Source organism: Lissotriton helveticus, chromosome 4_1 (assembly GCF_964261635.1).
Source record: "Lissotriton helveticus chromosome 4_1, aLisHel1.1, whole genome shotgun sequence".
Lineage (NCBI taxonomy): Eukaryota > Metazoa > Chordata > Amphibia > Caudata > Salamandridae > Lissotriton > Lissotriton helveticus.
In genome coordinates, this window is record NC_136063.1 from 1,593,249,477 (window position 1) to 1,593,321,565 (window position 72,089).

Here is a 72,089-nt window from a genome sequence, read left to right on the forward strand (position 1 = left end):
TTAGTACTGAAGCTACTGGTGACAGTACCAAATTTCCGGGTCACAGCAGGGTGTACATGGCATCTAGCAGCGCCATTATGAATTAGTCTCATACAGTTGAAAAAGCAACTGTCTTATAAATCCTATTGAAGATTGATACAAGCCGCTTAACAGGAATAGTAGCACTTTGTAACCTGTGCCGTGGGTGAGTTACGTACTCATAGCACACAATATGTCATCACTAGGTACCATGTTTATATTTTCTCTTTTGATGCATCCCTCTCATCCTGATTAGTTTGGGGCATTTCCCTTCATAGTTATGTTGGACTATGTTCACATTGAGCACCCCCTTTTCTTGGACATCGCATGCTGTCCATTTGCACCTTTCGGTGTAACTAATTATGCACCTTTTGGATGGTTGACACCAAGAGATTTAAATATCAATTCTATCTGTATTCTGAAGTAGTTTAATTGCTTTTATTAACAGCCTTGAAAAAGTCGTCAACACAACCAAACACATGTCGGCTGTCTGTGCCTTCTATCCATCTACGTGTCAATGGATCGGCTATATAAAAATAGTATGAATACATGGACTTTTTTTCAATTTGTGCTGTTTAAGTTGTGCTATTTTTGGAGTGTTATTCAAATTAAAATTAGATCTGCCACATTGTCGGATCAAAACTACTTTATTGCTGTGCTCTGAATTATAGACAAAGGCAGCAGGTTGACCCCAGAAGGTCAGAGGGAGAGGGCAGGAACAGTGCACAGAGGGTAAACAGGAGGGGACAGGTGCAGCAAGCTGGCCCTAGAGGGCAGGGCAGCTAGCTGAGGACAGAGGGCAGGTGGGAGGGAGTAGGGGAAGCAGGCTGACCCCAGAGGGGTAAGGACAGCAAGCTGATCATGGAGGGCAGGCGGGAGAGGGCAGGGGCAACACATGGAGAACATAGGGCAAGCATCTGCCCCAGAGGGGCTGGAGCAGCAAGCTGTGCATGGAGGACAGGTGGGAGGACAGAAAAGGCAGAACAGAGGGAAGGCAGTAGGGGGTCAGTGGCAGCAAACTGAACCCAGAGTGACAGGTGCAGGGGAAGCAAGCTGTGCATCAAGGGCTGGTGAAAGTGGCAGCACACAGATAATAGAAGGCAGGCAGGATGAGGGCAGCGAACTGACCCGGGAGGGGGAGTGATGGGCAAATCCAGTGTATGACCAAGTGCAGGCAGGCTGGAGGAGTCGAGGGCAGCAAGCTGACCCAAAAGGTCTGGGGCAGCAACCTCAGCAGTGGAGAACAGGCGGGAGGGGGCAGGGGCAGCACACCGAGAAAGGAAGGCAGATGGGAGAGAGAAAGTGCATAAGCGGACCCTGGAGTGGTAGGGGCAGTTAGATCAGCACAGAGGTCAGACAGGAAGGGGCAAGTGCAGGGCGTGGAGAACAGAGGGCAGCAGGAAAGTGGACCACGTGCAGTGAGCTGAGCACAGAGGTCAGGCAGAAGGGGGCAGAGGCAGAGCACGGAAAATGTAAGGCAGGTGGAAGGGGGGCAGGGGCTGCAAGCTGACCCCAGAGGTGATGGGGCAGAACGTTGAACACCGGAGAAAGGGATAGTAAATTGAGCATGGAGGGCGCAGGGACAGTGCACAGAGAACGGAGGCAGACGGAGAGGGCAAGGTAGCAAGCTAACCCTGGAGAACCAGCAGGTTGAGCATGGAGAGCAAGCTGTAGGAAACAATGCAGTGTACATAGAACATAGGGCAGGTAGGAGATGAGCAGGGGCAGCAAGGTGACCCCAAGAGGGGCTGCAAACAGAGGGCCGACAGGAGATGTGCGGGGTTAGTGACCCGAGCAGGGAGGGAATGCGAAAGAAGCAGGGAGGGAATGCGAAAGAAGCAGGGACATCAAGCTTACCACAGAGAGGCAGCGGCAACAAGTTGAGCATGGAGGGCAGGCGTAAAAGGGCAGAGGCAGCACATGGAGAATGGAGAGAATGCAGGAGGGGGACAGGGGCAGCAAGCTGACCCTGGATGGGGCAAGGAGAACAAGCTGACCCTGGATGGGGCAGGGACAACAAGCTGAGCATGAAGGGAAGGTGGGAGGGACAGCACATGCAGAATGCAAGACATGTAGAAGGAGCCCGGAGAAGTGCATGGAGAGCATAAGGCAGGGGGGGAGGGACAGAGGCAGCAAGCTGATGCCAGAGGGACAGTGGCAGCAAGCTGACACAGATGGAAGGTGGGAAGAGAAAGTACAGTGTACTGAGAACTGAGGGTAGGTGGGAGGAGGGCAGTGAGCTGAGTATGGAAGGAAGGCAGAACAGGGCACTGGCAGCGCAAAGAGAACAGAGTTAGGCAGAAGAGGGCAAGGGCAGCAGACTAAGCAAATAGGGCATGCAGTGGGGGACGCTAGGTGTCACATGACCAAGATGGCCGTGCACCTGTGAGGCTCTTGCTGCTTGGTGGAATGATCCTTCATTTATCCTGACAAACTATGCACTGTTGATGTTCAAAGTGCCCGCCGCCTGAGTCTCTTGATACTGTACGCCTTCGGTGACAGTTTCGGCCATAACTGACATTTCCTGATGGCCTGGAATAGGGCCGTACTACCCTGCACGCTTTATGCACTGTGCCTCCGGAGGAACTTTCGGCTGGAGTGGCTGTGCAAGCCCCGGGGATCCCACGTGGTCTGGGGGCCTCAGCGGTTTTGCACCTTACGCTGAACGCATTCTGATGCTGCCTCCCTGTTTCGGCGCGGCGGAACACCATGTGAAGCACCTGCTCTCTCCTTGGAAGTATCCTCCTGGCAGTGAGTTGTAATGTACTCAGTTCACCCCCAGATGAGGACACTGCACACTGGAGCTGTTTCTGTACTCGTGTTTATTGCAGGTAAGTATTTCTATCCACGTGAGCACCGAGCGTCTAATTGCTGATCGCTCCGGTCACTCCTCGATCATTTTCTCTCCTTGCGCATGCGCCACTCTCTCCTGACGCCTGCACGCTCCGTCCCGCTCTCGCTCCAGCGTGCCACATCATTGCGCGGGCGCCTGGAGCTAGAGCGCAACACTATAAATCGAGCAGGCCTGACCACCACTCTCCCAGCACGTGTGCGTCTTACCGGTGTGGAATCTTCACAAATGTTCTCACGTGCGGGGCTCATCATCATTCCCTGAGCTTCAGCTCCATTCTTGGTGGGTGTGGTTTGTCTGGTTGTCAGAGATCTTTCTCCGCTCGTTTTCTCGCTCTCTTCTCTCTCATCCGGCATATTATCTTCCTCTTGACTCTCTCCACTTGCGGCCCTCTCTTATGCGTCTCTCTCTCTTGACTCTGACCTCCCATGTCGTTCTCTTTGCTTATGGGCCATTTCACAATTGTGTTGACTTCCGCCATGCGGTCTAGGGACCACACTTTCCCATCGCTGAGCAATGCGGCTCTACCATACACTTCTTTCACCTGTAGGGGCATGCTGTACTTGCTCTCTCCTTTCTTTCTGAGTGTGGCCAGCTTGACTCTCACCCATTCCCCTCTCTCTAGCTCTGTGTCTGGTATTATGCTTCCTATTGTAATGATCAGTGTACACCTTCTGGGCCTTCTCCAGGTTGTGCTGAACGACGGCCGGTGACCATTTGCTCGTGATCGTTTTCTCCCTCCAAACGACGTTGTCTCTCGTATAGGGGAGTCTACCCCTCAAAATCTGAAAGGGGCTATAGCCTGTCGAGGCCGGGGTGATTCTGTAGGCCCACAGCATGCTCCTTATCTCCACCTCCCAGTCTTTACCTTGCATTATTGCAGCCTGAACGGAACCCATCAGGACACGGTTAAACCGTTCCACTTGTCCGTTGCTCACGGGATGGTACACTGAGGTGTGATTGGACTTAATGCCATTTCTCTCCATATACCTGGTCCACTTTTCTGACGTAAATTGCGGCCCATTGTCACTTAGGACAGTCCTAGGTATCCCTTCACGTAGAAATACTGAGGTGAGAAATTTCAACACGGCTTCAGTGTCCATGACTTCTTGACCGTCTACCTCGGGCCACTTGGAGTACTTATCCACAACGACGCATAGGTACTTTGCTAATCCACTGGCGTCTAATACTGGTCCTAGTATGTCCACTGCAATGTCCTCCCATGGGTTGCGTGGTTGCTCAAACATACCTAAGGCCGGTCTCAGGGGTTTTAAAATCTTGTCCGCTCCTTGGCACTGGTCGCACTCCCTCACATGTCTCTCTATTTGAATGTCCATACCAGGCCACCAATACATTTGTTTCACACGTAGTTTCATCTTTACGATGCCGAGATGGCCCTCATGTAGTTGCCACAGCAGTAGCGGGATTAAGCTCGTGGGAGGAACCACTTTGTCGCCGCGGTACATGAAGATTCCCGAGTCACTCATTGATAATTCCTCCCGCACTTCATAGAATTGCTTCAGAGTTTCTTTCAGCCTTTTCTTCTCTGGCCAACCTGCGATCAGTAATTGCTTGACTTCTTTCATCCCATCCTCGTCGCCACTGTAATGTACTCAGTTCACCCCCAAATGAGGACACTGCACACTGGAGCTGTTTCTGTACTCGTGTTTATTGCAGGTAAGTATTTCTATCCACGAGAGCGCTGAGCGTCTAACTGCTGATCGCTCCGGTCACTCCTCGATCATTTTCTCTCCTTGCGCATGCGCCGCTCTCTCCTGACGCCTGCGCGCTCCGTCCCGCTCTCGCTCCAGCGTGCCACATCATTGCGCGGGCGCCTGGAGCTGGAGCGCAACACTACATGAATGGCGGTCCCTTTATTTTTTTCCTGGGCATTAATCTGCGGATCCGGCACACGCCACCCTACAGGCTCCGCAGACGGCACTGGAATCACGGCGCTACAGCCGCGTTGACTGCAGTGAAGAGGTAGACTGCTCCTGACCCCTGATCCCTTTGACTGGGACAGTTAATTCCAAATTAAGTACAATCCAGCAATAATTGAGCAGAATGGGGGGAGTGCAGCTACTCTTATACATTGCACACTGCTATACAGTACCTTTGCCTGCTGCCACTGTTGGAGGGCTTCAGGGCTGATTGCTGTGACGGCTGTGCTGCTTTCAGGCCCTGTTGGCATTGTATTTCTTGCCACAGCTCCCTGGTCTGGCACCCCCAAGTGGAGTGGATTTCCTTACCTTTTAGGCGCGTGGTGCCTCATCTCTACTGCTGCGGAGCGCGAGGGGCACTGCCACAGCGTTGTATTTCCTGGATCACGGAGGCCTGCTTGCTTTGCCTGGGGTGCGACCATTGACTACTTCTGGGGCCTGGCGATTTGGCGGAGAGGACTCGCCATACTGTATTCTTGTTGTGCTGTTGTCGGTGGAATTGCCCCTGTGCTGCTCCTTCGCAGTTCATCTTGCAGCCTAACATTTCCTCCATACTGACTGATTTGCCTCTGGCGTACCTCCGCTCCACTTTAATGGGGAAGGTATACGGGCGACAGTCCAAGCTCCTTTTTAACATCAAAAAGGCTGCCACGCGCTCCAGCGCAGACGACCTGGAACAGTCAAATGGAGAACACAAGCAGACATCACAGGCCACTCAGGCGGAGGAAGTGAAAAGTCTCCTACTTGCCATGCAACATAACCTCACGGATATCTCTGAGAAAATGGATTCAATGAGTAGCCGCATAGACTTTATTGTGCTGAAAGTGGACAAGCATGACGAGCAAATCAAGGAGGCGGAGAAGCGGATCTCTGACAATGAAGAAGCCACGACTCACATGAAACAGCAGGTAGCGCAAATAGACAAACTCCTCAAAGTCATTGTGGTCAAGAATGAGGACCTGAAGGCGCGCAGTCAGTGCAATAATATCTGTGTCATTGGGATCCCGGAGAGTACCCACACTGGGCGCATGGAAGATTTCATCGAACGGTTACTGCAGGACACCTTTGGTGCTGAGGCCTTCTCTTCCCAACTCATTGTGGAACGAGCACACCGTACTTTACGACCCAGGCCACCACCGGGCAGCACTCCGTACCCGATTATGGCCCTTCTTCTCAATTATCGAGATCGAGATGTAGCATTGAGGCTGGCCCAGGAGCAAAAGACCTTACACTATGGCAGCGAATTTACTATCTATCCAGACTTCACTGCTGCGGTCCAAGAGGCAAGATGCAAGTTTCTACTGACCAAACAAAAGCTCCATAAGGCACATATCAAATATGCCCTTATGTACCCGGCACGTCTGCGGGTTACTTATCAAGGCAAGCAGCACTTCTTCCATAATAATCAGCAAGTAGATGACTTCTTCAGGATCATCAAAGAACAATCTCCGCAGCGTGACTCCCAAGAACGTCTCTCCAGATCTCCCTCGCTGACATCAGACTGACTTGGGATGCTGTGAATTTCATCATCAGGTGAGATATCTGGGGATTCATATCACAACTGATCATGAGGAGTTGATGCATCTTAACTATGGTAGGGCTTTAGAGAACATCACCAACAGTATCACGAGGTGGATTGCTCTCCCTCTTTCTATGTCAGGGTGTACCTCCCTCATCAAAATGGTTATCCTCCCCAAGCTCCTATACCTATTTTTAAATATTCCATATCATCCGGGTAGGCATTTTTTCACCAGACTCCAATCTGAACTGATACAGCTGACCTGGGGTGGATAACAACCTCGACTGAGGTGGGATACTCTCACTAAACCCTATTCGCAGGGATGGTGTGATATCCCCGATTTTGAGCTCTATTATCTTTGTGCGCAGGGCCACAAAGCTCGCTTCTGGTTACATCCCCCCAAATACATGCCACAGGTTGCAACGGAACACTGGTTGTCCGATCCCATAGAGGGGGCTCTTCTGACTGCTCCTACGCCAAGAGAGGTGGCCCTGTCTCCGGTTGTCTGCACAGTGAAGGCTTGGCAGGATATCGCCAGGCGTTTGCAGGCCCCTATGCTTTACTCCTCCTTACTTCCTCTGGTATATCACCCTAAGATGCTGGTCTTTGTTTTGTTCTCAAAGCAACCTCCCTCTCCTATGGACATTTTCCTATATATCTGAGTATGCCACGGTATTAAAGAACACACACCTGCATACCCTCTAGAGCCCTCAGAGGTCGCCCCACTGCACACGATATTATGCGCTGATGATGCCACACATTTGGTTTCTACACTGTATCACAGCTTATACACACATCCGGACTCAAACCATTGCGCTGCTAGGGACAAATGGGTAGCCGACTTGGGACACGAAATCACCGACAAACAATGGGCATACTGTTGCATTCAGACAAAGCAAATTTCATTTAGTAGTCGCTTACGTATCACCCATTAGAAATGTTTACATTGCACTTGCTACACTCCGGTTAGAATGCATAGGCATGGACTACGCAACAGTGATAGATGTGACTGGTGCGGTATGGAGGAGGCTGATTTTATACATCTGACATGGAATTGCCGCACTGTGTCTGTATACTGGTGGCAGGTACTCTCAGCGTTGGAGCAGATGACCTCCCTACAGCTCCCATTTTCCCCTTTGTTTGCCCTATTAGGACACACAGAGTGTTTGATAGTGGTGCATTGGAAGTTTATATCACTTGGTCTCCTTTTGGCAAATAGGAGAGTGGCCTACAGATGGGGTCAGGCCTGGCGCCCAAATTTAAGGAGTGGATAAGTGATATGTAATTCTGGCAGGAACAAACAGTCACATTTGCAGAACTTCAGCCCCCCCCCCCCCCACATCACGCCCTCTCAATATTTGGGACCCCTTCAAGGCATATTTACTTGCTCACCTAGTCAATACCACGACTCCCACCTGTGACACTACTGCTGCTAAAGGTTAGAAAAAAAGTGAGATCACTCCAGGTGACATTTGACACCCTTACCTCGTGCCCCGAGAGAAAGAAATAACTCCAGCCCACTGTGAAATAGTAATAATTGTAGCCTTGGTCTTGGAGTAGAGATATCTCATTAGTTTAACCACCTTGGGGAGGGAATACCAAACCACTGAATGATCATAAAAAGAACGTCCCACTGCACACTGTTAAACGTCTTTTCGGTGTCTAACATAATTATGGCTTCTGGAATATTGTTGTTAGAATAATCATCTATTGCTTGTATTAAGAAGTTGGTGTTAGTTGATAAAGTTCTGCCCAGTAAAAAAAACATTTAGGTATTGATGAAGCAGCAGGGGCTAGTCTTAACGTGATTATGTTCGCAAATAGGTTATAGTTGGAATTAAAAAGACTTATCAGGGGTATGACCCAGGATATTTGCCTGGCTTATCTTTCTTTAGAAAACTAACAGTCACCGCCTCTGTAAATTACGCAAGAATATTGCCCCCATTTAAAAAGTCATTCAACAATACTACCAAAAATCGATGATCTGCTGGGCAAAGATTTAATAAAACTCAGATGGTATACCATCATTGCCACAAGCTTTAGCACTGTGGAGCAGCTTTATAGCTTCTAAAATTTCATTCAGAGTAATAGGGGTTTCAATCATTACCTGGATATCATTTCATTTTCAAGAGAGCGATGTACATTAGATTGAAGAAAGGTCTCAATTACATGAGATAAAGGATTACAGTCCGAGGTATAGAGCTGACCATAGTGCTCCAGAAAAACCTTTCCTATCTGGTTGGAATCTGAAACTCTAGAATTAGAAGTCCTGTCCCAAATCCCTTTAATGTTTGCAAATTCAGATTTTTGTTAATGGCCATGCCAGGAGGCAGTCACTATGCTTGTTCTCTTCATAATGTTTCTGAAAGCAAGTGTGCTGTTCACAGTATCCAGAGAAAGACAATATTCCCATAGCCCCTGGCTAGCCTTGGCTAGCCTTGGCTAATCTATCCTTGGATGCTTCCATATAACCCCTGTGTGAATTGTTGGGTTTTGCCCTTACCTACAACCAATTAGGGCCTAAGACAATTGTATACACAAAACAAAATCAGGTGGTTGTGAGATTTAAACACATCTTTACTTATGCATGAGGTACATTTTACTCAATTATCATGACCTCAAATTTGTTTTTAGTAATGATGGAACACAAAGTTTTTAAACATTCACATGTGGTGCGATAGAAGAAAGGACAATCCACATTCAACTTGATGGATATACCGGGAAAAATATTTGAAAACCAATATTTGTAATATGAATAGAAAAAAATACATTGTGATAACGCTAAATGTATACATGAACTAGGCTAAAATTGCATTTTCACCAATCCAAGATTTTACAAGACCAGAGCATTGCATTCACAGTAAGTGCTCTTAGTACTGGAACGTATAAAGGGTCCAGAGGTATATAATATGGGCTTCTAATCAGAAGATCGACCTCACAATTAAACAGGCTCATCATGTTCCAGCAGTATAGCATCCTAATGCCAAGTATCCTTAAACTATAACTGTAAACATTGGCGACTTTAGACATAGGGAACGAATTTTGGCATGTGCTATTCGAGACACGGCATATCAGACTCCAGACATTTTTTAGCTTAAGCTATATTCAGACATGTCCGCATTTTCGGCATGGCGCCAGAAGGAATTCAGATGAATGATTAATCATTTTCAGCAGCTCGGTGCCCCTGCAAGTATCATTTAACAATCAACGCTGAAAGTTCTATAGAAGGGGGGGCACACATCTTTCAGTCGATTGAATTGGCTCAGGAGTTACTTCAATGTCTACAGCATCAAGCAGGGGGAACCAGGGATAGTATTGCCAAATAAGTCTCTTGATTCCCATCGTTGTTTTCTTTTCTCTTTTTTCATTTTCCTTTTCCTTTCTTGCTCTTCACTATATGCAATGCTGAGTACTTGAAGGTTGTTCTGTCAATGCGGTTGATTTGACATACGGTCGCCAGCTACCCACTTAACTGTCTTGGGTGCCAAGTCACAGCGCTCCCATTCAGGGTCTGGGGTAGGTTTGGGGTGGGGTGTGGATTGAGTGGGAGTAGAAGGGTACTTGGGAGGAAGGGTGGGAACCCCAGGCCGGGAGGGTTCACTTGCTGGAGGAAGGGGAAGGGGGTACGAGAGTGTGTGAGCAAAGAGAAGGGGTAGGTGATGGTGAGGGGTACTAAAAGGGGGAAAAAGAATCAGTAGTGTTTAAATTCAAGCAGAATGGTTAAAATCTTGGGAATTTATGGATTTTCTTTATTTAGTTTACATCAGGGAGCGCTATGGAGATAAGGGCATCCATTTTAATGTTTTGGAATTCATAAAATCAGAATAGTTTAATGCAACACTAATGGCATCAATAATCAAAATAAATGTAGATTTATTATAGCATGGCTGAAAGAATCGGAGGCACAGGTGATCCTACTTCCGGAGACCCACTTCAAAGCTTCAGCCAAAGTTCCGCAAATGACACTATGTATAGCTCAAGCATGTTTTGTGTCAGCTAGCACCGCAGTTCGAAGGGTTGCAATTTTTTTTTCTACTAATTTGTGGGGGAAATTATTCAGGTCATGCAAGATCCCAAAGATGGATTAGGGTCAGCTTGAAACTTTGCAATCAGGCTATTCATTTGATAATTTTTTATGGGCCAGTTGAAGACGATGTAACATCACTAGATGAAATTTACAACATGTTGGTACCTTTCACAGGACAGATTGTCATTGGAGGAGATTTCAATCTCATTCAACAAGTGTGGTGGGACTGCTCTTGTTGAAACAAACATCAGAATAAACCAAAATCTGCTCGGGGTTTGGCTAGTCTTTTACAAGATTTTGCACTAGTTGATCCATGATTCTTTATTGCTCTTACCTATTTCCATTACTCATATTTTGATTATTTCATTGAGCTATAGGCCGTGGGTTAGAGTTGAACATGTTCTAGTTCTTGGCAACCCCTGCTTACAGCTTTGTGTTTATTTCACTCGTATGGTGCCCTTAAAGTTCCATGGACTATATGTTCTCTCATACTAACTTAGAGTGTTGCAGCACCTGCATGAGTGCTTCCTTATGCTTTGTCTTCCAAGGCTCTGATTGCCACCAAGAATCACCTCTTCTGAAGCGCAGTCCACTGGTACTCCAGGTCAGGGGGTGGGCCAAAGGCTAACAGCCTTTTCATATAAAAAAACATTTGTTATGGAAACAACAGCAAGAACCACTAATTCTTCTGGGCATGAGGGACTTCCAGACCTCTGTGGTAAATAAATAAATAATACCCTATTTTTGAATGCATAAATGAATAACAGATAGCTCAATAAATAAGAGTCAAAATTCGAGGTAGTAGGAGTTTTGCAGGTTTATTACAGCATAAAGGACAGTAACAGGACAACCTGCATAGGAATAGGATGGCAGGGCCCAACAGCGCTGCTGGTGTCAGGATCGGGACAAGGAAAAGGATGACCTTTTTAATAACAGTGCATGAGCATATATACATAACGCAAACACATATCATTACATTGCAATAGGCGTAGCAGTGGGTGGAGCAGAAGGTGTGACGCGTAGCAGTCGCGAAAGATAAGGGTGAAAAGAGGTGTAACAGGGCGTATACATAGACATGTGATGCAAACGTAACAGAATATGTCATGAATGGGGCGGAAACCATGGAGGGGGCTACCTAAGGAGCCGGGACCTCTAACCTGATGGTGCGCGCAAACTAGCAATGACGTATCACTAGGAGAAGCTGGGGGCTATGAACTCTGTGCTAGGAGCAGAGACTGAAGTCTGGAGAGTCAGGGCGACATGTACCTAAACAGTATCTAGTATCTGATGTTTAGAGAACATGTTGATATAAACTAGAAGTTAGGAGGGGAAAGGCTAACTTGATTCTAAGACTGGACCATGCATTATTCTACATGTAGTGCGTGATGAAGAATATTAAATGACCATTAAATGCAGTATTTCTCTAACGTGGAGACGTGAAGGCTAGACAATGACGGAAACTATCGATGCGATTCAGTAGTTTAGGAATGCAGAGAAGGAGGACTGAACTGATAACTGGAATCATAACATATTCTTGGCAGACTCAGAGGCTGAGCCAGGGTGAGCCGGGCACTGCGAGGCAGGAAGTAAGTGAAGGGTCGAGGATACAGGTGGGGGCTGTATCGCTCCTCAGCGAAGTTTCAGGAGACAGGAGCTGAATCTGGTGTCCAGGCCCTTTTGAGGCCTAGAAACGGGGACTTTACAATGGAATAACGTGCACACTGAGAAACGTGGCAACGTAGCTTTACATAGGCCTGATATACGTAGTATTCACGAGAACTGGAAACTGACATACTAGAGGTGGACACAACTATAATTGCGTCTTGAATCGAACATGGGGAATGCATATGCATATTTAATCATGCACACATAACATATAATGGATGACACGTAGGGACACAGAACATGGCAAAATTTACTTTTCCACATTCCCTCCTTGTCACTACGTTTCCATCAGGAAACATCAATATTCATGATACCATCTATCATTTCATACAGTATCATTTGCTCGTCTCGAATTATCCTGGAACGGGATTTAGAACGGGGCTTGGGACTAGGAATACAAGAGGTAGCACAGATGCCGCAAATCGCAGGGCCACATTGTATACAGAGGCAGCAGCTGAATATGATCGCTACTGTAATACCTAGAAAGGACAAGACTTTCCATCCCCAGGCGGAAATTATATTCCAGAACCAACCGGACCATGTCCAGGTGCCTGGATCTTGGTGTATCAGATGGGCAATTTTATGGAGTCTGGTTATAGCTGAATAAACAGACGGCGCGTTATTTGGAATGAAAATGCAGCAACTAGATCCGATGACTCTACAGGCCCCGCCCCTATCGGCCAGTATGACGTCAAGGACGAGACGATTCTGTAAAACGACAAATCTCATAGCAGATTGCTCTTCAGTTAAATTACCTAGAGCAGAGGCAGTCTCATTTACTACAGCTTCAAGGGTTCTGGTTAACCTACGGATTAGCTTACTATTCTGGATAGGTCCTATAAAGAAGAAGAAACCTCTGTTGAAATCTGTATACTGTTCTAGAGCAGTTTCAGTATAATCGACAATTGGGGACTCCCTTCTATGTCTAACGTGTACTAGATGTGTGTTTCTATGATAATCAGGTGGGGCTAGGAAAACAGGTGGCAGTAGGAAGGCAATGTAACAGGTTCCCTCCCAACCGAGGGGCAGACGAACATATGCAGTTTGACCACAAATAAAATAAGAATGACGTGAAGCTTTGAAAATAGATTTCCCACTGTCACTATACTTGACAATAGTAGTACAATCACTATGTCCTACATGTACGGAACCATTATTTCGGACACATAATTCACCTTTGACTGGCAGTACTGAAATAGCAGGTAAGTCTGGAGTAGTATCAGACTGAACATTCAGGACCATGAAATTCGAAGAATAGTTACCTAAATTATACACTTCATTTTCTAGATCTAACCCGGTTCTGTGGGGGAGACCTTGCTTGTCTGGAAAACATGTACTGTTAAGAAAAGACATATCTGTTGAGGATGACGTTAACGTGGACCATGCTCCACACGAACCATTATGTGAAAATGGATAAGGAAAAAGTGGCAGAACTCCCTTCGGTGTCTGGAAAGGGGGGAGTCGACCACACACCCAACAATTAGTGGCATTGCTGGACTGGTGTGAGTAATGTAACATGCGGATGAATGAGTTATTTCGCATAGCGAGGCGGTAAGAGAGTTCATGAGGAGGCAGATCACTAAACGTGTGCTCTACTGTAGCATTAGCAGACTTATTTACATGAAGAACTGGGAGATACAAGAAAAATGCATAACTGGTGCAGGAAATCATAATGCTGAGAAACAATATGAAACATAGAAAAACGATACATCGGATTGAGTTTTGACTAACTCTCTCACTATGGGGGTCTATTTTATACATGTCAGAAACAGTCTAACCGTTTCACCTAGGGGAGGACTTAGACAATCAAACTGACTGACTTATTTTACTAGACCTTAACTTGAATTTATACTCCTGTTGCGGAGTTTTCTCTAACAGGGGAGGGTTTGTAGCAATGTCTTTTGCGGGACAGTCCTTGAGAACAATGCTTTGGCAATCCTTCAAATCCTGGGAAATGTTCTTTAAGACGGGTTTCAGTCCATTAAATTGTTTTACATGAGAAAGGTGCACCCAGCCTTTGCGACCTTCCAACTTCACGGCTGTACGGGTGGTGAGGAGGACCTGTCGGGGCTCTTTCCAGCGAGGCTCCAGCGGACTTGATCTGTCAAAATTCCTCACCAACACCATGGATCCTGGAACGATTTCATGCGGTGCCACCTCGGTATTATCTGGAAATGCGGCGGCAACCTGTGAACGACATGAGTTGAGGGCAGACATCAAGGAAGCTAGGTAATCTGTCAGCATATTACTTGAAACATCGGTAATACTTCGGGGTCTAGGAGTACCCCACATATTTGGGGGGCGGCCGAATACGACCTCATACGGGGACAGACCTGATCTGGAATGTGCGACCATGCGCATATAAAATAAAGCGACTGGCAGAGCTACTAGCCAGTCCACACCTTTCTCTTTACACACTTTGGCAATTCGGATTTTCAGGGTCTGGTTATGTCTCTCTACGAGACCGGCTGCTTCAGGATGGCGTACACAATGGAACTTCCACTGGTACCCCAACAAAAGGGAAACATGTTTCATCAACTCAGATGAGAATGGCTGGCCGTTGTCAGAATATACGACTCTAGGGAGTCCATAACGGGGGAAGAACTCACGAACCAACTGCTTGGCAGTGGTCGCGGCTGTGTAATCTGGGACTGGATATGCTTCTGTCCACCTGGACAAAGCGCATACAACTACAAGGACATACTTGAAACCTCGACATCGCTCCATCTGAATATAATCCATCTGGAGGACTTCAAAAGGGTGGTCAGGGGGCTGGAATCCACCTTGTTCCACCGGAACACTTTTACCTGGATTAAACTGACAACATATCATACAGGTACGGACTTTCTGCTTGGCTGCAGCTCGTAAATGCTTGTTGAACCAAATGTTCTGGATACTGTCTAACATAGCTTTTTCTCCTAAATGTGCTGGACTATGTGCGGTATTAATAATGACTTGAACCATAGAGTCGGGGAGAAACCATGTGGCTCTACCCTTTGTTAACCATCCTTGATCTGTCTGGACCCCTCCTTGTTCGGACCATTTCTTGATTTCTTCGGGAGTAGCATGTAACTGGATATCTATGACATCTTGTGTAGGGTCCTTAACTGTCATACATGTAGTCGGATCTGGAGTATGTGTCTGTGTCGGATTAACTTGAATGTCTGGAGTCTGTGCTGTAAGCTTGGCTGTGCGATCTGCTAGATCATTACCTTGGGAAATAATGTCAGTAACTTTCGTATGTGCTTTGCATTTCATGATAGCAATGGATGTCGGTAAATGTATTGCGTCTAACAGAACTTGAATAAGGAGACCATGCTGAATCTTGGTTCCATGAGAAGTCATGAAACCCCTCTCCTGCCAGAGCACTCCGAAGTCGTGGACGACTCCAAATGCGTAGCGTGAATCTGTGTAAACATTAACTTTCAAGTTCTTGGCGTGTATGCAGGCTTGTGTCAGAGCAACTAGCTCTGCTGCTTGAGCAGACAGGGTGTCAATACGGTGTGTTTCAATAACTTCGGTGTCAGTAGTCACTGCATACGCGGCGACTAGTTCTCCTGTACTTGTTCTCATACATGAACCATCCACATAAAGTGTCAGGTCGGGGTCTGGTAACGGAATATCTGTCAGATCTTGTCTTGGCTTTGTCGTAATGTTAACTACTTCCACACAGTCATGTGGGTCAGGATTCGAAGTAACTGATGGTAACAGTGTAGCAGGATTAAGGATGTTGCAGCGTCTGATTTCTATGTGTGGCTGGAACAGTGTCAATTCATAACCTGTTAAACGTGCAATTGTCAAGTGCTGAGTTTGTGTTCGGTTTAAAAGAACTTCCACAGAGTGTGGAACTTGTACTGTCAAGGTATGTCCTAAGACTATGGAATCACTTTGTCTGATAGCTAGTGCTGTGGCTGCAACTGACTTGAGGCACGCAGGCAGAGCCTGGGCTACAGGATCTAATGTGCTCGAAAAATAAGCACAGGGCTTGTATTGTCCTGCTTGATCTTGTGTGAGAACAGATAATGCTGTACCTTCACGTTCAGTGACGAAAAGTGTAAAAGGCTTACTGTAGTTCGGTGTCGCTAGAACTGGAGCTTGGCATAGGGCTTTCTTTAACTCATTGAAACTAAGTGTATGTTCAGATGTCCAAGGGAGGACAGTCGATACGGCTGCCTCCTGTGTCGTTAACTGTATCAGTGGTTTGGCTAGAAATGCATACTGAGGAATCCATTGTCTGCAGTAAGAAGTGAGGCCGATAAAAGCACGTACCTCCTTCTGGGTCTTGGGCTGAGGAAGACTCGCTATTAACTGGATACGGTCTGGTGTCAACTGCCTACCCCTCTTGGACAGCAAGTGTCCTAAGTATACCACTTGCTGGACACAGAATTGAAGCTTAGAAGGGGACACCTTGTGCCCCATCTCGGCTAGGAAATACAAGACTGTAAGGGATGCTTGCTCGCAAGCACGTTCAGAACGGGCTGTGATCAGTAGATCATCGACATACTGGAGCAGGGCGGTGTCAGTTGGCATGTGAATGTTGTCTAGTTGTCTCTTGAGTGCTTGACTGTAAATACTAGGACTTTCTGTGAAACCTTGAGGAGCGCGTGTGAACATATAGCTCCTTCCATTTAAACAAAATCCGAAAAGGAACTGGCTGTCTGGATGAATAGGAACACTGAAAAATGCGTTCTTGAGGTCTATGACAGTGAAGAACGTGGCTTCGGAATCAATGGCCGTTAATAGGGAAGAGATGTCTGGGACAACTGGGTACTGTGGAATAATACATTTATTAAGCTCTCGTAGGTCAATCACTAATCGATATACTGGGGGTGCATTTGGATCAGTACGTTTCATGACTGGAATGATCGGAGAATTACATATATTGGAGTCAGTTTCTACAACCACTCCTTGAGCCATGAGCTCGTCAATAATTTTGGATAAGGCTGCTACAGCCTCAGGTGGCAATCTGTACTGTCTGATTCGTGGTAAAACTACACCTGGCTTGAGAGTCACACGATAGGGTGTGATTTGCATGTAACCTACATCAGTTGGACCTTGCGCCCATAGATGCTGTGGAACATTAGACAGTCTTGAATCAAAATCTCGTAATACATAGTGACCCTTAAAGTCACGTAGGAACAATCGTATTCCCTCTGGGGAACAGCATATAACTGCACCTAACTCTTTCAGTGTTTTAATGCCTAATAGATTTTCTGGACATGACTTAGTAAGTAACAGATCAGTAGTGCGGGACAATGGACCTACTTCTAGAGTAACTGGCTTTGAAATCTCATTTACGATAGGTTTTCCTGAAAATCCAAGGGAAACATTTCTTGAGCCTGAGAGCGGAGCCCCTGGAACTTCGGCGTGACTAATTGTGGTCCTACTTGCCCCTGTATCAATCAAAAACTTTCTGTCTTTCCCTAATACTTGACTGTGAACATAGGGACCTTCTTGATCTACAGGTATCTCGATGAGAGGCAAGCCTATCTCCCTCTCTAGGCTGTTTCATGAATACTGCTGGTACTCTGGATACTCAGACTGTGCATACTGGTACATCTGCTGTGTAACGTGCTGTGTTGCAGCAATAGGCTGCGGTGCTGTAACTGTCTGTGGTGCATTCTGTGGCTGAGGAATCTGTGAAACTTGTTCTTGTCTAGGCGGACGTGGTCTTTCTTTAGTCTTACCAGTAGCTATGTTGTGTTTCAGAACTGCACACTCATTTATAAAATGACCTGGTTGTTTACAATAATTGCAATTCCCTTTAACGGGAGCTGCAGGATGACTGGCTTGATTCGGACCCCTCTTCTGACTGTCTTGAGGAACAGATTGTGCAACTAGTACTTTCATTTTCGTGTCTTTCATACGTTTTCTCTCGTGTTCTTGTTCTTCCCTGATTCTATTCTGGTGGTATTGAAGCATCTGCAACATCTGGGACGGGGTATTAGCTTGCCAGGTACTTTCGACTTTCAAAACTCGATTTTTAATTTGTGGGCTTGAATTCTCGACTAATTTAGTAACAAAAAGGTGAGGGTATGACTCACTACTTGTCTTGAGGCCACTGTTGATGCTAAAACATTTTTCAAATCTAGAATAAAAATCACTAATATCTTCGTCTTGTTTCTGTTTACAGGCTGAGATTGCATCCCAGTCTTCTTTTCTAGTTGTCAATAATCTGGGTAAAACTTGTATTAATAATTCCGGTAATTCTTTACATTTATCTCCAAGACCGGTACCTGGTACTCGTGCCTTATCTTCAGCTTCTAGAACTGCCCAATCGATCTTTTTCTCCCCCACCTCCCATTCTTTTTCCTTGAGCTTTTCATACACCCCTGCGGGCAGCAGAACCTTTAACATTTTAATTATATCTGGATACGTGTATTCTCCCATACGGAGCATGTCTTTTAATTCTCTATGGAACCCTGCTGGATCTTTGTCATGACAGGGAATTAATTTCTTCATCTCGAGGAGTTCCATCTTTGTAATCGGAGTGTAAACAAACACTCGTTCTAGTTCGCCACCCGTTCCTCTGACTGGGTGGACTTCTCGTAACGGATTCTGTCTCTCCATGTAAAATGGTTTACCTTCTGGGGGTGAGGCAGGAACAAAATGCGGATTCAAAAACGTTCTATATTTGTGACGCTGTTCTAGAATGACACTAATTAAATCGGTACCTAGACCTTTCCATCTATACTGGAGTAACTCGTTCAGGACATCATGTAACGGGCCTGGATCAGAGTGCTGACCCTCATACAATGTAATGAGGTGCTGAATCATATACATACCCGCCAGTCGTTGTTCGGCTGGGGGCATTTTCAGAAACATCTGTGCCACTATTTCGTCTGGAAAAGTGGTAGAATCAGTAATCCATCGGACTGCTGATCGGGCTAGTTCTTGTTCATGCATGGTACTTAACTCACTGTAACCGATTCGTGATTTCAGAATGTGATCGGTAGCTTGGAATACTTGTTCTAGAGAACCTTGTTCTGGTGCTGGAGAATGAAAAATAGACTTGTGTTCTAGGCGTAAATGGCGATCTGGAAATCTAGATTTTCCTACATACGCTATTCTGGCGGGATTCTCGTCCTCTACCTCTTCAGTATCAGAGTTACTTTCTTTCTCGCTTACTTGTGCTGCTTTACGCTGTTCGTGTAATTTTATTATTTCTTTACGGATTTTCTTGTACATACTCTCCATAGCACCGACGGTCTTGTGCTTACCCTCGGCTATATTATCACTCCACCTTGTCAGGGTTCTCATTTCAGCCGGATCTTTAGACGGGTAATCTTGTTCTCTCATTAGACAATTGATCAGAAACTTTAATATCATGAGCTGGATCTCGGCTTTCCTTTGAGACATGGCCTCGCTAATACTTTCTGGATCATCCCCTGTACGGATGAAACGATATATTCTGTCTAGATCTTCTTTCATATTCGGTAAGGTGACTAGATACTCGGCCACCTTTCTTACGCGGAATGAATATAAAACCATATTATCCTCGCCTGGGACTGGATCATAGCCGCATTCGGCAAGGGATTTTCTTATTTCTGCTACAGTCTGATGTCTGGGCGTACGCTGGGACGCTTGTGCATGTAATTCGGCTGTCGTTAAACGCTTGTGTGGCGGCGGGGTTTGAGGAGTACCTCCCCCTGCGGCCCCTAAACTAGAGTCGTCTACTGAGGCTCTTGTCCTGGCAGAGTGGGAAATGGAAATGTAGGCTGGACTTGTATGGCGGGCTGGACCGGGGGTACCGTAACAGGTACTCCGGTGTCTGGAGGAGCGGGAAGTGCCTGATTTACAGGGACTGGCGGAGCGCGAACAGGATTTGCATATTCTGGGACTGTGTCGTCCAAATAGGACGAAATAAAAATATCTGTTTGTGATGTAGCTTGGTCGGAACTAATGGTGGCGGGAAATTACTGGATGCCTCTGGGGTCGCTTTTGGCAAGCCCTCGGCAAGGAGAGGATACATACCCCTAATAAGGGCATGCCTCTGTCTGTCTGACTGTTCGGCTTTGACTTGTTCACCTATCTCGATTAGTTCTTTTTCTTGTGCTCGTTCTAAGGATTCTCTACTTAATTCTGACTTTCTGATTTCCTTTTCAGTTCTTTTATGAGCTTCTTTGCGCCATAACTCGATGGCATCTTTCTGTGACTGTCTGGCTTTCTTTTTCCATAATGCTTCTTCTACTCGCATGATGCATTCGGCATCCCATGTACCCGATACGGGCCATCTATACTTTTCTTCTAACTGTTTGGTATACTCTACCCATAAATCTAGATACAATATGGCGCTTATGCCATGCTTCTGATACATAAAATGACCTGGACTATCCCTAGGCGGAACTGGAACTGCTGCTTCCAGCAGACCCTTTCTGGTTTTTAACTGACGTAATTTCGAAAAGAGCGGCATGACTGAACTATAATCTAGACACAATACAATACACAATAAACACGATACTTATTCCCCATTCATACCACGACATTAAAATACATAAAGAACATTTAAAAATAACAGTTCGAACAGAATACTACCTGGAATACTGAACACAGAATACATGAATTTTCTCGAGAACAGAACTGACTAGAACAGGAACTAGATGCACTGCTGAAACAGTACGAAACTTACCGGTCTCATAAAGAGACACGTCAGGACCCGCATCCACCGAAGTGGACACTTCGTTTGTGGGTCTGTGTACCACCAACCCACGGACCAGAGTCAATTAGATTGACCCTGTCTAGATACCACCCCAGTAACGGTACTCACCGGGCAGCAAGAACGGAAGGCCTCGGACTGGACTGGACTGCTACGACGACGGACGATGAACTTCGGACTTCAGTTACGGGTGGGCCTCCGGATACCTCGGACCTTGGACTCTTGGCTTGGGCTCTGGTCGGGACTCGCCGCGTTCCTCCACCGTCTCGTTTGGATGCTGGACCGCCTCCTCCGTCTCCTCCGTGGGCCTGAGGGATACTTGAAGCAGAAATATCTGCCGGTGCGCAGAAGAGTTCCGTCACGACTGAAGAGGGTCAGGGGGTCGGCGTGGCTTCACCGACGCGTGGGGAAAGGGCAAGTCCCTATTCGGGCGCCATTATGTGGTAAATAAATAAATAATACCCTATTTTTGAATGCATAAATGAATAACAGATAGCTCAATAAATAAGAGTCAAAATTCGAGGTAGTAGGAGTTTTGCAGGTTTATTACAGCATAAAGGACAGTAACAGGACAACCTGCATAGGAATAGGATGGCAGGGCCCAACAGCGCTGCTGGTGTCAGGATCGGGACAAGGAAAAGGATGACCTTTTTAATAACAGTGCATGAGCATATATACATAACGCAAACACATATCATTACATTGCAATAGGCGTAGCAGTGGGTGGAGCAGAAGGTGTGACGCGTAGCAGTCGCGAAAGATAAGGGTGAAAAGAGGTGTAACAGGGCGTATACATAGACATGTGATGCAAACGTAACAGAATATGTCATGAATGGGGCGGAAACCATGGAGGGGGCTACCTAAGGAGCCGGGACCTCTAACCTGATGGTGCGCGCAAACTAGCAATGACGTATCACTAGGAGAAGCTGGGGGCTATGAACTCTGTGCTAGGAGCAGAGACTGAAGTCTGGAGAGTCAGGGCGACATGTACCTAAACAGTATCTAGTATCTGATGTTTAGAGAACATGTTGATATAAACTAGAAGTTAGGAGGGGAAAGGCTAACTTGATTCTAAGACTGGACCATGCATTATTCTACATGTAGTGCGTGATGAAGAATATTAAATGACCATTAAATGCAGTATTTCTCTAACGTGGAGACGTGAAGGCTAGACAATGACGGAAACTATCGATGCGATTCAGTAGTTTAGGAATGCAGAGAAGGAGGACTGAACTGATAACTGGAATCATAACATATTCTTGGCAGACTCAGAGGCTGAGCCAGGGTGAGCCGGGCACTGCGAGGCAGGAAGTAAGTGAAGGGTCGAGGATACAGGTGGGGGCTGTATCGCTCCTCAGCGAAGTTTCAGGAGACAGGAGCTGAATCTGGTGTCCAGGCCCTTTTGAGGCCTAGAAACGGGGACTTTACAATGGAATAACGTGCACACTGAGAAACGTGGCAACGTAGCTTTACATAGGCCTGATATACGTAGTATTCACGAGAACTGGAAACTGACATACTAGAGGTGGACACAACTATAATTGCGTCTTGAATCGAACATGGGGAATGCATATGCATATTTAATCATGCACACATAACATATGATGGATGACACGTAGGGACACAGAACATGGCAAAATTTACTTTTCCACACCTCCTGCATAAGACGTGCATGACTGACAGTAGAAATAAAAATACTGTCAGGATGACCGTAATTCTGAGTGCCAAGTGCAAGACCAGAATCAGATTCTGGAATGTACAGACTATGTATGACACAGGAAAGCTGGCTCAAGTAATATCTGAGATGAGGCCTTACAACCTACACATCCTGGGGAGGAATCAGTCTAAGTAGGTGGAGCAGATCTCGTAGAATGCCAAATCATCACAGGAGCTTCTGCACTGTACTTGGGAAGGTACAATGACTTACATCACAAATGACAGCCAGGTTAAAAGGCAGACACTTCAATACAACTATTATCAGGTAATATGCTCCAACAAATGATGCAGGGGAAACAGTCAGGGACATATTTTACCAACAGATTCAAGCTGATCTTGAAGCAGTACTGAACTATGACCTGAAGATTGTGATGGGGTACAGCTAAAGCTGGAACTGACAACACAAACCATGACAGAGCCATGGGAAAGGATTGCTGTGGAACAATGATCAACAATTTAGAAAGACTGTTGTAATTTTGCACTAGGTATAATCTGCCTATAGGAGGGATTATTTTCTCTCATCGTGATCTTGGTGCTCACCCAATTGCAGAAATAGAAAGCAGAATAGCAACCGGATAATAAGTGGAATCTTGGAGACGCTCACTGCAAGATGTCAGAGTGAGGAAAGGGATTTTCATCTAGTGACCTCTCTTTTGAAGCTCAGATAAACAGAACAAAAAATATCAGGTCGACAGCACTGCAATGTGGAAAAATTACAGGGACCAAGAAAGCATTTTTCTTTGAAATCAAAAACAGGTTCCAACTCTTGGCAGACATGGAAGATCAGTCTGAGCCAGCTGCAGATTCAGTCAATAAAAAATAGGCACAGGTCTCTTCAATATATATGAAGAGCAGTGAAACATTCCTAGGGACCAAGCGAAGGAAGAGGAATGAATGAATAAGACATGACACATGGCAGGCTACTGTAGACAGGAGGTACAAAAGGGGGTGGTGATGGACGGAGCATCTGAACCAATCAAACACTAACACCCAGTCAAAAGATCTGGGTTTGATCCATCACCGTTCTTTAGCCCACTCTGCCACCCCAGTTCAGACATGGCTATATGCAAATCAGTCTGACCCTGTGCCTCATGGGAACAGTCCAGCCTGAACTGCCAAGCCATGCCTTCCCTGGACCGGCAACAAGCTTCTGAGGACCGGTTTCTGGCATTACAGCCGTCTTCAGCCCGGCTTGCTTGAATCCAGTGGCAAAGTGAGCAAGGGACTCACGTCTGAGCATACCCTGCCACACTTATGGCGGCCAAAGCGGTACAAAAGGGGGTGGTGATGGACGGAGCATCTGAACCAATCAAACACTCACACCCAGTCAAAAGATCTGGGTTTGATCCATCACCGTTCTTTAGCCCACTCTGCCACCCCAGTTCAGACATGGCTATATGCAAATCAGTCTGACCCTGTGCCTCATGGGACCAGTCCAGCCCGAACTGCCAAGCCATGCCTTCCCTGGACTGGAAACAAGCTTCCGAGGACCGGTTTCGCATTTGTCACCCCGAGTGGGATGGGTATGCTCAGACGTGAGTCCCATGCTCTCCACACCACTGGAGTCAAGCTATCCTGGCTGAAGACGGCTGATAGCCAGAAACCGGTCCTAGGATGCTTGATTCCGGTCCAGCAAAGACATGGCTTGGCAGTTCGGGCTGGACTGTTCCCATGAGGCACAGGGTCAAGGCTGATTTGCATATGGACATGTCTGAACTGGGGTGGTGTGGAGTGCAAAAAAAACGATGGATTTAGGCCCAGATCTCTGTACTGGGGTGAATGTATGACATTGTTCTGCATTCTGTCCATCAACTGTTGGTTTTGCATTTGTCACCCCGAATGGGATGGGTATGCTCAGACGTGAGTCCCATGCTCTCCACACCACTGGAGTCAAGCTATCCTGGCTGAAGATGGCTGATAGCCAGAAACCGGTCCTAGGATGCTTGATTCCGGTCCAGGAAAGACATGGCTTGGCAGTTCGGGCTGGACTGTTCCCATGAGGCACAGGGTCAAGGCTGATTTGCATATGGACATGTCTGAACTGGGGTGGTGTGGAGTGCAAAAAAACGATGGATTTAGGCCCAGATCTCTGTACTGGGGTGAATGTATGACATTGTTCTGCATTCTGTCCATCAACTGTTGGTTTTGCAACTGTAGACAGGAGGGCAGCAAAAACAGAAACTCATTGAGGCCAAATCTGAGAGGTTGCCGGAGAAGTACAAGCAACACTAAATAGAAGCAAACAGAGATGTCTAATTGAATGACATAGAACATACAAGCAGGCATACATGGATATCCTTGCCAGCCAAGCAGAGGACGAAGCCACTAAAGGAAAATAGGGGAAGGTCTTCAAGTACACGAGGATAGTCAGGATAGTCAGTGATTAATCTCATACAACATACAACAATCCTATCATGAACAAGCAAGACAGACTACTAACAACAGAAGCAGGCTTGGCCGAGCACTTCAAAGAAGTCTTGAACAGACCAGTACCAACAAGTGAAGAGGACATCCAAGACATCCAAGCTGCAGAGCTATACTTAGGTGTGAACACTGCCCCATTACAGAAATCTTAATTGCCATCCCAAGAATGAAAAAGTTTCTTGCAAAGACAACCTGAATGCAGAAATGTTCAAGGCAGACCCTGAAACATTAGCTAAGATCCCTCAACCACTATTTACAGTGATTTGGGAGGGAAAGAAAGTACCTATTTGGGGTTAGGTCTTAAGCCCTATTAGTGAACTCCCTTGATGTCCTTCCCCCCTATGTCTGGTTCCTGAAGACTGCAGATTATGGTTGTGTCCTCCTTCTGCTCCTGAAAACTGCAGATTATGGTTGTGTCCTCCGTCTGCTCCTGGTTCTCTTCTCTCTCCCAAGCTTGGCTCACAAAATTGGGCTAGGCCAGCACTCTGATTCATAGTTTATGCCTCACTCCATTCTTTTGTAGGCTCCGGCCAATCTCACTAGTCAGTCTGCTGGATCTTTAAGCCACTCTGTTTCACTACAGTGCTAATGCTTGCTTCATATGCAGTTTAGTAAGCCAGATCAACAGCCAACACGTTTTTCGTCGCCTCAGTTTATATGTACATGCAACTTTTTCAAGCCTGAATAAAAATGTAAAATATAGTCACTCATCTGGTTGCTCCATTTACTACAAAGCTCTTTATAAAGTATTACACAAGTAACTGAACATACTAAGAGCTGCAGCTTGGGCTGCAGGATTTGGGGAGGTAGGTGGTTCTCTCCACCTTTTAGCACCGTACCAATATAGATAGGGCGAGATACGTTTAGTGAACTTACCCTGTGAGCGACAATATCCTATACAATACCACCCTCTGTCCTACAGACTTGCAAATTTCTGTCCTATGGACTTATGAATTCTTACTTTCTTGTCTCTGATTAATGTGTAGTTTTATACTAAAACTATTCAGACTCATGACTGAACATTCGTAGTGCTGATTATTACTTTGAATGCTATAATTTCTTAATACAACACCAATTGAAGCCTTACATATCTGAGTCTTTTAAATTCTACTAATATTCTTTCCACAGAGACTGTGCATGGGATTTTTAGATTCCTAATGCATAATAGAGATAACCATAGTTTCTTCTCTGAACATAAAGTTCTAATGTTATTTTTAAGTGTAGCTGTAGCAGAGCTATTGGTTTTAAAGATTTTGGCCCGACTAAACTTCTTCAGGAGGTTTGGTCTTCCTGTTGTCATCCTATATCTTTATAGTATGGTCTTAAGAGTGTTGTATATGAATCTAATTTCAAATTTGTACCAATACCTGTCCCTTGTTTGGTAGCCAACAGTTAACACACTCGTTTCCCCACCCCTCAATGTGACGAGCAAGATTCATCGGAGGACCAAAGTCAAGATAGTCATAACCCAGCATGTTTTTATGGGCCAGGTAAATGCTGGATCACTGACATGCCTCAACCTGCTGCCTGCTTGCTCATGAGTGACATCATCCCTGCCATTTTGCCTCCACAGTGGTACCCGATTGATGCCATGCCTGAGGAAAAACGAAGGACACTGAATGTTGCTCCAAGTTATCCACCTCTATTCTGCCTGTCCCATGAACAATCACAAAAAGTGGGGGTAAGACCATCTTGCACTAGGGAGAAAAAGAGAGGGTTGACACAAGATACAAGGCCACCCTGACTACCTTGAATTTACAGAGGGGGAGAAAGCACCCTTACATTGGGGCATCCACCAGTATATTTGTCCAAGAAGTCTTTGAGACCTTACATCTAAAACTCACTCTTCAGATGACCAGAGTGAAGGTTTCTGCCTATGACAGTGCTAAACATATCCCACTGGCAAGGGCATTCACAATGGGCAGAAAGGGCAATTGACTTCCACCAAGGTGCATTTCACTCAATAAGATAGGGGCATGTTAAAAAGCTGCCTGGCGGCTGACAGACTCCAACTGATAGAGTTCGCAATCAGCGTGCATAAGTCAGACATTGACTCAATGCTGGAAGTACTCAAGTCGCTATTCCACAGAATTAGATGCCTAAAAGGGAAAATCATGCAACTTCATATTGACAGATCCAAACTTAGCTGGTAGCTCTTCCTCACCACCAGGTGCGTTCAACCTCTGGCCAAAGTGGAGGAGGAGTTTAAGAAACTGGAAGCAGCATACATCATTGAAAAGGTGAAATGTCCTACTCCGTGGCTGTTCCCAATCGTGGTAACCTTGAAACCAACCAACTGGGTGCAGCACTGATATGCGTTGATTTGAAACCCAGATTACGAAACCACTTGACCACTTTTCCTCTATGACTTTTTCTTAATCAGACCTCTCCCTCGTTTTAGAAGCAATTTAACAAGATTGGTGCATGAACTGACCTCAAAGCTTGAAGTCATCTAGGGCAGACCTCTCTGGTCTCGCATTTTACTACTACTTTGTGGCACCATGATACTAAAATCCTATCATAAAACGTATCATTGAGACTTTCAGCATTATTGCAAACTTCTTTGCCAAAGAATTTTAAAGGGAAGTTGGTTTGGACTGAATTTTGTATTAGGAGGTATTGCTGTGAGATAAAATAGTTTAATACCTTCTTTCTGAATGGACACAGTAGGAGTGAGGTAGCCATCTATTATGCCGCTGCCCTGGGTTGATAACCGACAGACGCATTTTGCTGATATTGCATAATATTTTTAAAGCAGGAGTTAAGAACCTGCAGGGATGCTGTCACCTACGCTTACACGTGACGTCGCAATGGAACTAACAAGAATAGCAAAATATTACTCCATAGTATTCAACGCCTGAGTTTTGCCAGCCACCGTAACACCCACTAGATGGAATTAGTCCCATAAAGTCACTTTTCATTCTGGATTGAACACGAAATGCTGCAATCCCACTCATTGGCAAACTTTAGGACAATTACCTACAAGGCACCTTCAACATTTGTCTCAATTTGAAACACCGGTACATTTAGATCTAATCTTGAAACTTATCCTTTTTATAATGTCATATTAGCTGATATTAATCCGGAGGCAGAATTTAACATGTTGCTATAACATCTGCACTTTAGAACTAACTGTGCACTTGAATTCTATCTCAGATATGTACTAACTCTGAAAAGGTGGTTGTAGGAAAGGCACAGGTTGAGCCTTCACACTTTTGGTACACTACACCTTGGTTGGTTGAGCTTTAACACTCTAGGCAGGCCGAACTTTTGCTTAAACTCGAAAATGTGTGCTAATGTCTACGTATTAGGTTTAACCTTATAATTTACTCATTCGTTTGCACTAGGTGGCATCGACCAGATGGTTGAATTTGACATGTTTCTGCAACACTGGTACCTCAGAGCTAGTTCTGGACATCACCTCTTCTCCTTTTCTTTTGCACCATGTGAAAGTGAATTTATATTTGTAACCACTTTGCAGCTTTAAGATATTTATTATGTTCGATATTGTAAGTAACGTGTTTTTTTATGATTGTGAAGTTTTTAATTAATCATACAATGAAGTATTTACCAGTAAAAAACACCCATCAATTTGACGAGAGTGGCACAGGATGCCACATGTGCTTCCCTGCATTTTTCTGCCAGTACAGCTTTACCCTGAAAAGGATTCCACAGCATACATTGGTGGATGTTCCTTAATGATTTTCCCATAAATGCAGTGCAGTTTGGCAATTACTGGATTCTTACTATGAATGATCTAATTACGTGGTTCATTAAATTTCAGTGGCCACATCGCAGGGGGTTTGTTTCTCTTACGGATCACTTACAACACCTGCATGTCTCTAAGCATCTGATCTGGAATGCAGAGGCCTCTTCTTCAAACTCTTTGCATAATGCTTCAGGTTCCCTGCAAACTACACCTTTATTGCTAGAAGAAGCCTGAAGGAAATTTTTACTTGGGTGTTCCTTGCAAATTTGAATGTCCCTTTCATTAAATTGCTGGGAGAGATGGGCCGATAATCTACTCTGGACTGCCCTTCTTCTACACCCCACTTCCGGTCTGTGCCACAGATTGGAACTGGTCATCATTATACATTGGGCATTGTTCAAAGTCATAAGACTTGTCTAACACAATGCAGTGCAGTTTCTACTACAGTGCGTTTTGTACCTTTAATGACGGAGAGTAACCATGATAATTTGCTGTTTTGCTCCCAAGTTACAAAAATAGATGTCCATTCACCAAATGGCATGGGGTTGTGGCTGTGGTTTCACACTGCCTTTGATCTCTGGCAGTATCAATGACGTTCCCTCTCATTCACCCCTTGTTGCTTAACTTTTAGGGAAAAGGTCAGGGACTGGAAAGTACAGAAAGTAATCATGGCTACCAGGATCCTCTTTTTTCTGTTCATCTAGCAGCCTTCCTTGTCAAAATGAACTGCAAAAGTCACTAAATTAACCTGTGCTTAACCTTCTGGTAGCTTGGCACCAAAAAGTCAGGCTTAAATTAGAGGTAATTTGTAAAGCATGTATGCACCACACAAACAGTAATACATTGAAAACACCACACAAAAAGTCCCAATTTATAAAACTAAAGCACATTTTGATAAATAAAATGACACCAGAACCACAAAGATCCAATCAGTAGACCCGTAGATATGCAATTTCAATGTTTTAAGTAAATATAGTGCCTACAAGCTCAAAGTGCCACCTGCAGTCATCTTGTCGTGCTAGAGCAGGGTAATGTTACAAGTGCAGGCATACTGTGATGAAGAATGGTATATGGTCAAAATATCGATTCCAAAATATAGACTAACACAAATATCGACTCCAAAATATAGAATGGACAAAATATCAAATGGACAGAATATAGACATCAAAAATATCGTTTTTAAGGTAAGTAATGTAATATCGATTTTAAAAAATATAGAAAATCAAAATATCAAAGTACATAATATAGGTTATTAAAAATGTCGAATTTTTAATAATATCGAATTTTTTAAAGTGTTTTTTATGATAGTATATGTGTGAAAAGTGTATATTTTTTGTAATTTATTTGAAGTAATTAATTTTATGTTATTTAATTTTTGCGTAATTTAATTCTGTAGCGGGTTGTGGGTTTATAGGGGAATAGGGTGGGAAGTAATTTAATTATATTTAATTAAATATATTAATTAATTTATTGGTATTTATTTTGAATACATTGTTAATTAATTTTTAATTGGTAATTAATTAATTCTTAATTGATAATTAATTTTTATTAATTGATAAGTATGTGAATAATATTAATTTATTTTCTGTAGAGGGTTGTGGGTTTATAGGGGAATAGGGTGGGAAGTAATTTAATTATAATTAATTAAATATGTAAATGTATTTATTGGTATTTATTTCGAATAAATTGTTAATTCATTTTTAATTGGTAATTAATTAATTCTTAATTGATAAATAATTTGTATTAATTGATTAATTGATAATTATGTGAATAATATTAATGCATTTTCTGTAGCGGGTTGTGGATTTATAGGGGAATAGGGTGGGAAGTAATTTAATTATAATTAATTAAATATGTTAATTTATTTATTGGTATTTATTTTGAATAAATTGTTAATTAATTTTTAATTGGTAATTAATTAATTCTTAATTGATAATTACATTTTTTTAATTGATTAATTGATAATTATGTGAATTATATTAATTTATTTTCACTAGAGTGGGAATAGTACAATTTACCCCTATGCTATCCAACGCTTTCCCTACTGTTGCACTCACTGGAGTGGGAATAGTAATTTTTACCCCTACGGTATCCAACGCTTTCCCTACTGTTGCACTCTCTGGAGTGGGAATAGTAATTTTTACCCTTACGCTATCCAACGCTTTCCCTACTGTTGCACTCTCTGAAGTGGAAATAGTAATTTTTACCCCTACGCTATCCAACGCCTTCCCTACTGTTGCACTCTCTGGAGTGGGAATAGTAATTTTTATCCCTACGCTATCCAACGCTTTCCCTACTGTTGCACTCTCTGGAGTGGGAATAGTAATTTTTACCCCTACGCTATCCAATGTTTTCCCTACTGTTGCACTCTCTGGAGTGGGAATAGTAATTTTTACCCCTACGCTATCCAACTCTTTCTCTACTGTTGCACTCTCTGGAGTGGGAATAGTAATTTTTACCCCTACGCTATCCAAGGCTTTCCCTACTGTTGCACTCTCTGGAGTGGGAATAGTAATTTTTATCCCTACGCTATCCAGCGTTTTCCCTACTGTTGCACTCTCTGGAGTCGGAATAGTAATTTTTACCCCTACGCTATCCAACGCGTTCCCTACTGTTGCACTTCCAAGAGTGGGAATAGTAATTTTTACACTCCCGCTATCCTACGGTAATAATATTGTGTATTCTGGTTAACGGTGCTCTAACTGAGCCACTGAACATCTCAAGGGGAACACGGCAGGGCTGCCCTCTCTCCCCGTTGTTATTCGATTTATACATTGAACCATTTGCCCAGTGCTAAAGGGACAATGTTAACATCAGATCGTTCATGTATAAAGTATGGGACAGAAAGGTGGCCTGTACGCCGATGATATTCTTGTGTTTACGTCAGAGGTACATACGGCGCTCCCGGCAGTTCTCAGGGTGGCTTCAGAGTTTGGAGAGGTCTCCGGATACAAGGTCAATGCCTCCAAGACGGAGATGATGGTAGATCAGATTCCACCTGGTATTACAATTCGTCCTGGTAATAAGATGAGATACCTCGGCCTTGATATTGTTAAGGACATTAATCAGATTGCCAATATAAACTTTGTAGCTGTTGCAAATGAATGCCGTAAGCTGCTGCAGTCATGGGCACAACTCCCCTTATCGTTACTGGGAAGGGCTAATTTAATCAAAATGTTTATTTTACCCAAGATTTCTTTTTTATTTAATACTATTCCGTTATATTTTGGTCCATCCTTAATAAAAAAACTACAGGCTGACATTAGTTCTTTCATTTGGAGTAAGCATCTTCCGAGGATCTCCTGGAAGAAGCTTAGGAGGCATAGAGAAAAGGGGGGAATTGCAGCCCCAGACCTCCAGACGTATGCATGGGCGTTCCAGCTGTCCCACGCCAGAATGCTCTTAAAGAATCCACTTGAGTATGGGGTAGGGTTCTTGTACTCCACTTTGCTTAAAGGAGAGGGTGTTAGCCAATCAGGTTTTTTATTTAAATTTGGCGACCCTAAGTTCTTCAAAAAAATCAAATTGAACATCTTACAGGGGATGGCTAAAATGTAGGCACAGCTAACCAAAGCTATTAAAATATGGTACTACGGTAGTAGCACCCCGCTATGGAATCTTCCTGAGAGTCCGGCTTGGTTGAGGGACAGTCTTGCTGTCCCAATTAAAGAAGCCGGGTTAGTAGTATGGGGCGATTTATTGTTGGATGGGGAATTGCTCCGTTGGGAGTGCCTGAGAAACATCATTGGCCCAAATTTTGCTAGGTTTAAGTATATGCAAATATCCAGCTGGTCCTGTGCATAAACTTCCCGGCCAATCAGAGCAAACAAACTTCCCCTAGGAGGGCATAGCTATCTAATATCTCTTTTGGTAGACAAACCTTCCGCCAGGAAGGAAATTTCATCATGGTATAATTTGATCTTGGAAGAAATGGATGGCGTATTTTTACTACCAGACGAGCTTTGGTCTCCACTTATGAGTGATCGTAATCTACAAGATCTTTGGAGTTCATCATGCAGAATGTTATGGGATGTTGTGAAACTGGCTTGGCTACGCGGAAACCACCTCTTTACAATCCATAGAGCCTATTATTCCCCTCTTAGGCTTTCGAAATTCACTCAGGTGAGCGTGGTGGCATGTCCTAAGTGTGGACTGGCGGCTGCCTCTGACTCCCATATGTTCTTCGAATGCCCCTACTTGTCCCCATTTTGGGAGGCCATAAGAAGAACTCTGTCATCATCTTTGGACTCGAATATAGTTCTTGATCTCCCTCTTGTGATTTTTGGCATCTTGGATGGGGTCCAAAGTTTGGCAAAGAAGTTAGTTTTCTATTCTATGATGCTTGCTAGAAGGGAGATATGTAGAAAATGGAAAGACCCTTTACCTCCCACTATTGATGACTGGTACTGTGGAATTTTGGTTCGTGAACTGAACATCATCTGCGCCATCTTGTCCATTCCTCAGACCCACGTATGAACATACACGATAACCATTTTAGGTACCATGGTCTCCCTGTTCACGATTGATCATCAGCGCACTTCCCTGACCCTGTCAGCCTCCCCCATGCACTCTAGCTGACCCCGCTCCCACATGCGCAAGTCATGAACCCTCCTCTTCCACATGACTCTGTCTCTAGGAATCACACCTCGCGCCTGACCAACACCTCCTTTCCTTCCATGAATACCCCTCTTTTGATAAACCCTCCCTCTACGCTCGATTATCCACACTGATCCTTTCTTTCATGAATACCTCTCCTTTGATGACCCCTTCCTCTGAGCCCGATTGTCTATACGAACCGCTGGTCATCCCTTGGCCTGAGGATACAGTTTATTGCCCACTACTGTATGCACTCGACCCATTTCAAAGGAGCTACTATTGATCATGACCTCCCCACCCCTTGAGATTCGATCAGGCGCACACATTCCAAAGGAATCGGCGAAACACTCAGCTGCGTGATAGCCCCCTCCTGTTGTATGGGGGGTAAAGGACCTCTACTGTAACCACGTGGTGGAATGAGCCGGAACCGGGGGAGGGGGGGTACCGAGGATGTCATTTTTCACTACTTCACAATGTCTTTATTGTAATAAAGAGTGGTCACATGTCATAAACCAGTGTATAAAAGGCCAGGCCTCAGAAAGGCTGTCAGAGATCACCTCGAGACGATACCTTGTTGTCCGATCTGATGTGTTCTGCTCCGTCGGAATAAAACTTGTTTCCTGTCTTCCTGTCTCCAGCGCCTGCCTCTTTATTTTGATAATCTTCATAAGGAATTAGAGGCGTTTAACGCCGGGCAACAAAAATACTTAAGAAACATCGACTAAATCGCCTGACCATTTTGCTGATCTTCATCAATTGGCGTCCCAACGTGTGGGGCCCATCAGCGACACGTGGATCCGGTGGGAGAGGTCCCAACGACAGAGTGAACGACTGCAACGATCGGAAGAGCTCCTGTCCGATAGGCCCTCGTCTGACAGCCGATCATCTGAACTTCACTGGTTCCGAGCAGACCTCTCCCCGAGTGATCTACGGTCCTGACTGGGAACCATCAGGAGTGCCGCGGTAGTAACAGAGAGTGGAGGACGATCGGGCGCTGGAATCGGAAGACAGGAAACTGTCCATACGGTCCGGGTAAGGTCGTGTAACACGACAAACTAAGAAATATTTGATTGTTTGATTGAAAATACTAGTATTACTCTCCGAATTGTTGGTTCTCTTGGAGATTCTCTGTCTGCAAACTGAGAGGGATAAAAGTATTCTCTCTTCCTTTGCATGCAGCGAAGGGTAGGTAACGCAGGTTTTTGCCCCCGTTGTAATCCGTCGTGCCTATCTTTTCTCCCCCACTGATTGATTGTTTGCCCGAACATTGTTTGTTCGAGGATTGTTTTTCTCGAGAATTCTCTGTCTACAAACGGGGAAGGGTAAAAAGTATTCTGTCCTCCTTTGCAGATAGTGAAGAATAGGTAACGCAGGCTTTTGCCCCCGTTGTAACCCGTCGTGCCTATTTCTTTCTCGCCACTGATTGTTTGATTGAACGAACATTAATTGTTCGATATTGGTTCTCTCTTTGGGTATTCCCTATTTGCGAATACTGTAGAATAGAAATATTCTGTCTAGTCTTCGCGAAGTAGTGAAGGATAGGTAGTGCAGACTTTTGTCCCCGTTGTAACCCGTCATGCCTATCTTCTCCCCATTGGTCAGTAGTTGGATCAGCCCGGACTGCTTATTAGAGATGAACCATCCAGCTCCATTGGAAGGCACCCCTAATAAGGACATGTTCACTAAACAAGGACTAGTCGCTATAGCTTATAGTAAGTTATGGCATAAATATACGAAAAGGGACCCCGAAAGTCAGTGGCCACTGATAGGTTCCTTTGATGATCATAAAATAAAGGCGCTAGAAGCAGCTGTTAGAATAAATAAGGCAACACCCACTATGCTCGATAGTATCGGCATGTGGCGCAAAGAAGCAGAGCAACGAAGGAAAAGAGAAGAAACAAAAATAGGGAAAGAATTACGAAAGGCAGCCCACCTGGCAGCGAAGGAACTAGATGAAGAGATAAAAAGGAGAGAGGAAGTTAGACAAACGCAAGAATCAGGGTCGGCAGGCCAATGCCCTGTTAGGACCCCCTCTACGCTCTACCCAGAGATGCCCTCCAAACAACGGGCAAACGACGAGTTACTGCTAGGTCCTCCGATCATCTACATGCCCCCTCCTTATGCCCCCTGCCAGCCACTGGCACAGCACCTACCAGTTCTGAGGGCGGGCGAGGGTGACCCTAGCGCTAGTGCCCCTGCCCTTACGGCCTTCGCACCAGCCACATCGGTAACAACATCAGATGAACTCGAGACTAGCAAGCAGCTAACGGCAAGACCAAATAGGTTGAGCAAAGATGAGCGGGATGGGATTGATAAGATAGCAAAGACACTGGTAGAACGGAAGGAGAGCGAAGAATATGCGATGGATATGTACAATTCACATGCCGGTAGCCACAGGCGGCATTTCATTTTACGGTTCAGCTTCCACACCCTGAACGCATATGAGGATAGGTATCAAACTAAGGGTCCTGCTAAACTGACGGCTCTATATAGAAGGATCGATGTAGGAGATGGGACTGAGCATGATGTGACGGACCTCTTCATGCAAACGCTTGAGGTCTTCCGCCACCTCACTGAACAGAAACCAGAGATCAAGATCACAGTCTCTGAAACGGCTGAGCCCCCATTAGAAGTGGCCAACACTATGATGCCTATCAGAGAAGCCGCCCCCTACTGGGTTCCCCCAAGAGGTCAGGGAACAAACGACGATATTAACCACGCAGATGCAAAAGGGAGGGTTGTGTACAACTGGGTTTATCAACCATGGGATCGACAAGATATTTTAACCTTTAGGCAAACCCTGCCCGATTTAAGAAAGAACCCGACAGCATTTTATACCGAACTAAGTACAGCCTTGGGCTCAACCATAATGACTCTAGCGGACATTGATTTGTTTTTTGGGTTATGTCTGCCGGCTGACGTGTGGAAGCAAATCCGGAAGGCCAACCACACGGATCTGTTCGGACACACCTGGAATCAACTCAGTGAACTAGATAGGCAGCAAGAGCCCGGTAGGAAACCTGTAAAAGACATACTGGAACTCCCGGACAAAATAGTGCAGAAGCTAAAGACATTGATCCCAGAGAAAAAGGTAGACTGGTCGATAGTCACGGCTTGCCGTCAGAAACCCCAGGAAGACGTAGCAGAATATTTCTCCCGATTTGAGACAGTGTTCTCCGACTACAGTGGCCAAGACATGACCACCGCAACCGGACAACACCTATTCGTGCAAAACTACGTAAAGGGGCTATTACAAGAGGTCTCCCAGAAGTTACAGACAAGCGAGAGTAGTTGGGGGGCCTCCAAACCTGCAGCTATCCTTCAGATGGCTCAGTATTACGAACACCAAAAGAACGAGAACGAGAGGGCGACTGAGAGAAAGAAAAAGGACTTAAAAGAATGAGTGATGATTGCTCAATTGCAGGGAGTGACTAGAGGAAGGGAGCAGTATAGGAGAAACTACCAGTCGAATGCCCCTAGAAATCCACCCCCTAGAGACCGCACACCCACACCCGGCGCTCCCCGAACAGACCTCGATGAGAACCAGTGTGCGTTTTGCAAAGGATTTGGCCACTGGAAGTCTCAATGCCCGGTCCTCCGAGAAACGATTAAGAATAACGAGACAAGGGACATGACAAATGGCCCCAGGACAAGAGGGCAGGGACGAGGGCACACCCACGACACCAACAGTAACCAACCTGGCAGACTGAACACATTTGACCGCCCCCGACAGAATCAGTGCCAACAGTCCGGCTCCGACAATGCTCACGACTTTGCATAGGACTGCCAAGGGCGAGGGAGGGATCCAGTCGAGCTCTGTGTTGACCAGCAAGGTCCTTACGTCACCGCTAAGGTCCTGGGTACAAAGTCTCCATTTTTGGTAGACACTGGAGCGACACGTAGTGTATTATCAAAGCGACTGATTCCAAGGGCACCCTTGTCTGGCTCACACATTACATCGATAGGTTTCGATGGAACGCCCTCCACTAATCCCCTGTCTGTACCTATCTCCTTTGACCTAGGAAACAACCCCACGGACACAACATTTCTGCTCTCCTCCAACTCCCCTGACGCCATTATGGGTATTGATCTACTAAAACATTTCCGAGCTACTATTAGGTGTTCCCCAGATGGAGTCCGAGTCATCCTGTACGACAACCCGAGCATGTCCAGATCCTGCCCCGCACGACATATGTACTCTATCACTGATGCTGACCTAACCTTGCTCGACACCCTACCCCTGTACCTGTGGGCCAGAAACGACTCGGATGTAGGACGAATGATGATCGATCCTGTGCACATAACTGTTCGACCAGACGCCATACTCCCGAAACTCCCACAGTACCGGATATCGCCCGAAGGCGAGAAGGCATTGGTAGCGATTATTCATTCCCTGGTAGATGCAGGAGTGGTAGAGGAAGTGGTTAGTAATGTTTGCAACAGCCCTATCCTACCCATTGTTAAGAAGCAAGGTGAGGGAGATGGGAAAGCGTACCGCTTCATCATCGACCTGCGAGAAGTCAACAAAGTGGTAGTGCCGCAGTACCCCGTAGTCTCAGACATCACCACCATTCTGACCCTCATCCCGTCCACTGCCACCACCTTCACAGTTATTGATCTCAAGAATGCATTTTTCTCTATCCCCATCCATCCAGACAGCCGTTACCTCTTCGGCTTCACCTTAAAAAACCGTTCGTACCGATTTTGTAGAGCTCCTCAGGGCTACACTGAAAGTCCCAGCATTTACAACCAGGCACTCAAAAGACAGCTGGACGCCGTCCAGCTACCAGATGGAGTGGTGTTGATCCAATATGTGGATGATATCCTTTTGGCGGCCGAAACCACTCCACTTGCAATCACGGCCACTATCCAACTCTTGCACTTTCTTGCGGAGAATGGCCACAAAGTCTCCAAAAAGAAACTGCAGTTCTGTCAACCTCAAGTGACATACCTAGGCCATCTCCTGTCCAAAGAAGGGAGGAAACTTACACCCGACCGAATCCAAACCATCCTAGACACCCCCATCCCAAAAACACAGAAGCAAGTCCGTTCATTGGTGGGCCTTACCTCTTTTTGCCGACAATGGTTACCAAATTTCAGTCTCATCATAAAACCCCTACTTTCCCTGTTGGCCAAAGATGTTCCCTTCCCACTCCCTTGGACCCCCGTATGCCAAGCGTCCTTTAAGGAGTTACGAGATGCCCTTTGCTTGGCACCCGTCCTAGGAACGCCAGATTACTCCAAGCCCTTCTCTCTCTTCACTCACGAAAGGGAGGGATGCGCATTGTCTGTTCTAACTCAGCCCATCGGCTCCAAACAACGCCCTTGTGCCTACTTCTCTGCCACTCTTGACCCAGTCGCCAGAGCTTTACCTGCCTGCCTTCGAGCAGTAGCCGCCGCTGCTGTCTCTAGCCGTCAGAGTGAGGGAATTATACTTTCAAACTCTCTCACGGTGTTAGTACCCCACGCAGTTGACACCCTTTTGAACCAGACCAAGACTCAACACCTGAGTAGTGCACGACTGACGGGATACGAATTGACTCTACTTGCACCCCATATCACTCTTAAGAGATGCACGACTCTGAATCCTGCTACACTGTTGCCCTTGCCTGAAAATGACCCCGATGTGCCTCCTATACACGACTGTGTGACCCTCACGGACGAACAGACCAGGAGTAGAATTGACCTCCGAGACACTGCTTTTACAGACCCTGATGGAGAACTATGGGTAGACGGTTCTTGTATCAAACTCCCAGACGGCACCACCTCAGCTGCCTATGCGGTGACGACAGCCCGAACAGTAGTTGAAACAGCCCGTATCACGCAACGATCCGCACAGGCGGCAGAACTAATTGCCCTCACACGAGCATGTGTCATAGCAGCAGGAACCACGACAAACATTTACACGGACAGCCAGTATGCCTTCGGGGTGGTTCATCATTTTGGGCTCTTGTGGAGGGAAAGGGGATTCCTGACGTCCCACGGCACACCCATTCTCCACAGAGATCTAGTCTCCGCCCTAATTGAAGCAGTTCTCCTCCCCGAACGATTAGCAGTGATCAAATGCCAGGCACACAAGAAGGTGACGGACTTAGTTGGACAGGGAAACGCACTGGCCGACATCACTGCCCGAACCACAGCTGAGAATAGGACGACGACACATATGTATGTGACCAGGTCACAAGCAGAAAAATGGACAGACGCTAGGGAAACGATTAGGGACATCCAGTCGGCCAGCACACCTCACGAACTGACTGAGTGGGCACGGGTGGGTTTAAAGGACGACAAAGGCTGCTGGCGGACAAAAGACACAAACAAGTGGTTGCTGCCTGACTCATACTTGATCCCCATACTGACTATGGCACACTCCCCTGCACACATAGGTTCTGCCCCCATGATTGAACTCATTTCCAAAGTCTGGCACAACAACAAAATCCCCGACTCAGCCAAACGCCTGGTCCAGCAGTGCCTTATCTGCCTACAACACAACCCTGGGAAAGGAACTGTGGTACCCCGGGGAGGGTTTGGGACCCCCGACCACCCCTTTGAAGTCCTTCAGATGGATTACATCCAGCTGGAGAGATGCCAAGGCTTGAAGTATGTACTAGTCATTGTATGCGCCTTCAGCAAATGGGTGGAAGCCTTTCCAACCCGTGATAACACTGCCATGACTACTGCCAAAGTACTACTGAAAGAGTTTTTCCCTCGCTACGGCCTTTGTCGAATTTTATGGAGCGACAATGGCCCCCACTTCATAGCTGAAGTTATCCAACTAATCTTGAAGGGGCTGGGGGTAAAGCAAAGGTTCCATGCGGTCTTCCATCCCCAATCCGCTGGCCTAGTTGAGCGACACAATGCTACACTGAAACTGAAACTGTCAAAGATAGTGGCCACCACAGGACTCAAGTGGCCAGATGCCCTCCCACTGGCATTGCTATCGATGCGCTCCACTCCCACTAAGCACCACTTGACCCCCTATGAGGTGGTGTTTGGGCGACCAATGAACCTCTGGACTGCCCCCAAACCAACCTCCATTCACGACGTCCCCGACGTCCTGCTGTCAGATTATTTGTGCAAATTAACTAAAACGTTGTCTGTCATTCATCAACAGGTGCAGCAGGCCATCCCCGATGCTTCCAGGGGCCCCGGTCACGATATCCAACCGGGAGATTATGTTCTAGTCCGGAACTTTCAACGGGCGAAGAGTCTGGAACCCCGGTGGACGGGCCCCTGGCAAGTACTGATCACCACTCGGACGGCTCTTTGAGTGGAGGGAAAAAGGCACTGGCTGCACGCCCACCATTGCAAGAAAGTCTTCTCGACCCTGGCCACGACAGAAAACGTCGACACCCAAGAAGAGCTCCTGAACAAAGACCGGCCATCACTGAACTGCTATCCTGATACCAAGGCACTCGAACTTGCAAAATTCTCTGATCCCACTGTGCCATCCCGGGAAGGGTATTTCCTGCGTCGAAAGGGGGGAGCTTCGGCTAAGTAGACCACGGACTAAGTTAAAATCTCAGAACGGTGGCCTAAAACAACCAAGGGTCACCCGGAGAGAAGCTAAACAAAGTCTGTGCTTCTGCCCACTACCGAGCACCTTGAAGATGATGGAAGCGCCAGACAAGAAGATGATGGAAGCGCCAGATAAGAAGATGATGGACGCAATCGGAAATACCCACTATAGGAACCCAAAGGCTGACAATTTGCACAGATCAAAGACAATCGCCTTCTTCATTGTCTTCCTCTTTTGCCTCCTCCTCATGACTTCCTTCTGGATCTTGGAGGACAGCACACCCGCTCATCAAATATTGCTGACCACTGCACAGCCAACCACCATGAAAGAGCATCACCTGATCTCCCTTTCGCCTCAGCTCCGAGAAAGGCGTAAGGAGTTCTGGAACAATTCCTTCGTGCAACTGTTGCACCAGCACAACCTTGCCGCCAACGCCACGAACTGCTGGATCTGCGGGTTGCTCCCGCATGCCACTGAACACTCCATACCTTTCATCCCTTCTCCTTTCTCAGTTCACGGCTCCTGCCTCGCCTGGTTGATCCTCTTGCAGGAGAGCCACAAGGACAACGCCGCTTCTGGTCAGACAGTGTCACACTTCTACTATGGGTTCTGGCTGAACAAAACAGGAGGAACGTCTGCCCCCTTTTGTCCTGTGGCCTCAGGTTCCGCCTTCCTTATGAACATCCCTGCCAAGGAAAGAGTCGAAATGCAAGTGCTCCACAATCCAGCTAGACCCACCTTCTCCCACCTGCAGAAGCAAACGGCTGCCACCCTGACCGTGGCCCTGTCTGTCATCAATGTCACAGGACTCGTGTGCCTCGAAGGCCAGGGAACACAACTGGTGGGTCACAGTTCCTGCCACATCACCAGAACATTGGCCTCAGTTGATCCCCCTTCCTTTGTTGCTTCTCCGAATATGTACTTTGTTTGTGGCACCAAAGCTTACACCTGGCTCCCGAAAGGTTGGAGGGGTACGTGCTACATCGCCTTCATTCTTCCTCCCACGTATGTGGCCTCAGCCTACCATCACCGGCAAAAGCGCGCCGGAGACGTTGGACAAGCCGACTCCACCGGAGCACAGTTCCTGGATGCAGCAAAGGGACTTGTTCCTCTGTGGGGACCAATGGCAAACAGCCGCGCTATCCGACACCTGACTCAGGCAGTAGAAACAACCATTAACATCACGGCTGGCATCCTCGCTAACAACACGGCTGAGCTTCAGGCAGTCCGCCTGGTGGCTCTCCAAAACCGCCTTGTTCTAGATGTGATTCTGGCCGACCGTGGAGGTGCATGCCGCATCATCGGCTCCAGCTGTTGCACCTACGTGCCAGATAACTCGCCTTCAGTCCACAAAGCAATTGAACACCTCCACAGACTATCCTCAGAGGTTCATCAAGAGCAAGAAGGATGGTCGCTTGGAGGCTGGTTTTGGGACACTTTAAAGGACTGGGGATGGAGGTTGTTTACATTTATATTGATACCAGTCGTGGTACTGTGTGGGTGCTGCTTAGGTATTCAATGTCTGCCACCTTTGTGTTCACTCATTTCTAACTGTATGTGCCCTAAGACTTTGGACTTTAGAACTGAACACATGAGTCCCCTCTATGAGATAGAAATACGTGGTCTTATGGGGATAGATCCGAATTGACCAGCTGGCGAGACATGTTAAAAGGGAGGACTGTGGAATTTTGGTTCGTGAACTGAACATCATCTGCGCCATCTTGTCCATTCCTCAGACCCACGTATGAACATACACGATAACCATTTTAGGTACAATGGTCTCCCTGTTCACGATTGATCATCAGCGCACTTCCCTGACCCTGCCAGCCTCCCCCATGCACTCTGGCTGACCCCGCACCCACATGCGCAAGTCATGAACCCTCCTCTTCCACATGACTCTGTCTCTAGGAATCACACCTCGCGCCTGACCAACACCTCCTTTCCTTCCATGAATACCCCTCTTTTGATAAACCCTCCCTCTACGCTCGATTATCCACACTGATCCTTTCTTTCATAAATACCTCTCCTTTGATGACCCCTTCCTCTGAGCCCGATTGTCTATACGAACCGCTGGTCATCCCTTGGCCTGAGGATACAGTTTATTGCCCACTACTGTATGCACTCGACCCTTTTCAAAGGAGCTACTATTGATCATGACCTCCCCACCCCTTGAGATTCGATCAGGCGCACACATTCCAAAGGAATCGGCGAAACACTCAGCTGCGTGATAGCCCCCTCCTGTTGTATGGGGGTAAAGGACCTCTACTGTAACCACGTGGTGGAATGAGCCGGAACCGGGGGGGGGGTACCGAGGATGTCATTTTTCACTACTTCACAATGTCTTTATTGTAATAAAGAGTGGTCACATGTCATAAACCAGTGTATAAAAGGCCAGGCCTCAGAAAGGCTGTCAGAGATCACCTCGAGCTGATACCTTCTTGTCCGATCTGATGTGTTCTGCTCCGTCGGAATAAAACTTGTTTCCTCTCTTCCTGTCTCCAGCGCCTGCCTCTTTATTTTGATAATCTTCATAAGGAATTAGAGGCGTTTAACGCCGGGCAACAAAAATACTTAAGAAACATCGACTAAATCGCCTGACCATTTTGCTGATCTTCATCAGTACACCTCTGCACTGTTGGTTTTCAAATTAGACCTGGATAGGTCTGGTAACTCAAACAAAAGAGCGTTTTGGCAGCTACTGAATTGGGCTCAATGAGTGTCCAGGGTTTATTTTTTTGGTTTTTTTCCCCCGGGTCCAATGATTACGCTACCAAGACCCAAATCGGGGTGAGGCCGGATTCCGGTTATTAACCGGTCCATTGTGGCAGCAATTTCCACCTTTCTATTGGTTTCTGTTTGGTGATCACAGGTGGTTGAAGCGGTATTGCTGAGGGATGAGATCCGATAGTCCAGTTAGGTCCCTGCCAGTTATTAAAAACTGAGACAGCATCTCGCTTGTATACTTCTTGATCTCACCATAAAAACAAAACCGAGGTGGCAAATGAGGACAAAGAAAAAATAAAAAAAAAAAAAAAAAAATATATATATATTGTGTATTGTTTATTAATATTATGTTAATATATATATATATGTTTTCATATATATGATTGTATGTTTTTTTTATAAGTTAAATTAATTATTTAATAATTTTAAGGTAATTTAAGTATTTTCAAGTATATTTTAGCTATTTATTTTTTATATTTTTTAAATTTTATTTTACATTATTTTTAAGAAATTCGATATTTTTACAAAGTATATATTTTTAAACAATATTTTGGGTTCGATATTTTGGTACTTACCTGTTTGTAGATAGGAATTCGATATTTTGTCTGTCGATATTTTGGCATCTATATTTTGGGTAGTCTATATTTTGTCCCTCGATATTTAGTCAGTGATCCATGAAGAATGGGCAAGGTACAGGGACCAGGCTAGTCCCTTCGAAAAATGTTACGTTTCACAGTCTGGTGCAAAGAGTCCAGTTTACAGTGGAAGAGGCCATGAGAATAAGGGAGAGCATTTTAAGTCCAACGTTAGAATCAAAAAAGAATGTTACTGGGCGTTTTGTCCGCAAACACTCTATTTTGCGAGAGACTAGTGGACAGCTAACTGAGAAAAGCCTTGAATTTAAGGATACTCCCTCTTTTGAACTCTAGCTTGACATAATTACTCCTGCACTCACTAAGAGTTTGTATATGCGAATTTGTTTAGCTGTCTGCCTACAAAAGTGTTTGCCTGTAGGTGGAACAAGGACTCTGACTCCATCCTTCGCGGTTTGTGGGACAGCCATCCAAGGGTGTTAGGTCTAGCAGACACCAAAGGCACTGCTAGGCATAATAAAAGGCAAGTCATACATAGCAACTGTTACCCCTGATTGCCACTGGTTGATTCCCAAGATTGCAAACCTATCCACCGGTGCAGAACATGTCCCAAAAGAATCGAGCCATTGAACAGCAAGTTCGATGGCTCCCTTATATCTTTATTTCACTCCACATCCCATGTCCCTATCTCCCAAAAACATAATATTTATGTATTTGGTGACAGAAGTATAGCAGTGTACTGGCAATAGTTTAGAAAACAATCTGTAAATACGTGGAAGTGTTTTGCTCTGTATTCTAATATCACCGCCTTTAAGCTAGCATCTGGAGAAACAGCCACAAATATGTTATTTTCTATTTTTGTATGCTCTTGCATTGCTTTGTGACCTAAACGACTGATTTGGAGTTTGGCGGGGAGGGTATTCTGTTGCAACGGCGATGGAGTACTCTATGAAACAAACTTAAGGTCCGCCTGCTTGATTGAGAGGCATGTGGACCTTAAGTATGTGGACAATGGAGCCTACTCCGGCACCGTCACTGGCATACTCCTCAGACAGTCTGACAAAACCTGCATATCTTCTAGGGCTTGTTACCCATCATCACACCTGATGGAGAGGCAGTTTTTGGCCACTGATTGCAGTTGATTACACTTGGAATAAAATAGCAAATAATGTTCCACTCCATTCACTGTTAGCTTTAATCAGTACCTATTCTGTTGCACCTTGAGTCCCATCAGTTCCCAGTCTCCTCTCATTCCATTTTAGTTGCCGTGCCATTTCCTAGTTCTCCTCATCTCCAGCTCTATTCTGCTTCCATGTATGTATGTATGCATGCATCTCTGTAGGTAATTTTATAGAGTGTCAACAAAGCAATGGAGCAATATACAAGAGAAAGGGGATTACAAGAGGTAGGGAGCCCAGCCAGGGGAAGGTTGGAGCAACGTGGAGAGGGGGATGGATGCGGGGTGTAGGGAGGATTTCAGTAGGAAGGTTTTGCTTGCATGACCATAGGCAAGAAGAGTAACACTGGATGGCTGGGTTTGCACAAGGCTGTGTAGGGTGTGGAGAAACCTCCCCAATAAAAGAAGAAGAGAAGACGTGGGTGACAGGGAGCTCTGTTCAGATGGGTCAGCAAATTGAATGTTGCTTGAAGAGGAGAGTCTTTAGCTCTTTCCAATGAAAGTAGGAGGGATGGAGTCTGACGAATCTGGGCTGGAATGGAGTTCTGGATAGAAGTCATAATATACCATTAATGATGCATAGAAACCTAAGGTGCACTTCTTTAGAATCATCATTACAGATGGTCTTCTGTGCCACAAATCATTGTTTAGTACTACCGAGGCACTGGCAATTGTTCTTCTAACTCAGAAGATGAAAATGGGAAGATCGCTTGCCCTATCAGTGCCCATTCAAGTTTAAGGAGTGTCGCGCGCAGCATTTTTCTATGGGATTACATCACCCTCCTGGCCATGAGCGCATTACATCACCCTGCTGCTGACCTCGAGTCCATTCATTCGCAGTTTGCTGAATACAGACCTATAAATCCAAGTGAGGCCATTGCTCCTTAAAAACGTCAGCCGTGTAAAACACTGCTTATCAATACAATTGATTTGTGCTCCCCTAATATTAAAGTTAAATATTGCTAATCGGAGTTTAGGGAGCAGATAAATATCCAGTTTCACAAGGAGGATAATTTAAGGGGCGTCTGAGGTGCGCAGAGCCACATTAGAAATGCTAACAGCCGAATCAATAGCCAAGGCGTCTGAAGGCAGACATGTTTTTGTTTGCTACGACTTTGAATCATGTCTCCTGCATTGATCTGTCTGAGGATAAACTGCAACGTAAAGGAACCCGCTGTGTCTGTTTCCGGAAACCTATACTGCTGCCACAGTCTTAATGTATTTGTTTGATTGTTGAGCCTTTTATTCATCCCCACTAAACTTCAAGATTGGAGGGCAGTCGCCATCTTAGAACACTTGCAAAAGTGCGCACTGAAAGTGCTAATTTAAGTCCAGGGGACGAATCAGGGATCACAAAATAATTTTGCCTGTCCCTATTACATGTCTTTCAACTCTTTAAGAAGCCTACCACCCAGTATTTATCGTAAAGTAGTTCTTCATGTGATACGGCCACATGTTTGGGTTGACTGGTGGCTTCAACAGTTAAATAGCTGGAGCAGAGGTATTTTACCAGTTTAGAGGGTGGTAAATGCTTGCTTGTCAAAGGAGCTTTAAACAAATGTGCTGCCTTTCGTTGGAATTCTAGCAGCATTTGCTGACACGTATGCACTAAAAAACATACCCCACACAACAAAACAGTTAAAGCAAAGTACCACACAATAACCGCAGTACAACACAACATGACTGTTGAGACGGGAATGTCCAGTGAATGGAATACCAGTGTGTTCCCCTGCTATGATTGTTGTGCAAAGCGTATCATGACTTCTTATTTTTTGCCCTGGTGCCAAAGTAATGTAGCGTGTACACTGAAGCCTAGTTTTGATGCTGACAGTGCATGGTTGAAGACGTGTCTTGTGACCTAAAGGGTGTCCCAAACAGGTGCGCATGATGAACCGTAGACTAATGCTCTCTTCAGGGTTCATCACGGAAAGCAGTGGTCACAGCATACTGTGTTCACCCATTTGTAGTATGACCAGACCTTTATATCTGTATCAGTGAGAAAGTGGTTACCTCTTGTGTAAAGTTTCACTGTTATTTGAGACCTAAAAGCTTGTGCTAACATCCTGTCTGTATGTCAAATTTGGGTGCAAGTACAGTGAAACTTTAATATGTGTGGTAGTAGGTCTCTGTGTGTGAGTTTGAGTATTGAAGCCAGTGAGATCCATTTTGGATGCCAAAGTTTTAGTATGGCACAAGATGATGGCTGAGGGGTACCCAGATAGTGGAAGAGGCCAGCCCTTTTATTGGCCCACGATTACTGCTTCAGGAAAGCTAGAAATAGCCAGCTGCAGAGATCTCATACTTCATTGAGTCGATTCCACATGCTTGGGCCAGTCCCAGTGCTATCTGCCCTGAGAAGTGTTACTTAAAACATAGACTATCTGTGTATGAAGAAAAGCCTGAGAAGGACACTTGAAGGAGAACCACCCAAAACTGGTTTCTGAGGTTTGTGACAGTGGAGCCACATCCTCTATCTGGGTTATGTGTTTAAAGTAGGATTCAAACCAACCCAGTTTGTTCAAGTCCCAAGTTCTTCTTGACTAAGGAAGTGAGTGCTCCAAAGAGTTGCTGTAGCAGAGGCTGGTGTCTGTCTAGCAGACAGTCCCCAGAGGCGAGGGATAACACCTGAAGTCACAACTTCCTGTTAAAGGAGCTGAGGCTCTGCTTCAAGAAACTTAAATGCCTGCCTGCCTTCTGAGAGAGGGAAGGAGTGTTCTTGACCCAGCAGGACGAAAGACTGTTCAGGGAGAAGAGGTCCATCTTGTTCCTGGTGTGAGGAGCACCAAGACGGGTCTGACAATTAATACAGCAAACTGGGAGGGGCCCATGCTGAGTAGAAGACCCCCAGTCTATCTGTGCAGTGTTTTAGTAGCTGCAACTAGCACTGTACAGGACTGTGTCACCATGAGTAAACTTGGTAGCCTGTGTGGTCCGAGTGACAGGTGCTGCCCATGCTGAGACGAAGATATAAGTACTGTTAAAGCTAGAGCCCCACATCAGACTAGTGACTACAACTGCTCTGACACCCAAAGATGGCTCAGCCTTGAGGCCGTCACTACCACCAGATGAAGCCCTGGTTCACAGGCAAACCAAGAGGTCCACTGCTGCTGAAGACTGGGGCTGCCACAGGCGCCTGTAAGAGCCAGTCCCACAGAGATCACCCTGCATGTAGCAGCTGCTGCACTGCACAGCCCTGGAGGAGTACGCTGCGTATGGGCTGATATAATCTTCATTTAATTTTATTTAGGTACCCTCTGTAGGAAGCTGCTTCTGTATATACTATACCAAAGCGAGGTATAGTATGCACAGAGTCCGGTGGATCCCCAGAGGAATAGCAGAGGCTAAAGTAGATAATACTAACAGCTCTAGTTGTGGTAGTGTGGTCGAGCAGTTAGGCTCATCAGAGGGCGGTGTTAAGCATTTATTGTACACACTCAGGCAAGACATGTTTGCAAACACACAAAGACTGAATCCAGACCACTTGGTAAGTATAAAAAGTAATACTTAGCATTTTATTTAGGAACCAAAGGTTACTTAAAGCAGGTAAATTGTAATAATTTGAAAGTATCAAAGCTTTTCAAATAGAAAGGTTTGTAGGGTTTCAAGCAATACTTTTCAGGAAAGAAAATACTTGGTATTCAGGCTAAACAGTTAGTGCACCACAGAGAAAACACTATGCAATCCTGTGGAGGGAAAGACAGGTGATGGACTTACAGGTAAGTACCCAGCTTACAGTTCCCATCTTCGGGTGGTCCAGGACAACACTGCAGGCAATGTCGGTTGTGGGGCACTGGGGGCACCCACAGATGTGGGTTTCAGTATGTACGCCGCAGAGGTCGATACTGGCAATTACATTTACCCTTGTGGTCTGCAGAGAGTAATGCAGTAAGTAGGTTGGTTTTCCCAAGACCCCCAACATGCTTACCATCGTAGTCACTGGTGGCTGGCTGCTGTCGTTTGCCTGGAGGAGTTCCACCGTCATTGGGCTGTCACACAGAGGTCGGGGAGTTGGGCCAGAGGCGCCAGGGGAGGTCGTGGAGACCATCTGGCTGGGTTGCTTTTCTTCTGGCAGGGCAGAGTTGTGTTGACACAAGTGTCAGGCCTCTAATCCTGCGGTCGTGGCTTCTTTTGTAGTAGTGAGCCGCGTCAACACCATTGTCGATCCTCACTGTTGGGGTTCTTGAATCGGCAGACGCTGGAGACTAGGGCCTCTAGTCCATAGGGAGGATCTTGCACTTTGGTGAAATTTGCAGGGCTGTTGGCGTTTCTTGGAGGTCAGGCATGGTTTCTGGAAGGGGGGGTTCTTTCCGGGTTTTGTCTGCAGCAATTCAGTTCCTGGTCCGGCAGCAGTAATCTTATTCTTTGGTCCGTCAAATCTAAAGAGGTAAGGTTCAGGGGTGCCCCTAAATACTAGATTTAGAGGCGTTACAGAGGTCTCGAGGTAGTAGCTAGTGGGCTACTTACATTAGGGTGACCACACCCTTGATGTGCCCACACCATGTGGGGGAGAGAGCACATTCCCTAACCCTGATTGGGGGATGCCCTCCATCAGCAAGATGGCAGGCACTGAGGAGTGAGCTTCACCTCGCCTCCCCCACCTGAGGTGTGGGGTTAGCAGAGGTGGGGACAACTACCGGGCTTGCTAACTTTTCCCACCTGCCTTCCAGACTGAAATCATGGAAGTAGGCAGGAAGGGTGCCTCCTGCTAGCAGAAGGGACGGGTGGTTGCAGTGCAACGGCGTCAGTGCCTTTGAAGCTGCTTAGCCCTTCCTGACCTGGGGGAGGTGTTAGGAACTCCACCCAGGAAAGGCTTCGTTTGTGGACCCAGAGAGCGAGGGCTCTCGCCTCAGTGGCCCAGAATCCTGTCCCGTGGTGGAAGGCTTATGTTTACCAGCCAGGGAACCCACCAGAGGCTGGTTTGGTTTAGGGGCCTCCTCTAGAAAGGACCCCTGAGTGCAAGGGTTAATAAATCTCACACTGGAATCAGTGCAGGTTTATCATTATGAGATGTTTGCCACCAAACAGCCAGGATTCAGTAAAGCCATTATGGTGTTGTGAGACCCGCAGTAACAAGCTTCCAGACCTTATATGGCTTTACTGCACTTATAATATCTAAGAATGGATTTAGATATCATAGGGTGCCATCTGCTCATGCCGAGAGGTCCTTAGATGAGGTATAGTGCACCCCTCCTTAAGGGTGACATACCTATGCCTCATGCAGTAACTGGTAGGCATGGCACGCAAGGATGTGGGATTTGGACCAAGTTGTCTCTTCACTTCTAGCTGCACCAAAACACGCAGGTTGCAATAGCAGTGGTGCATGTTTATGGTGAGAGGTCTCTGAGGGGGCATAATACATGCTGCAGCCAGCTCTCAGAGGCCTTTCTCTGGCTACGATGCCCTTTGGTACCCTAGGTACCCCTTACAAGGGACTTATTGCGAGGCCAGAGTTGTGCTAATTCTGGAAAATGGTTCAATTTAGGGGTGGAACACCAGTACTAGGGCCTGGTCAGCAGGAGCCCAGTACACACTCAGTCAAAGTGGCAAAAAGAGGGGGGTACTGCATCAGAACCCCCGCTTCCTTCAATCTCCATTGTATGTCATATATTTGTTTATCCAAAAGCACGTTCTTTTTCATTAAGGGTAGTAGTCAATATTGTATAATAATTTTTTGATTGCTTTGGGATAATTCTGCTTACTCAAATATATTGTTTAAAGTTTGTTTCAGTATGACCTAGTATCTTGATTTTCCACATATTTCTTTTAAACAGTAAATAAATAAGATTCCATGAGGACATAAGTAAGTGAATGGCATCAGGTCCTCTTTACTGATTTTTTTATTTGATAACATTCAACAAATTCTGAGTACAGTATATAAGTTGCGTTAAAACATTATTTAGGGAAGAGAGGGATCTGCACTTCCAGTGTAATATGAACTGAGGGTCATGCAGATGAAATCTGTCAACACCTTCCTTTTCTGAAAACAAAGCAAAGCACTTCGAGAGGTGTGCCGCCGCGGCCAGGGCGACTGACGCTGGAATCTGGCGACCACGGTTCGATCCCCGGCTCCGGCGGCAGGTTAGCCCAGCACCATGTGACTCTGGGCAATAGCTCGCTTAATCTCCCCGACGGCCCCCAGCGCCTAGAGACCCTTACGGGTGATTGTGCGCTTTACAAATGTGGACTTTACTTTACTTTACTTCGAGTAGTCAGACGGGCCTATCAGCCTGACTGGGGACAAAGTAGCTGCTGAGAGCGGACAGAGAAACAACACCTCTGTTGCTTCCAACCATGCAGGACGATTAAGCCAGAAGTGCGGAATGATTGACGTCCTAACACGGAACCCCCGATGCGCCATGCATTTTTTTGAAATACGAGATCTACTCATACACCAGCAAGGAACGCGAAATCACTGACTAGCAAATAAGGAACCCTCGGTACGCCGTATATCCTCTTTAAAAATGAGATTTATTTACGAGGTAGAAGTGCGCATCGATCCATCTCTTGACAAGGAACCTACCGCAAGCCACATATATTCCCATAGATTAGATTCTCCTATTAAGCATTCCAGTACCGGGTGGCTCGATTACTCCCAAAGCGAATCTCTGATGTCTCAAGACATACCACGATAGATGTAACATTACCTACCTCCTGGTTGGACTATGTAGAAGTGGCTTTCTGCCCTTGTTGTTTGCGGGACCCCGTATTTCTGATATGTAATCACGGTCACACTGTTTTGTTACAATACCATGGCTTCCTGATGATGGCACCCAGCCGAAACGCGCGTAGGAATACAACTATTGTAGCCATGTTGATCAGTGTATTAAGTGCATAAAAGTAGAAATGGATATGTATTAGTCTTTCATACACTCCAGCTTAATTACATGAAAAAGGGAAAAAAAGATCAAGGAAAACTTAGGACATTATCAATTTCTATTGTGACACAGTACATTTCTGAATGAATTTTTCATACAACTGATATATTTTTGTAATTAATTTTGTGTATATGTTATCTATTGTAGTTGAGATATATTCAACAAAAAGCAGAATAATAAATGTATTATATATATACAAAATATTAAATAAAAACATATTTGTGATAAACATGTTCAGTTCTCACGGACTGTTTTATCTGTAACTGTCTAGTGTATATCTAACTTTTGGTAGGTCCACGGTTTTTATAGTATTGTTCCTAAATAATGTTGTTTACACTCTGTATGCTCTCCCTGATTTAGGAACCTAAAACAAGGGGTACCCCTATTTTCTCATACACACAACACCTCTGTTGTTCCACCAGGATATGTAGGTGAGTGCAAGGTCATCCAAGAAACTCACATGGGACCCTTTGGTGCTAAGGTTAGTTTAGTTAGAGAAAGGAAGTCAGTGGCTGAAGAACTTATGCAGATAGTTACTTTTTGGAAAGCTGAAAATATTTTTGTTTTCTGTTTGTTAGCCAATATCACCCAGCAAGCCGGTGGTTGGCTCCAGGGAACACAGAATAGGCACTGCCACCTGGTCCTAGCCATCACTCTTGCCCAAAATGCCCGTGCCATCGGGCACTCAAACTTTTTAACAACAAGGGACCCCAATTCAGTCAGGCAGGGACCTCGGGGAACAATTTTATGGAAACAACAGTGGTCCCATGCATATGTAATAAAACACAACCAATAAATATAGACGAAATCGCTTCTATATTTTCAGAAGGACATGTCCAGCCGGACAGAGGTCTTTCAGGTTTACTTAATAAACAAGATTCTTCAGACAATAGAGGTGAGGAATACCTTCCACAGTGCCCCTATGTGGTACACAAGCCTGTGCCCAACACTCACGGGGTGATTACAGTTGAAGAAAATAGGAAAGGTTCAAGGCAAAACAAACGTTTTTCTGTTTACATACAAATTGTACAGAAAATATCAAGCTGCACCATTACATAAAATCAATCAATCAGATTTGTATCGGGTGCATAAGCAAGTCGACGGCGTTTCGGTTCCATTAAAGAATCATGGGAACCATCATCAGGACAATTAAATACTTTGCCTTTACACTAAACCTCAATTTTGCCTATAAGAAGAGATAAAAAGTATACTTTAGGTACAAAATACATAAGAAAAAACGTAAAGTGACTCTTTGTGCACAGTGCACATGCTCATTCGTCAGGAAGTGAGATACTAATCATAACAATGTTGTCGCGGTAGTGACCTTAATCTCAGCTATAAAGCATGCGTCCAGAGTTGCTATAATGTGCCTAAGGGACATTAGTGGTTGCGTAAGAATTTTGAGCGCAGTGTCCGTGAACTAAAACTGTGGTAATGTGTACTTAACACTCGCCGATAAGTGGGACTAATTCAGAATAGGTGGGAGGCCCGCACTGCTTACCGAGGCAAAGCGCGTTAGGGCACAGATAGAGAAATAATTCTTGATGCCCGGACCAGTCGCCCTGAAAAACGAATATCGCATGTTAAGACACCCAGGGATTTAAGACAACCGGTGGTCGGTAGGGAAGACCAAACAAACAATCTTACCACAATGTGGCGTCAGGTTAGCCAGTTTACGCGATCGTAACCGGACGACGCCAGGGCAAGCCTAGGTGAAAATAAGGTCCATTTTAGAACCGGAACAGTGGGCTAAAAACAGGGTTACTCCTCAGTCGCGATAATAAACTTACCGATTGCTTCGGTCATGGAGTGTATCCCTGGCGTGTTCGTGTACTGAGACCAGGAAGTGAAAAGGGGTTGGGTGCGCTGTGATTGGGAAGTGCACGGGAATTGGGGGCATAAGAATAAAGGAAGGACTAAGCTCCAGGGGCCATCTTAAGGTGAAACCTTACGTGAATAACATGCAAAGTGACTTTAAAATAAAGATTAATTTCAAGGAAACATTAACAGTTAATCGTTCGTTTTTGAACAGCGTCAAGAAAAGATTAAGTCAATTCAGATTAATGATGTCCAGTCCTCTTGCAGGTTCAAGCCGGAATTCAGGCTATCCGTCTTCAGTATCCACTTTAATTCCTCTTTGTTGAGCAACCGACTCAGGTCACCACCTCTAGGTGGTACAATGATCTGTGTGATGACAGTCCAGCGGATCTCATTCTCAGTGTGTCCCTTGTCCAAAAAATGTTCAACCAAGGGAGCGTTGGGGGTTTTGCACCTAATGCGACTGCGGTGCTGGGAAATCCGTAATTTAATTTTTTGTTTTGTCTGTCCAACATAAATGCAATCGCAAGGGCATAAAATCGCATACACAATCTTGTTTATTAAGTAAACCTGAAAGACCTCTGTCCGGCTGGACATGTCCTTCTGAAAATATAGAAGCGATTTCGTCTATATTTATTGGTTGTGTTTTATTACATATGCATGGGACCACTGTTGTTTCCATAAAATCGGGCACTCAAAGGCCGAATGCAAAAAAAAAGTCAGCTGATGATGACAGTGGGGCAGTCGGTTGACTTGTTCCATTTCATTTTATGCCAGAGCACGAGTGTTACTACATACATGCAGAAAATGATAATGGGCAAGTTTAAACAGGGCATTAGACAAAACGGATTTCACCAACGCACTAATCCTCTCACAGGTCACTATCCTATGCCTCACGCACAGGGAAGGAACTACACATCCGGTCAGCCATCATAGATTTCTAAAACAAGTATGTCAAGTGGCGACCTTCTCCTAGGTCCAGCAAGCCACAGAAAGACATCAATTTCGAAGGAGAGAGTGGGATTTTAGTAAGCTCTGCCCATTTGTGGCGATTTACCCGTGTGCTTCTTAATATTTTTAGACCTCTGTACTTGTTGTAGTGTTTTTACTTGCCCATCCTTTAATGCAAATTGCCACCTACCTGTTTGGGCTCCCCTGACTCTCTGGTCCACCACTGGATTTCTTTCGTTTTGTGTGGAGCGAGCCAGAGGGAGGTCTTTACACACTTCTCCTCACCGACCCACTTCCGGGCCGGCCGCCATCTTGGGGGATCAGCGCTCCAGTCTTCCACTCGCTCCCAGCTAATAAATGACTGGATACTGGGTGTGCAGCAGTCGCGTGCAGCGGGTGTGCCGCCTACACGTCGCTGGCGCTAAAGGCAAGCCCGTCTGCGCCCGTCCGCACCTGGACGGCACCAGGGGCCAGGAGCCAGCCCCACTGCTCCGGTGGTGAAGTACATAAGGGGAGAATTCTGGGCCCTATGCCAGAATGGGATTAACAGCTACTGCCTCCTGCATGACTGGTATGTCAGCTCAGATATATACAGCTGTGTAGGGTGTAATTTCACTTCCCACACTAGTCGCTCAGCCTCGGCCTAGCGCCTCCACACTCCTCCCTAGAGAGGTAACAAATAGGCTAACAGCCACAAAGGTGCACTCCTGGTTGCTGCTCAACTCACGCTCACTTTACAATAACAAATATGAATTTGCGGACCTTATGTCCCAATACGATCCTGATATTACTTTCCTTACTGAGACCTGGCAGTACATCTGACCCAGACCTTAAAATTGCTATCCCGAACGGCTTCAACATTGAAAGGCTGGACAGGACAGACAAAAGAGTTGGGGGGCTAGCGATTATCTACCGCAACATGCTTGAGGCCAGTTTTTCTCCAGTATTTCATCTAGACTGTGAAGCACTCACTTTCAGTATAAAAATGAATAAATCACACACATTTCAAGGGTTACTAATCTATCATCCTCTGGGCCCAAGAGCTAGTTTTGTGCACAAAATCCAGTCCTTTATGGAATCCTGCATAATGTATGCAAGCTTCACGATTGTTGGGGATTTCAACTTACATCTCAAGATATCTTCCAGTGGTGACACAGGTCATCTGGTGGATATGCTCAAGTGTTTTAACTTACATCAACTGATTGATCTACCCACTTGTGTGGCAAACCATACAGTGGATGGAATCTTTATAAACAACACAGAATTGTAAATAGGTAAAATATTGCCTCTTTCATGGTCAGATCACAAGGCAGTCTTCTTCTCCGTTACGTTTCCTTACAATAGAGCGGCACCTAACAACACAATCAGAACTATTAAATACAGACCATGGAAAATCTTAAAGTAGAGGATCTGCAGGGTACTCTCTGCAAGTCAGCACCTGCCCCTATCAATAACATTGATAATGCAGTGATTAACTATAATAGCTGGCTGGATGTGGAATGTTACATAGTGGTACCGGACAAAACTCTCATGAGCCATAGGAAAAACCCAATAGCCCCCTTGTTCTCGCTGGCTCCAAAAGCGGCACAGTTTAAGTGCAGACATCAGGAGCGAAAAAAGAGGAGAGATTTATCTTCCATATGAAAACATTTAATATTAAAATGTGCTTTCTGAGTATAAAGAGCTATTCAAAGCAGAAAAGACTAAATACTTTTGGGGGGAAATCAAACTAGCTGCAAATTTGACCAGGGAACTTTCTAAAAGAGTCAAAGATCTGTGGAAATGGAACAACAGCAACATCTTTGTACCTGATGTATCCTTCTGCAATAAGTTGGCGGACATTTTCCAACTCAAGGTCAACTCTATTTTTCAAGGGTTCTCTCTGCATACTGCGAGCATTGATTCTTCCTCATATCTAGAAGAGGCACTATACCCCGGATCAGTCCCCGGGCCCTGTGAACCTCCCATTTTTTAGAGGCTTTCACCTCTCACATGAGAAAAAATGATCAACCTCATATGATCCATTAAATCTGGAGCCCCCTCTGACCCATGACCCCCACGGGTCATCAATGTAGCAGCCAGCCAGGTGGCAGGCCCACTCAAGAAACTACTAAATATGGCATTGAGCTCAGGGCATTACCCAAATATCTTGAAAAAAGCCTCCATTCTGCCCTTGGTGAAAAAAACCTTCCCTTGACCCAAAGCTGGTGGAAAACTACAGACCAATCTCCTGTCTTCTGTTTCCTGCCAAGATTTTAGAGAAGGCAATGAACGATGAACACTAACTTTTTTGGACACCAACCAGCTGCTCGACCCCTCACAATTCGGCTTTAGAGAAAGCCATTGCCCGGAGTCAGCACTGATGGCTGCATCTGAGGAAATAAAAGTGGACAAGGGTAGCAGAGCTGCATTAATCCTTTTGGATCTCTTTGCCGCCTTTGATATGGTTCACCACACACTTCTTATCAAATGTCTTCATTCCCTGGGTTTCCCACGCACTTCTTATCAAACGTCTTCATTCCCTAGGTTTCAGGAATACTGCTTTACCATTGCTTTGCTCGTTACTTGAAGGTAGACAGTAGTGGGTCGAGGTGGGAGATGTAAAGTCCAGACCATTCTCTCCTCCCTGTGGGGTGCCTCAGGATTCTGCACTCAGTCTCACCCTTTTTAATGTGTATGTCACACCCTTGGCAAAACACATTCATAGTGTTGGCCTGGTTGTGTTATCCTATGCGCACGACACACAGATAGTGGTATCCATCTCATCATAGGTGGAAAATGATGCACACAACTTTTGCAGGTGCATGGCTACAGTCGCAGGTTGGATGCAGAGAAATTGTCTTCAGGTAAACTCGGACAAAACGCAGGTTCTGCTTTTTGGGAAAGAATACTCCTTTTGGGATGCATCCTGGTGGCCCTCGGAGCTTGGCAAATTGTCTCAGCCAGTGGGTAAGGCAAGAAACTTGAGAGTCATCTTTGACACCAAACTATGTTTCTTTGCACAAATTATTGCAGTGACCACTGCTGGGTTTTTTATGCTGAGGGTCCTAAATAAATGTGCCCATTCATTCCATATGAACTACAAAAAATGGTGCTGATGGCTCCCATCGCCTCGAAAATGGACTACTGTAATGCCCTCTATCTGGGCTCCTCCAAATACCTGATAACAAACTGCAATCTCTACAGAATGCTGTAGCAAGAACACTAGTGAAGGTCCCAAGTTCAAACTAGTCTTTCACCTACTGTATGGCCTGCACTGGCTGCCGGTGGAGAAGAGGATATCTTTTAAGGGTCTGTGTTTAATCCATAAGGTGCTTTATAGAACCGGTCCTTCTTTTTTTCAAGATCGGTTATCCTGGTACTTGCCCAGCAGGAACCTCAGATCAAGCTCTGGCACATGGTCATGGTTCCAAGAATTAACAGAGCAAAATGGGGTGGAAGAACGCTCGCATACTGCGGTGGGAAGCTATGGAATTCCCTGCCTCTCTTACTTTGCTCACAACCCATCCTGCAGCAATTTAGGAAGGAGCTGAAGACTTAGCTATTCCCACTACACTGTGCGACACTTTAGACCCTCCCCCAGTCTGATGGCCTCCCCCTGGATCATGATTCGCATAGCGCTAAGACGCCCTCGGGTATTGCACGCTTTACAACATTACATGGTTCATTCATTGAAAGTGCGCAAAGTGCTTGTTCTACAGGGAAGGAAGGCAATATGCCTTTAACTACAGCTGCAATGCTGGTGTAGTGTAGAAACGGCTCTGTTCCCATGGCGAAACTGCTTTGAGCATCAGTAAATAAGATACATTCTTCATTGGGGTAGATATCCCCCAGGGTCCGGTAACCCCCCTCCCTCCAAGAGGACACATTAGTAGATTCTGCAAGCACCCTGAAGGTCAGCAGTCACCAGAACACAAAGTCCCTAGCAAAGGGGATACATTTCAATACCGCCTTCACTGTACATTACCCCAACGATTCAGTGTGCTTAATGAGGTATGACACCCAGCCAGTGTCTCTTACCCACACAATAGGTATATGAGGGAGCGACAAGGTGCCATCTGTGCCCTGCAATAGCCTCTTTTCCCAGTTGTTCTCCTCTGTCAGCCAATTTGCAGCGTGTTGTTTCTGGGAAGCCGGATAATATTGCTCCACATTCGAGAATGCCAGACCCTCCATCCTCTAGCGGAAGAAATAGGAAGTCCCACGCCACCCTACCGTAACTTCCTACCCATAGTAAAGAAGTAAGCAAGGAATGCAACTTCCTGAACACCACCAAGACTGCCAAGGGAATGTTGAATGAAATAGAAACATTTGGGAATAAACACCATTTTCGAAATGGCCAAAAGACCCATTAGGGAGAGGGGAAGAGTGATCCAGAAGTTATCAGATCACCGCAGAACCTCTATGATCCTGCCAAGGTTATACTGCAGGTATTTCTGCCTTGTGCGCACCACGATCACTCCCAGGTACCAAAAACAGTCTGTTTCCCACCAGATGGGCAAGGTCAGAATGGCTTCTGGGGGTCAGAAAATACAGGGAAAACACATGAGAAGTCTTGTAATTGATCCAGAAGCCAGATACGTAAAAAGAGAATCGTCGGCTTACTGTAATAATAGGTGGGTAACAACACCCACCCTAATCCCCCAGTGCCCCATTTCCTGTCATTTCAAAGCAGCCAGTGGTTGTATAGCAATGGCGAAAAGAAGTGGAGAGAGCAGGCAACCTTGTTGTGTATCCCTTTCAACCTGCCAACTGTAAGAGCTCAGTTTACTAACTCGCATTCTGGCCCTGTGGACTGCATACATCACCCTGACCCAAGCCAGGAACTGAGGTCCAATTCCCATAATCTCCAGCTACTGCATGAGGTATTGCCAGTTCACTGTGTCGAAGGCCTTAGCAATGTCAATGGAAATTAGAGCAAGCTCTGTGTTCTAGCCCTCTACTTCATGTAAGACATGCGGTAACCGTTGGAGGTCCATTGAAGTTCCATGACCAGGGATACACCCACATTAGTCCTCATTAATTATTTGAGCCATCACTGGGAAAAATCAAGGGGGCAATGCCCTACAAAGTACTTTCATGTCGGTGTTAATCATTGTGAGTGGTCTGAAGAAGGAAGACAGTTAGGGCACCCCCGCACGTTCACCAAGTGTCAGAGGGGTGCCCTTGCTGGCTGGCGCCACATGCAGCAGCGTCTATGGAGGATGAGGCAGGATTCTGCAGCAGGGAACTGGAGCTCTTTAAGGACAAGTCCTGTCAGCCATCTTCTTTGGCCATGTCCCCCATAAAATGTATATTCCTAGTGTGAATTCTTAAGTTTGTCTATTCATGCTGAAAGGAAGTTTTTAGTCACCAGAGTGAATACAGGAACTAGCAGACCAGCCTCCTGTTCTGAGTTATAGGGACAGGACACGCTCCAGAGACCTGCTGTGCATCTGCTCAGTTGCCCAGACTCAACTGGACCTGTCTGTGCCTGCTTCTGGTCTCTGCTCGAGTGAGCCCTGATCTCCAAACAGTGCCATCCCCACATTCTAGACCCTTGACTGGCATCGGAGTGTGCTCTTTCTGGCCCAATAGTGGGTTTCCTTAGAAATGATGCAGCACAAGACAACTCGATGCAGGACTTCGTATTGCAGCCCTTAAGCACTTCATTGGAATGAATCAACAGGACGCAATTCGATGCAGGACCTTGCATCACCTTCTTCGCAGCTCCTCATCAGAACTGATGCAGCATAACGCAATGCCCAGCATCAAAAACATAAGGTACAGTTCTCAGTGGGAATAACCTGGTCCCTGTATCCAGCACATCCTCCATCCTCCACTGCAGTTGGACTGAACTTGTGACTTTGTCCCAGACCAGCGCAACCAAATAACCAGAGTTGGCGCTATGCGCTTTTTTTGTAGCTACTTGTATATAAACATTTAAAATCCATTATCTCAAGTTCTACTGATTGCTTTTTGGTGTAAAATACTTTATTACATTTTACTCTATTATTATAAATTGTTGTGGGATTTTTCTTGTGTCATGTTTTCATTTTATTACTGTTTGTGCACTGCATAAATACTTTACACATTGCATCTAAATTAAGCTTGACTGCTTTTCTGTCATGCTGCCAGAGTGTTAAGCACAGGCTAATAGAGGGGTCGATTACGATGGCGGACGGAAGGACGACCGCCGTCCAGAAGTAGGCGGAAAATACCTTTTTACAGTCCGCCAGCCGCGGCCAGTCCGTCCGCCATATTAGGATGGGAAGCACTGTCAAATGTACATACGCCGCGGAAGAACACGCACCGCTGCGGAAATTCACCCGACCCCGCGGCGGACGTAACCAATTCAGAGACACCGCCGTACGGAATGACGTCTCCGACCGTCCTCTTAATCACGATGGTGGAAAAGACACAGCAAATTGCAGGAGAAAAACAACCTGCCTGAACACGGCGGATTCACCACAGCGAAGAGACAAAACATTGCAGAGATACCCACCACAGGCAGATCGCCGTCATGGACCCAGCACTACACGCATTTCCTATACTCTTCGTGCTTCACCACCAGCAAGTCATGGACCGTCGCTGACGACGAGGCAGGTACGCAAACACACCAATTGCTGTCGGAAGGGGAGTACCTGCCGGGGCCGTAACGTGGGGAGGGGCATGTTGGGGAAACAGCATTTACGATAGTACCAATATATCAACAATGCAAGGAGACAACCAGGAATGACAAAGACAAACCCCTACACACGATTAACTTGCTTTATTGCACATAATATTGGTTCAATACAAGAGTAGCCAGAAGCATGGGCACTGGATAGAACAGAGCAGGTACATCTGAGGCAGCACATGAGGGCACAATGCAGTGTCATAACAGCAACAGGGCAGTGTTCATAACAGAGCTGGTACATCTGAGGCAGCACATGAGAGGTGCTAAGTGCATCAACAGTCCAAGGCCAGGCACAGGTACATCTGAGGCAGCACATGAGAGGGGCTAAGTGCATCAACAGTCCATGGCAAGGCACGGGTACATCTGAGGCAGCACATGAGAGGGCACAATGCAGTATCATAACAGTAACAGGGCAGTGTACATAACAGAGTAGGTACATCAGAGGCAGCACATGAGAGGGGCTAAGTGCATCAACAGTCCATGGCAAGGCACAGGTACATCTGAGGCAGCACATGAGAGGGGCTAAGTGCATCAACAGTCCATGGCAAGGCACAGGTACATCTGAGGCAGCACATGAGAGGGGCTAAGTGCATCAACAGTCCAAGGCAAGGCACGGGTACATCTGAGGCAGCACATGAGAGGGCACAATGCAGTATCATAACAGCAACAGGGCAGTGTTCATAACAGAGCAGGCACATCAGAGGCAGCACATGAGAGGGGCTAAGTGCATCAACTGTCCATGGCATGGCACAGGTACATCTGAGGCAGCACATGAGAGGGGCTAAGTGCATCAACAGTCCATGGCAAGGCACAGGTACATCTGAGGCAGCACATGAGAGGGGCTAAGTGCATCAACAGTCCAAGGCAAGGCACAGGTACATCTGAGGCAGCACATGAGAGGGCACAATGCAGTATCATAACAGCAACAGGGCAGTGTTCATAACAGAGCAGGTACATCAGAGGCAGCACATGAGAGGGGCTAAGTGCATCAACAGTCCAAGGCAAGGCACAGGTACATCTGAGGCAGCACATGAGAGGGCACAATGCAGTATCATAACAGCAACAGGGCAGTGTTCATAACAGAGCAGGTACATCAGAGGCAGCACATGAGAGGGGCTAAGTGCATCAACAGTCCAAGGCAAGGCACAGGTACATCTGAGGCAGCACATGAGAGGGCACAATGCAGTATCATAACAGTAACAGGGCAGTGTACATAACAGAGTAGATACATCTGAGGCAGCACATGAGAGGGGCTAAGTGCGTCAACAGTTCATGGCAAGGCACAGGTACATCTGAGGCAGCATATGAGAGGGCCTAAGTGCATCAACAGTCCATGGCAAGGCACAGGTACATCTAAGGCAGCACATGAGAGGGTCTAAGTGCATCAACAGTCCAAGGCAAGGCACGGGTACATCTGAGGCAGCACATGAGAGGGCACAATGCAGTATCATAACAGCAACAGGGCAGTGTTCATAACAGAGCTGGTACATCTGAGGCAGCACATGAGAGGTGCTAAGTGCATCAACAGTCCAAGGCAAGGCACAGGTACATCTGAGGCAGCACATGAGAGGGCACAATGCAGTATCATAACAGTAACAGGGCAGTGTACATAACAGAGTAGGTTCATCTGAGGCAGCACATGAGAGGGGCTAAGTGCATCAACAGTCCATGGCAAGGCACAGGTACATCTGAGGCAGCACATGAGAGGGGCTAAGTGCATCAACAGTCCATGGCAAGGCACAGGTACATCTGAGGCAGCACATGAGAGGGGCTAAGTGCATCAACAGTCCAAGGCAAGGCACGGGTACATCTGAGGCAGCACATGAGAGGGCACAATGCAGTATCATAACAGCAACAGGGCAGTGTTCATAACAGAGCAGGCACATCAGAGGCAGCACATGAGAGGGGCTAAGTGCATCAACAGTCCATGGCAAGACACAGGTACATCTGAGGCAGCACATGAGAAGGGCTAAGTGCATCAACAGTCCAAGGCAAGGTACAGGTACATCTGAGGCAGCACATGAGAGGGCCAATGCAGTATCATAACAGTAACAGGGCAGTGTACATAACAGAGTAGGTACATCTGAGGCAGCACATGAGAGGGGCTAAGTGCATCAACAGTCCATGGCAAGGCACAGGTACATCTGAGGCAGCACATGAGAGGGGCTAAGTGCATCATCATAACAGCAACAGGGCAGTGTTCATAACAGAGCAGGTACATCAGAGGCAGCACATAAGAGGGGCTAAGTGCATCAACAGTCCATGGCAAGGCACAGGTACATCTGAGGCAGCACATGAGAGGGGCTACGTGCATCAACAGTCCAAGGCAAGGCACAGAGCCGGTACATCTGAGACAGCACATGAGGGCACAATGCAGTATCATAACAGCAACAGGGCAGTGTACATAACAGAGCAGGTACATCAGAGTACGTGGGTCAAGCGCCCCGTCCCATGGACATTAATATTGAAAGGGTGGTTACAATGGACAATCTAGACACCAAGTACAATGACATGTGAGTGATGGGAGCTACACCTCACAGCACAGAATCTGGTGGACTGCTTTACCTAGTCGGCTCGGACACACTGCCAGCACCAGAAACAGGAGTGTGAGACACAGCCACAGCTCTAGTGACTGACACATGAACCATAGACCCAGACACACTGCCAGCACCAGAAACAGGAGTGTGAGACACAGCCACAAATGTAGTGACTGACACATCAGCCATAGACCCAGACACACTGCCAGCACCAGAAACAGGAGTGTGAGACACAGCCACAAATGTAGTGACTGACACATGAGCCATAGACCCAGACACACTGCCAGCACCAGATACAGGAGTGTGAGACACAGCCACAGTTCTAGTGACTGACACATGAGCCATAGACCCAGATACAGGAGTGTGAGACACAGCCACAGCTCTAGTGACTGACACATGAGCCATAGACCCAGATACAGGAGTGTGAGACACAGCCACAGCTCTAGTGACTGACACATGAGCCATAGACCCAGACACACTGCCAGGACATGTCCCTGTACAGTGACCAACAAATACCATGCCAGCATCTGATACATGAGAGTGTGGGACACACACAGTGGCAGTACCTGAAACAGGAGAGGGCACAACTGACACAGTGCTACTACATGAGGCATGACAGCGAACAACAGACACAGTGCCACTATCTGACACATGAGAGTGAACTGCAGCTGACCCACTAGGACCACTGAAATGATGAGCCACAGGGCTGTATGGGCCAGGAGGCAGGGTGGCTCTGGGAGCTGGGGACAGCTGTACTGGAGAGACATTGGGGTGGTCGGGTGTCAATGGTGTGTGTCTACATTTCTTAGGGATATGTAAGGGCACCCTGGACATGACTGGACTGGTAAGTGGTGCGGGCTCATCTGAAACATCACCCATCAAAGGTGGATCATGTGCTGGTGGGGGTCTGCTCTCTGGGGACGTGCTGGACCCTGCTTGACGTTTGCTGTGGCCCTGCCTTCTGCCCTCTGCATCTTGGGTAATGGGGGATGCAACAACAGTGTACTCCTTCCTCTGCTTCAGTGAGTGTGGATGGGAGTAGAGGTATGGGGGGACTCCACCACTGATACATGTGTTTTACGTTCCTTCACCAACACCAGCCTCAGGGGACGCAGGGGTGATGTATGCCTGGCCTTGGTGGAGCTCGTGTCCATGGGAGAACCCTTGGCCCTGGGAGGTGCCTTGGCCGTAGGGGGTGTCCTGTCTATGGAATGTGCCTTATCCGTGGGCGGTGCTCTGTCCCTGGGAGTTGTCTTTTCCTTTGTAGTGTCCCTGTCCATTGTAGTGTCCCTGTCCTTTGAAGTGTCCTTGTCCTTGGGAGTGTCCCTGGCCTTGGGAGGTGCCCTGTCCTTTGAGGTGTCCTTGTCCTTGGGAGTGTCCCTGGCCTTGGGAGGTGCCCTTTCCTTTGAAGTTTCCTTGTCCTTGGGAGTGTCCCTGGCCTTGGGAGGTGCCCTTTCCTTTGTAGTGTCCTTGTCCTTGGGTGTGTCCATGGCCTTGGAAGGTGCCCTTTCCTTTGAAGTGTCCTTGTCCTTGGGAGTGTCCCTGGCCTTGGGCGGTGCCCTTTCCTTTGAAGTGTCCTTGTCCTTAGGAGTGTCCCTGGCCTTGGGAGTACCTTTTGAGGGGGATGCCTGTGTTACATGTGAATCCCTGTCCCCCAACACACCTTGAGGATCCTGTGTGTCAACTCCAGGGTAGCTGATGTCGCGTTCTGTGAATGATGTCCTTGTCCTAGGGCATTGTGTCTGTGCCCTCCGTGCCCTGCCTTGCTGCCTGTGGCTGCTTCTAGTGCAATACCCAGAAAATGACGCCTGGTCTGAAATGTCACTCTTCCCTGAGACATCAAGTGGTGTGGATGGGAGAACTGGAGTAGAAGCTTGTCCATGCGACTGTTGAATGACTGCAGACACTGTGTTGGATAATGACTGAACTGTTCTGTGGAGACCAGCAACATCGCCATGCATCCCCTCCATGAATGCTACCACCTGCCCCAACTACCTATCGTGGTCTAGGAATGCATTGATCATTTTGGTCTGCCCTACACACAGCTGTCGCAGCAGATCAACCGCCTCAGCACAAAGGGCACTTTGTGTCACAGGGGCAGGGGCAGCGGTGCCTGCACCGAAGGCCACTCTGCTCCCCCTACTCTGGCGAGCACGAGCAGTACTTGTTGCAGTTGGTGGCAGTGTGGGCCCTGTGTGCTGTGTACCGATTGAAGGTGTTGATTGCCCACTCCCTGTGTCTACCAACAGTGCTGACTCACCACCACTGTCTGAAGATGAGGACGATGGTGTCTCCACATGTGAGTCCTCAGGGACAGTTCTGTCCCCCTCTCCGGGGCTGCTCTCTTCAGTCTCAGTCTGCGTGTGTGTGATCTCAGATCCGGATGCATTGCCACCACTCATCTCCGTTGTCTGTGGGTCAGTGTTCTCGGCCAAAGCTGAAAGAGAGAGAAAAGAGGTTTACCTAAGTGCCACACTCACGTACTGAAGGTTACCCATCCTGCACACGAACCACCCCTACCAGACATACTCATGTCAAAGAACCGGGGGTGCCTGTAAACATATACATCAAACAAACAGGGCAAGTGCATGCTGACCACCACACATGTGATGCCATGGGACACAGACCTCAATGGCATGTCCTGGGCCCCTGCACTACAATGCAACTGGTATGTCCACCTGGCTGACATGGATGCTAACACTCACTCTGCTAATGGCACCAACATGCAATTGCAGCACAACATACACACCACGGATGTCACTACTGTGTCTGAGCAGCAATACATGCATGCACTCACAAGTCACAAACACATTCAGTCTGCTTACCGCTAGTTTGCTGCTGCTCCACTCTCAACCGGGCGGACAGGTCAGGATGCGTCACAGCTATGATACGGCGCATTAGAGGGGTCATGGTGCGTCGTGCAAGCCGGGTTGTTCTTGGAATCTGCCCCAGTGTCATCTCCGCCACATTCTTGCTGAGCCTGGAGATGTCGCCCCAGCGCTTGTGGCAGTGTGTGTGTTGTCTATTGCACACCCCCACTGCCTGTACATCACGTGCTATGGTCCTCCACACGGCCTTGCGAAGGTGCAGCTTGACCTACCATGATGGGAGACAATAGGGGAATGTCAGTGGACAGTTGGCCATTCACAAACATAGGAGCAACACATATCTTTCAGCAGCCATGCACAGTACAACACATGTGAAGGTCCCACAGCACACCGCCAAGATAGCAGAAGCCAGGAGTCAGTGACCACCTCATGCACACCAACATGTCCCCCACTGAACTTACCACCTGTCCTGGGGCAACGTAGAGCCGTTCATAGTGGCGGAGCACACCGTCCACAAGGACATCCAGCTCCGCTGCTGTGAAGGGACGAGACCGGATCTCTCGCACTCTCGGCATGGCAAGGTCCAGGACTGTGGAACAACAGCAGCAGTTGTTGGATAGCTCAGCAGCAGCAGGTAGAGGTGATGGGTGCAGGCAGCAGTTGTTGGTTAGCTCAGCAGCAGCAGGTGGAGGCGATGGGTGCAGGCAGCAGTTGTTGGATAGCTCAGCAGCAGCAGGTCGAGGTGATGGGCGCAGGCAGCAGTGGCTGGAAGCAGTGGATGTGTGCTGCTGAAATTCACACATTTATAGGGCCCTGAGCTGATATCAGTGGCACACGTCTGCAGCAATTGGTTTTCCCGGGCTGCCTCATTCAAAATAAGCCAATGACTGGCCCTGCTGTGGCGGTGCACGGCTTCCGCTATTTTTGAAATCGCCTACGCACCCCGCGTTACCTGTTTCCATTGGCTACATGTGCAAGGACTGTCACGGTCACACACTGGCAACCGCATGTGCGTGCTACCGCGATGGTGCATCATTTGAAATTAATCACTCACTGGTGTCGCAATGGCGGAGCACGCATTCCGCGGGGGCGAGGCAGGCTAACACATACATTTGAATGTGCAAGTGGAAATGGAAGTTGGTACCCCCCTTACAGTCACATTGCAGCACCCACCGCAGACCGCCGGGTGCGGGAGGTCACCCACCACCGGCCATGGCCGGTCACCCACCGCCGGGTGCTGGCGGTGGGTGAACGCCCTGTGTATTGATGTCACCCTGGCATGGATGGCCCTGGCCGGTCACCCACCGCCGGCCATGGCCGGTCACCCACCGCCGGGTGATGGCGGTCTCCCACCGCCAGCACCCGGCGGTGGGTGACCGCCCGCACCCGGCGGTGGGTGACCACCCGCACCCAGCGGTGGGTGCTGCTATGTGACTGAAAGGGGGATAACAACTGCCATTTCAACTTGCACATTCAAATGTATGTGTTAGCCTGCCCCGCCCCCGCGGAATGCGTGCTCCGCCATTGCGATGCCAGTGAGTGATGATTTTCAAAAGATGCACCGTCGCGGTAATGCGCACATGCGTTTGGCGGGGTGTGACCGTGATGGTCCTTGACCATGCAGCAAATGTTATGCACAATTGCAGTATCAAGGATCATCTTCTGTGTTGGGGAAGGCGTACCCAGATGGCATGTGTACACACACTGCATGTCTCTGCACACATGTAATGTTCATAGTTGTACATGTATGTCAGGACATGTCCGGAATGCACCAAGAATCATTATGTCATGTCAATGGCCTGTGTCCACGTGTGTCATTTATGTCCATTAGTTGCATGTGTGGTCATACTTTTGACCTTGGCAGTGGTTGACAAAGGCCAGTGATGTGAACCCAAGTTGCTTCAGATGTGCATGGCTATATGTTGACGTCTTGGTTTTGAGGTCACACGTTTCTATTTGTACACATCTACACAGTACATCAAGGCTGTGTACCCACATCATTCAAAGCTGTTGTGAGTGTGTGGTTTGTGTGGGCAAGTAGCAATGATGGGGGTATACATGCATTCTGTGTATGCGTATGTGTGTCGCCTGTTGTATGCCCATGCCTGTCATGTGAGGATGCCCAGCATTGTAGGTGGGGTCATGGGTGCATGAAGACAAGGAGGGTATGTTCCATGTTCGTGTTGTGTGTGCACGTCCATGTGTGTCTGTGGGGACGCTTGTCCACACTTGGGCTCTCAGTCATGTGATGTTGGCTGTTCTTTCAACATGTGTGCACGTAACATTGGACATGTTTGCACACAGGATGTTGTTTGTGGGTGAACATTGTGTGTGTAGTTAGCTGTGGTGCCTTATATTTCGGTCACGTCACACATACAATCAGTGTCTGCAACATGTATTATTTGTATTGTGTTGGTCAAGATGTGATAGTGTGGCACAGCTGTGCGGTGTTGGTCAATTGACATCTGCTCCCATCTACTCCCACACAGGAGGGCTCCAAATGTGCATCGACCATACCCTGTGCTGGAGGATATGGTTGAAGAGGAGGTAATCCGCAAATTCCGGCTTGACCGACGGAGATTGCAGGACCTTGTAGCCCAATTTGCACCTCATCTGCAGCCAGGCAGGCCATATCCAGGAGCTATTACACCCACAGCAAAGGTGATGGTGGCACTTCACTTCTTCGCAACAGGCACTTTCCAGTACACAGTTGGTCATGCCGGGGGGATGTCCCAATCCATGTTCAGCATGGTACTGCGGGTTGTGCTGAATGCCATGATGCATTACAAGGACGATTACATCCATTTCCCATGTCCGGCAGAGCTGGCTGCAGTGAAAGGTGACTTCTATGCCCTGGGCCAAATCCCACACGTAGTGGGTGCCATCGATGGCACACATATTGGTCTGATTCCACCCCAGGCACGTGAACCCGTGTATCCCAATCGGAAGCACTACCATTCTATCAACGTGCAAGTGATGTGCCTGGCTGACAACATCATCTCCCATGTGTGTGCCAGATTTCCCGGCTCCGCACATGACTCCCACATCCTGCGGAGCAGCATTGTCCCCCAACTGATGGCTAATCTTCGTCAAGAACGTGCGTGGCTTGTAGGTGAGTGTGCTGTGATGACTACTGTGTTGTATGTGTGCCATGCTGTTCCCACCAATCCTGGTAATGATGTATGTGTCTTTTATCCCCCCACCTAGGCGACTCTGCGTACCCAAACCGCCCGTGGCTGCTAAGCCCCCTACGGAATCCTACTACCCCTGGTGAAATGCGTTATAATGAGGCCCATGGGAGGACACGTCGGGTGGTGGAACGTAGATTTGGACTGCTGAAGTCTAGGTTTCGCTGCCTGGATAAAACCGGAGGTGTTCTGCCATACTCACCAGGCAAAGTATGCAAAATAGTGATTGCCTGCTGCATGCTCCACTACCTGGCCTTATGCAATAATATTGAACTGATCATGGACCCTGCAGACCAACAGGTTGCTCCGCCTCCCATCCCACCCATGTCCAGTGATGAGAATAGTGGGGAGGAAGAAGGTGTGGACCAGAGGTGTCAGCTCATTGCTCGCTACTTTCCTTGAATGTGAGTAACTACCTCTTGTGCTGCTGGGCAATGCGTGATGTATGTTTGCTGGTGATGTGTGGATGTGGTGTGTGAATGCTGCATGTTCTGGTATGTTCTGTTCGCAAATGGGTGTGTGAGATGGTGTACATGCAATGCTCCCTGATGTGTGTCCTGTGATCCACTTAATTAGTGATGAGTGTGGTTTGTGGGATGTTGCAGTATGGTGTGGTGTAATGGCTGTGATTCTGTTTCCTGACCTGTGCTTGTTGTTCTCTCATTATCCCTAGGTCACTCCCACAGAGGCATGATTCTCAAGGACATTGATCCCTGCACCTGGTAATGACAACTACTATGACAAACCTGTGGTTAAAACATGGAGGTCACACAGCATTGAGTGTTTACGTGGTGTTTATTTACAGGGTGTGGATTACTGTTAGTGCAAATTTACAAATAGGTGTTGGGGGAAGTGAGAGTTGAAGGTCATGGCAGATGAAAACACTGTGGGGACACCACATTGTGTGATGTACACCTAGTCTAACAGACGTGTGCCAATGCTTGCCATTGTGGGGCAAGATAGTTCGCAGAGTGAATGGCAGGCTCAAGGAAGGGTGAAGTCAGTGGCGGCCTCTCTTCGAGCGGGTGGATGGTGCATTGCCACTGCTCTCAGCTGGATCCAGCCTCAGACGGCCCCACTGTCTGGGAGCCGGAGCGGAGCCAGCTGTGGGGGCAGGTTGTTCAGGGACAACCTCCCTGTCAGTGTCCTCAAGTGATGGAGGCGGTGGTGTTGGTGCCCTGTCCAGCTGGGCACTTAGGGGAGGGGGAGGTGGTGTGGCGCTGGATAACCACTCCCTCCAAAGAGCTGTTTGCTGCCCCATGAGGTCAACAATTTGGCCCATGCGGGTGTCCATGGACCGCAACAGCTGGCAGTTCTGTAGCGAGTCTTGGTGTGCCCGATCCGCCTGTGCCTGCGACCGCTCATAAGAGGCACGGACTCTGGCGATGGCATCCAGGGTCTCGGTCCCAGGATGGGGTGGGTCTTGTTCCCGACCTCGCCTAGCACCTGCACTCCTGTTTGTGAGCTGAGGCCTCACCTGTGTCCTCCCCCGTCCACTCTCCCTGCTAGCCTGAGATGTCGATGGCCCATCATCGGATGATGGGTCATGCAGGGTGGCACAGGCAGGAGTGGTGGTGGTGGTGGTGGTGGTGGTGGTAGCTGCACAGCTCACAATGGCAGGTGTTCGTGTTGTGACACTGGCCAAGGTGGTGGAGGCAGGGATGTCCTGGGAGCATGATGGCCCTGGGAGTGTGCTTGGGCCAGCATCGTCTTCTGCACCCGAGGTGTCCGGGGGATCTTCACCATAGAGTCCTGGCTGTGAGGGGGGCGACTAGTGCTGGCGGTTGCAGGTTTCGCCTGTCAAGTTGCAATCACCTGAGGGACAAGAATTTCAGATTCAATGCTGTGGACATGACAGTTTTGTTGTTGTTACATTACAAATTACTATGGAATTAGGACATGGTTGTTGGTGTCATCATATTGGTGTGGTAGACAGTACTGGGCATTATGGTGGTGTGGAGTTGGGGGAGACGATACTAGGATATGGGTGGTCCGGTCCTGCTATTGGATGGTGCCCCTGTGAAGATGGCTACCTACCTGTAGGTTTGAAGGCGGAGATACACTGGTCAGCAAATGGTGGGCGGACTCCATCTTGCTCTGGGA